At 36.5% G+C, this 72,089-nt stretch overlaps 1 long non-coding RNA gene across 1 annotated transcript; it reads right to left on the reverse strand.

The window, feature by feature from the left end:
* Window positions 1–10,977: 10,977 nt before the first annotated feature.
* LOC309664120 lies at window positions 10,978–29,849 on the reverse strand. The gene is made up of 2 exons (XR_014265632.1): window positions 28,226–29,849; window positions 10,978–27,896 (listed from the first exon to the last, which is right to left on the reverse strand). It is a non-coding gene; the product is annotated as an uncharacterized lncRNA (long non-coding RNA).
* Between the last annotated feature and the right edge of the window lie 42,240 nt (window positions 29,850–72,089).

A 72,089-nucleotide genomic window follows, 5' to 3' on the forward strand; every position in this document is an offset into this window, starting at 1 on the left:
TCATAACATCACATTTTTAAATATCACCACTCTTATCAGAAAAGTGTTAGGTACAAGTAAGCTGTCAAACTCACAGTGGCAGATACAGGTTTTCCAAAATCTGATTTTCTTTGAAAGCTCAAATTCTATCATTGGCAACAAATACTGTCAAGTGTTTACCTAGACATGATAAGCTCACTTCATTCATTTTCAAGAAAATGTCTGCCACCCACCCACATCAGAAAAATTATAGTTTGTTATTCTCTTAGGTTAAATTGTGTTCTATGAAAACAGCAACTGGTTTTTCTCACAAAGCAATCGCACAAGAGCTTTTCTTGAGACACGCATTGTGTTTCATCAAGAAAAAGTCCTGTACACACACTTCCTCTTTCAGCATACAGAATGTTAAAAAGACATGTACCTGAGGTCAAGATTTAATAAAATGTAACTTGAATTGCCACATCATGGACATTCTTCAGCAATATTGGCATTATTTTACCTTGAGTACGGGGTGGTCAAAAATGCAATGACTTATAAGTACAGTAGATGCCACTGCCTTGATTCAGGCTAAGGAGTTATTGCTTTTGCACTGTTGTACAAATATCGATGCAATGAACAAAGCCAATAACATCTTAGTGTTACCATGAAAATAATTTTGACCTCATGGATTTGTTTTGTGGCAGGATCTCCACTGTCCCACAGACCACACTTTGAGGACAACTGCCTAAGAGAATTTAAAGCTCTAAGTATATTCCATGCAGATCAGTAAATATTATGTGGCATGCATATGTGTACTGTTTGGCTGCTTTAAAAAATAAAATGCAGACACATTTGAAAGCATAACCTGATTACAAGGGAGCTATCTATATTATATTTTTAAAGTAACAAATACAAAAATTTAAAATACTGTCATGTGGTGAACGTTGACATTCATTTTAAATGTTACAAATTGTTCATCTTATTCAAAAAATCCATAACTAGAGAATCTGTCGCTTGCAACAATGCTTTCACCCTTGCTTCTCAAAATGGGTTCTGCACACCAAAAGCATTGGCATCACTTAGGTAAGAAATTAGGAGTTTCAGGCTCCTACTTCAGGACTACTGCTCAGACTATGCATTTTACCCAGGTGCCCAGGTGATTCACATGGACTTTTGAGTTGGAGAAGCCCTGTGGTAAGCTACTTTGTGACAGAGAGAAAAAAAGTTTTTTAAATGTCCTCCGATTCATTCATTCCTCCATCCATTTGCTAAACCATCTATTCTGTGACTAACTATTCTATGACCCCATTGTGCGAAGTGCACTCTGATTGACATTAAATATATCACAATGAACAAAATTTAGCCTTTGTTCTTAAGTGGAGATAACAAGAAAACAGGTATTTTCAAAAAGCATCAATAGTATAGAAGAGTTTTGTTTTTTTTTTTCCTTTTCTATATAGGAAAACAGAGAATCTCCCACAAAAACCTTTGAATCAAAAGAGACACAACTTTGTTTATTGTTCATGCTGATAATAACCCCAGCTCCATTCTTCCCAGGGTAGGCCATTTAATAAACAGGTAATGTGTCACTGGACCTAAGTGAAAGTAAAATAACAATACTCAGCTAAGTACCATCATGGAACTATATTCATAACAGGCTTCTCTCCACATAGTACTCAGAAGACTTGGGCAGTGTATTACTGGAATCACAACTCAGTTTTATAGAATTTAAGACTTAAGGCTTTTATTCGCAAGCTTTTGCAAAAATCACGATTCTTTTCTTTGTAGCTTTTGCTCAGAAATATTCTCAAGTTGTAAGCAAAAACCAGGGACCGAGGAGGAAATGACAGAGTCAGACAATAAATACTAACTACATGAACATCTCTTATTGTGACAATAGATGCCATTTGACAGAAGCAACCTATTTAATGGAGAAAACTGGCGATCTGCTATGTAGTTGCTGAGATTTCCCAGGAGCGTGATGTGACAGCACACTGAGTCACTCTTCCAAACCACAGGAAATCTGGAAAACTTGCCATTTACAACCCAAAGTACTTAACACAGAAGGCTAAATAATATCATGAACTCACAACTGCTGGGGAACTTACAAACCACCTATGTCTCAACACTGTTTCAAAGGATTTATTTTTTATATAGAATGAATTGCCTAGGTGAGCGATTAGAATTAACAATGAAAAACAACTCCCTTTCTCTCTCTCTCTCTCTCTCCCTGGCCTTTCTCTGTCTACTTTTTTTTTTTAATATTTTATATTTTTTTTAATTTTTATTTTTTTTATTTTTTAACATCTTTATTAGAGTATAATTGCTTTACAATGGTGTGTCAGTTTCTGCTTTATAACAAAGTGAATCAGTTATACATATACATATGTCCCCATATCTCTTCCCTCTTGCATCTCCCTCCCTCCCACCCTCCCTAGCCCACCCCTCTAGGTGATCACAAAGCACCGAGCTGATCTCCCTGTGCCATGCGCCTGCTTCCCACTAGCTACCTATTTTACGTTTGGTAGTGTATGTATGTCCATGCCACTCTCTCACTTTGTCCCAGCTTACCCTTCCCCCTCCCCATATCCCCAAGTCCATTCTCTAGTAGGCCTGCATCTTTATTCCTGTCTTGCCCCTAGGTTCTTCTGACCATTTTCTTTTTTTTTAGATTCCATATATATGTGTTAGCATACAGTATTTGTTTTTCTCTTTCTGACTTACTTCACTCTGTATGACAGTCTCACTTTTTGCAGATGACATGATACTATACATAGAGAATCCTAAAGATGCCACCAGGAAACTACTAGAGCTAATCAATGAATTTGGTAAAGTAGCAGGATACAAAATTAATACACAGAAATCTCTTGCATTCCTATACACTAATGATGAAAAATCTGAAACTGAAATTAAGAAAACACTCCCATTTACCACTGCAACAAAAAGAATAAAATATCTAGGAATAAACCTACCTAAGGAGACAAAAGATCTGTCTACTTTCTTATGTAAACCCAACCAAATAGCTTCTAAGTGCATGGCCCTTCCCCAAAGAAAGCAGTCAAAGGCGCTTTCTTTTACTTTCCTGGCAGGGAGTTCTCTGGTGAGACACTTACTATCTCTGGCCACCTCGGGCTGCCCCTGAGCCCAGGAAACAGCCCCACACAGGACACAGGGGAGGTCTGAGCCCTGGAGTCTTCTGACAGACATACCTTCCCATTAATTGAGTTCTATAGTGACTAAAAACAAATTGATCCAATCATACCTTATTCCAAGAAGATTCAGGTATGGAAGATAAGGAGCCCATAAAATCCAGGGTACCAATAGAAGCAGAGAGAGTAGCAGATAAAGCAAACCCAGAGAGCGAAACGGAAACAGAATTCGTAAATCTCTAGGGTAGGAAACAGGGGTCCCCTCTGCTTATCAGCTGCTCCCTAACAGAGTGGAGATTTAAAGAAAATTGAACCCCTGCTTGTCAGCTGCTACTGGGTTACTAGAGCTGCTGCTACCAATGAAATGTTTGATCTGGGAAGATGAGGAGCATGGTTCTAAGTTCAAGAGGTTTGACTCCGCGGCTGATGAAGAGTTTCCTATACTTCCTCTTCCGCGCATTTGTTAACAAACTCCTACAATCTGCATTTCTGTGCTCCTTGCATCCTAAGAGTCCCAAGCTAAAATAAAATAATCAGGAAGAGCCAATTAAGTCTGCGCTGTGCGAAACTGGAGAGAAACCACATTTCCCAAATGCAGTTGTCCCACCCCTCGCTGCTTCCCTTCATTCTGCAGTAAACACGGTAATACAAGAAGAGGAGGGGAAAGGCCTGGCAGTTATTTCCTTTGATGACAAAAGCACAATCACATGCAGGAGGGATTTTCCTTTAAGCTGAGACTGTGCATACAGAATTCTACTAGGCAACAATTTAACACAGCTCTGTCAAGCCTTTTCTGCAGGTGACCATCTGTCCTGGGCCCCGCAAACGGTAATTCCCAAATTTACTGAGCCCTTAGAGCCTCCTCGTACACTTATGGGTAAAGAGATACAGACTCCCATCTTTTAAGTTTAGATACTCAAAGAGATTTTGGTTTTCTGGGTCTGGGATGGGTCCAGGAATCTTCATTTTAATAAGCCTCTAAAAATATGATGTCATAACTGATCAAGGAGACATTGTATTAAAGCATCATACGAAGTTATGCCAGGTTCATCTTTATCAAAATAAGAAGAGAAGCTAAGGTTTGAAGTATATTGTGTGGAGAATTTGCATCCTTGAGAAGATGATTTGCAATGTATTGGCTGGTAACAGAAAAGATAGCTATAACTTTGCACTCTTCTAAATAATTTCCTGCTTTTTAACATACAGACTCAATATGCCATTAAGCAACTTGCTAGCTTGGGGCAATTCAACTATGTTTGGAAGAAACATCCTTAGCTTCACTGCACTACGTAACAAAGGTATCTGCAGGTTAGGCCAAGCTGAGCTGCCAGCAAACGTGTTACTTTCTGGTGATATATATTCTCCTCTTTTATCCAGAGGCAGTCCAGGTCTTTGAAAATATGCATAAAAATGTTAAGATCCTCTTTCTCTTAGGGAACTCTACATGTGCATGTGTAAATATATGGAGCACAAGTAATTCAGACCTAATGTTGCTTGCATGAAATGCTCTTATTTTTTGCACATTATTCCTCCTTAATGCTAATGTTAATTGAAACATTTTTCTCCTCAAATAGTTTTCCTCTTCATTTTATTAAAAAAAAAAAAGGAGACATTTTCAACTATCACAAGAAGTTTCATTTGCTAAGTTCTCCCCACACTTCTTTAACATGAGCTTTACTGTCCCTAATGTCTGAAACATAAAAAAAAATAAATAAGTTTGGTGACCATTCCACAGAAAAATCCACAAATTGACCAAGAAGCCTGAGGATGACTGCAACAACGAAATGTCCTTAAACTCTGGGGGAGAGGGATGGTAGTTAAAAATCATTTACTAACCATAACTGTTAATTGTCAAAGTTCTGGATATTAAATGAGTGGTTATTAAGTAAATTTACAAAACCTATATCAGAACTCAACCGATCTGAGTAGTACAGAATTACCGAAACGTTGGCTATTAAGTCGTTCAGGTTGTGATGCTGTACTCAGTTACTCTGAGAGTTACGACAGTGAGGAAAACGCCCTGATGGGACATCGAGAAACTCATAGGTGGAGAAGAGGGTAAGCCACCTGGAGGGTTCAGTAAGAGAAGGGCTCAGAGGTAGAAGTTCCTAGGGATTCACCTTAGTTAGGATTCTCACAAACTAAGAGACCAGTTCAGTTAACCAGAGGAGTTAACTGACCCAATGTCGGGTATCATCGCTAAGAAGGAGGAGCTTTGCTCTGGGTCACTCAGGTTAAGGGTATTTTTTTCTTTCTTTTGGTTACTGAACTAGTGAAGAAGTCATGATGCCTAGTTACAGACTGCCAGGTATGTTCCATTTCTGAGGGAATATCAAGAGTCTATGTAACGCAAGCCCAGATGTGGACCGTATGACAGAGAAGTCTCCTCCCGCATCCCTGCCTACCTAGTCATTAGGGCAAACCTACCTTCTCTGTTTCCTTTTCCTGTGAATGTGAAGGCAACAGTTTTTCTTCACATTATTTATATGTAAGATGTCATTTAGGCTATTTGGTAGGACAGGACAATACAGATAGGGCTGCCAGAAGCCGTTACTGATTTTACTTTATTACAATTGATTTAGATTATACAATGGCATTCTCTACTGGATCAATTCTAACTCACTTGTGTTACTCACCAGGGTCTATTATTATGCATCTAGATCATAACATACTTAATTCCCCTATTTCCCTTTTTCTTTTATAACTATAAAACACGCATAGATTTTGAAGGGATGAGTTACCAAGATATAGGATTCGTTTATTTTTTCCCCCCTAACCTATATCCATTTAACAACAACTTAGTGTATTACTTAGAGAAACGGTCTTAAAACAATTTCCTGGAAAAAAATCTCTACCTATTTTCCAAGATACAAGCAGCTGAAGAACACAGTTTTGGTTATGCAGTGGTGCAATACCTTTTGGCTATCTGCTCACTCATATTGGGATGCTTTACTCAATGCAGTATAATAACATAATAATAACAAAAACAATATAATAACAGGAAGGTATCAACATGCCCTGACATCAAGGATATCAACCAAGAAGAAACAGAACTATATAAAAGGAATAGTAGGAATAGTAGATGGTATGTGTCTCTGTGTGTGTGCATGTGAATTGTTCATGTGGGGGTTTTGACCCAAATGCTGCTTTCCTTTTTAGCCCTCAAGTACAGCTTCCATACAGCTTTGAAGTATAAAGGTAGTTTTTCAAAGTAACTACCAGGTTTATTTTTTAATATCAGGTTAAAGGAGAAGTAGGTCAGAGGAAAGCCAGTATACAGCACAGGACTTGTGTATTTAGTGTCTAGGGTACTATCAACAAAATGAGGTTTAATCAATCCCCCACCCCCCAAAAAATAGATGGCTTAAAATAGGGAGATTAAAAGACTGTTGTTTTTTTTTTTTCCAATGCACAGTTGTGCCACCTACATCTAAAGATGTTGAAAGAGATGAAACTGACACCCAAGAATTTTCTATCTCATGGAAGGGAGGAATGTACTCCAAAGAAACTGGGCAAAACTATAAACAAACAAAAGTACAATGAAAACTTAAAAAAATTTTTTTCAAAGAAGGGCTATAGACATCAGTATTCAGACTGGATATTGATATGTTCTGATGTCTTAAGCTAGGTCTAGTGCTTCCTTCAAGAAGTTAGAGTCTGTAGAGATGAGCTATGAATATTTATCGTTAGTTTAGTAGACATGTTATTATATGGTTGAAAAGTATTCTAATACTGTTTAGTTGATTTCTTTAACCCATAGAATTATTTCCATACATTTTAAGATGCAATTTAATAGTTTTTTTTCTTTTTCAGAGGAATATTTCAATTTCTAATAATGATGCTTCCGTATCTTTGTTCTTCCATACCACATGAAACTTACAAATTGACTTTGCGTAAGGCTTAAATTACGCTTTCTACTGTTGGAGAAACCCTCTGTGAGAGAGAAGAATAAAATGTGTCTTTAATATGTACATTAATTATAATCTCTCTATCAACTTAACTCTCCATTATTCTAGTGTATAAAAACATCCTATTGAAAGTAGGGTAACTCTATCATTAAGATTTGGTTCTAGATGATTACATGTAAAACCATAAGGCATGAAGCTTCCAGTCATTGAAGTATCTCTCTCCTTGGCTTTCTTCATTATAGAGGGTATAACTAATATTCAGTAGAGATTAAGATGACTAATTTATTTAACACTTGCAAATTAGTTTTGGAGACAGTGCAAAATAGAGTAAAACAAATGTTTAGGCTACAAAATACTTAAAGGACTTCTAGCATTTGTAGGTTCTAAAATGATTCAATATGCAGATTCATCATCACTTGCTAAATGTATGAGGAAGTATCAACAACCTATAAATTATGAATCCACGTGAAACAGAGGTTACTTTTGATTTGTTTCATAGACCAAGGGCATGTGGTTTCAATAACAGGAAACCTAATTTATGCCCCCATATTATGCACACTTCCATGTGGTTATCAGGAATGCATAAAAGCTTGAACTGCTGTAACGTTAGTACTATCTGATGCGTAAGTTACTATAATAGGTAAATTCAAGGCAGGCATTTATGAATTTCAGTTTCCCGAGAATTACCACTACCGGCAGTAAAAAGGAACTCTGGACTTCCCTTTAGTACTTTTAATTTGGATGTATATCTACTGGGAGGCAAATGTATCCAGTAATATTTTCTTACTACTCTCAAGACATCTTTTTATTACTCCTATCCCTTAGACTCTATGGGTTTTAATAACGTGAAGTGATAACAGCCACCCAGTGTAACACAATACACCTTAGTTAGGGCTGGTCCTTTTGTGGTATTTTACCAATAGTGATACCAAGTCATTTCATATCATTAGCTTTCTAAGAAAACTACTTTTTAGTTGAGAAGTAGGTCAGAGGAAAGCTAATAAAAGAGGAGGAAAAAGAAGAGATAAAAATATGAAAAGACCTGTGAATATACTAAAAACCACTGGATTGCACACTTTGAGTGGGTTAATTGTATGGTGTGTGAACTATATCTCAATAAAGCCATTAAATAAGACATAAAAGGGCTGGGAGAGTATGCAGCAGGCAGGAAGAACTTGGGGAGCCACAACAATTTAAGTAAGTGGTTACTGTGAACATCTCAGGCTCAGTTTATGTTGCTTTCAGCCAAGTTTTTAACTATCTGGATTACAATAAGTGTAATCATCTTTAAAATATTTCATATGTCACTGCTCTAATTTCTCACTTCTCTAACATTTATTTAGTGTTCTGACGTACAGTATAGAATCAAATGAGTAGATATTGTTACAAGTATATTTTCTAGAATCTGTAAGAAAAATGATAAAAATAAGAAAACCAGACAGACCTTTTCCCTCTTTTTCAATCAGAGAGCTCCTTCATTTATGATTGTGATTTTTTCCTAAATGTTTCCCATCTATTTTCAAAGATCCATGATTTTATTGATTTATCCATTATTTTTAGGTGAGTAGAAATTAAATAAAGATATATAATTCAGTAAAAAGAAAGATATGAAACTAAAACTGTGGATTAAAATTATTCTAAATGTTTTAATTTAAGGATTGAAATGTAATGCCAAAAATTTGTCATTTTAGTGTTAAGTTCTGTGTTTTCCTTTGCCCAGTATTTTCGACTTTGTTTTTGCTTTTCTGTATCAACCTTAACTGATAAATTTGTTAAATTAAACTGCAATTATTATATTTGTTTTGAGATAAACTTCAGAAATTAATCTTTATAGTTAAGATCATTGGTAATAGCAAATAGAAGTCTGAATCTGAATTAAAAGTTACTTCTTCTAATCACTAGTGACCTTAGAAACTACTAATATATCCACAGTTTAGAAAATCACTATAGAAAGTTGCACTGGTCCTGTATATTTTCCACAGTGGATTGGAGCAGAGAAGATCCTTGGGAATTCTGGAGTAACCCAGCAGAGCAATAGAAAGGACCTCAAAAGTTTTAAATAACACTTAACCTTGCTTTAGTGTGTATGATACTTTATATGCTAGATTAAATTGAAAATCCAGGCTTAAAATTCTTATTTGAATTTGTCAGCTGTTTAGGGAATGCTAAAACATTTTGTTACTTACAAAGCCTGTCCAGAGTTCAGTAAATACTTTGACATTCATGTGTCTTTTTTTCTGAAATAACTGATCTGACAGAATTTTCTTTATTAATTCCTCAAACAGGTTCAGTAGAAATCTTGGCAAATACAAAATTAGTGATAAATTATTTCATGTTTGAATGAATTAAAAGATAAAATTTGCCTCATTAGACATTGAAATACACGCCACAGAGACTGGGACATAGACCCTTTTTGTCCTATAATGACATTCAAGCCGTCTCAGGTTTTAACTCAAGATCAGGAAATTAGCCTGAATTATATAAAGGGACTATTGTGGGCACTGTCGGGTAGGGCAGGCGTTAATGGAGACGAGAGTTCTGACATGGGATTGCACTGGACGACTCCTACTATTAATCTATATCTTTACTGTACAGCTTCTTTTGCCCTGTTCCATCCTCGAGCTCTATATTAACAGAGAATTTACAGATGTAACTATCTGTTTACAAGGTGGTTTAGGGGAAGTAAGTAGACATGTTTCAGTGCACATTCATTAAGAGTCGACAAAAATGATACAGGGTGAGTATTCCGTGACATCCGAGTTAGAGTTATCTTGATACACGTAGATGGTAATTTTAAAGTAAACTTATTTACAAGAATTCTATTTTGGAAGTGGTTTACAATCTTAAACATTCCTGTAATGATTGTGCATATGATGTAAACATGGTAAAATTATTAACAACGCAGTAGGCAAAGTGTGTTTAGTCACTGACATTATTATGCCACTTTAGATATAAACAAGGTGAATAGTTGGCAGTAAATATCAGGACAAACTGCTCTAAAATACCATAAAATGTAAAAACTACCAGCTTTGCAACTTAATTCTTTTCATTATGGGAGTAAAAAACAAGTATGCAATCAAGAGCAGTTCTAAGGAAAAAAGGTAGATTTTGATCTTCTTTCTAAAGCACTAGAAGTAAATTACAGACAGATTAAAATAGATAGATAGTATTACCAACTTGGGATCAAGGGAAATGGGCTGAAAGTGACATCTGAACCTGGCTTTGCAGAATGTGTAATAATTTGACTGATGAATGATATTTCTGGTTGAGGGAACAAGACAACAGAAGCACCATTGTAGGGTATCAAAGAATATGATTAGGATCAGAAAGTAAAAATGTTTTCAAGTCTAATTTTAGCAACGGCAGACTAGGTATTTCTTATCAACCTCCTAACAATGGACAAAATTGGACAAAATTTAATTTAAAAAAATCTTATTGAACAAGGTAGTGAGGAATTGTAGGACCAATGTCCTGGAAGAAAATATAGAATAATAAAAAAGACCAAAAAAACAAACAAAAACCCAAACAGAAAACGCAGAGAGCTGTTTCCAAGAGTGGCCAAGATGCTGGGAGGCTGAATAAATTTTTTGCCAACTTTACAGAATTGGCGAGATAAAAGTTGAAGTTCATAACCTGCCAAAGACGAAAGGTCTTGGCAAACCCTGCAGGCTTCAGGTTCATAACACAAAAGACTAAACCAAAGTGTAAGTGTAAAGCTGAAATAAATCAGACCTCACATGAACTGAAGCCAGCTTTGAATTAAAGTCTTCCCTCAACAAAAGAAATATACACCCCCAAGCTTCAATCAAACATTTGCAGCAAGCATTGAAGAAAGAAATAAAACCAATCTTAACAAATTATTTTTAAAAATATAATGAAAACAACTGGAAATACTTTCCAATTAATCTTAGGAAGCAAGAATAACCTTAATACTAGTATCTAACAAGGATATTTTCTGTAAAAATAATAACTTTCTTGCATTTAAAAAATGTATTAATGAAAAAGAGTTATCACTACCATTCCACCATTACACATCATCTAAATTTTCATATTACCCTCTTCCTGTTCCAACAAGGACATTTCATTTTACTTGTTTATTTTTATTGATTTATTGCTGACTTACAATTTTATATTAGTTTCAGTGTACAGCAGAGTAATTTGATATTTTTACAGATTACACACCAAAGTTACTATAAAATATTGATTATATTCCCTGTGCTATACATTGCATCCCTATGACTTACTTATTTTAAAACTTGCAGTTTGATGAATTGGGAGATTGGGATTGACATATATACACTAATATGTATAAAATGGATAACTAATAAGAACCTGTTGTATTAAAAAATAAATAAAATTCTAAAATTCAAAAAAAAAAAAAAAAAAAAACCCTGGTAGTTTGTACCTCTTAATTCCCTTCACCTATTTCACCTTCCCCCTACCTCTCTCACCTCTGGCAACTACCAGCTTATTCTCTGTATCTGTGAGTCTGATTCTTTTTTGATACATTTGTTCATTTGTTTTGTTTTATAGATTATACATACAAGTGATATCATACAGTATTATTTGTCTTTCTCTGACTTATTTCACTAAGCACAATAACCTCCAGGTCCATCCAAGTTGTCACAAATGGCAAGATTTCGTTCTTTTTTCTGGCTGAGTAATGTTCCATTGTATTCTATATAAACCACACCTTCTTTGTCCATTCATTTGTTGATGGATACTTAGGTTGCTTCTATATCTTGGCTATTGTAAACAATGCCACTATGAACATTGGGGTGCATACATTTTTTTTGAATTACTGCTTTTGTTTTCTTTGGATAAATACCCAGAAGTGGAATTGCTGGATTATATAACAGTTTTATTTTTTTGAGGACCCTCCATACGCATTTCCATAGTGGCTGCACCAACTTACATACCCACAAACAATGTACTACTGGGGCTCCCTTTTCTCCACATCCTCCCCAACACTTGTTATTTACCGTCTTTTCGATGATAGCCATTTTGACAGGTGTGAGGTGGTATCCCATTGTGGTTTTGATTTTCATTTCTCTGATGATTAGTGATATTGAGCACATTTTCACATACCTGTGGCTCATCTGTATGTCATCCTTGGAAAAATACCTATTCAGGTCCTCTGTCCATTTTTCAACTGAATTTTTAAAAAATATTGAGTTGTATAAGTTCTTTACCTATCTTGGGTATTAACTCCTTATTGGATATATCATTTGCAAATATCTTCCCCATTCAGTAAGTTGCTTTTTTGCTTTGCTGATGGTTTTCTTTGCTGTGCAAAAGCTTTCTAGTTTGATTTGATCACACTTGTTTAATTTTGCTTTTGGTACTCTTCACTGAGGAGATATATCCATAAAAATATTGCTAAGATAGATGTCAAAGAACATACTGCCTATGTTTTCTTCTAGGAGTTTTATGATTCCCAGTACATTTATGTCTTTAATCCATCTTGAGTTTATTTTTATATATGGTTATATAAAATATTCTAACTTCATTCTTTTACACGTAGCTGTCAAGTTACATGTAAACATGTCCCAGCTCCCTTACAGAAGAGACTGTTTTTTCTCCAGTGTACATTCTTGCCTCCTTTGTCATAGATTAATTGATCATAGGTGTGTGGGTTTATATCTGGGCTTTCTATCCTGTTCCACTGATCTATATTTTGGTTTTTGTGCCAGTACTATACTGTCTTGATTACTGTAGCTTTGTAGTATAGTTTGAAGTTGGGGAGCTTGATTCCTCCAGCTCCATTTTTCATTCTCAAGATTGCTTTGGCTATTCGGGGTCTTTTGTGTTTCCACACATTAAAGTTTTTCTGTTCTAGTTCTGTGAAAAATGCCATTAGTAATTTGATAGGGATTGCATTCAATCTGTAGATTGTCTTGGGTAGTATCCTGAGCATATATACAGAGAAAACCATAATTCAAAAAGATATATTCACGCCAATGTTCACTGCAGCGCTATTTACAATAGCCAAGACATGGAAGCTACCTAAATGTCCATCGACAGATGAATGGATACAGAACATGTGGTAGATATATGCAATGAAATATTATTCAGCCACAAAAAAGAATGAAATAATGCCATTTGAGCAATATGGACAGTTGTACAGATTATCATACTAAGTGAAATAACTCAGACAAAGAAAGAGAAATATCATATGATATCACTTATATATGGAATCTAAAAAAAATGATACAAATGAACTTATATACATAACAGAAATAGACCCACAGACATAGAAAACAAAATTATGGTTACCAAAGGGAAGAGAGGGGAAAGGGATAAATTAGGAGTTTGAGATTAGCAGATACATACTACTATTATAAAACAGATAACCAACAAGGACCTACTGTATAGTACAGGGAACTATACTCAATATTTTGTAAGAACCTATATGCGAAAAGAATCTGAAAAAAATATGTACATATATGTATAACTTAATCACTTTGTTGCACACCTGAAACTAACACAACATTGTAAATCAACTATACTTCAATTTTAAAAATTAAAAAAAAAAACCTTCATTAAAATAAGTTGATGATGGTCAGCAAAGAGAAAGTATATATCCTGACATGCTTAAGAAGAATCTGTATTCAATAGATAAATTATTATTCTTATATAGCTATTATATTAATATATAAATAATATAATTTGAATTAAATATTATTAACATTGTATATTAGTATTATTGATTATTAATAATTATTAATAATATATTATATATATCTTAAAACTATAGAAGTATTTGATAAACTGTGCCTTCATGAAGCCATTTCCTTCATACTGTTCATGCTCAGGAACCCAAATCCACATGGCACTCAGCAGTGTTATATAACACTTCTCACATATCAGGCAACATTTAATGAAGTCATGCTTGATCATAGTGTTGTTTCATCTGTGACAAGGCTCCAGGAGTGAGAGTGAGACTGTTCCCCAGGACTCTTCTCTAACCATAAGATTTGGAGGAACACCAATGAAAATGAAGACAGAAATGACAGCAGAAGCTAAGATTTATTCGGCTCTTATTATTTCTCAGGTAATTTGTTAACTAAGCTATATACACGATCACTACTAATCCTTGCAAAACCCTACTTAGATTGTTGGAAGATTACTAGCCAGCTTGCCTTTGCTGCAGCATCAGAAAAAGACAGATGTTTCAGGCAGCCCATTAAATATAAGATATTAAAAGCTGGTCCAGACAATGGAGGCACCCATTCACTGTTTTCACTTTTGATAAATTCAACATCACGTACTGTAAGTGTGAATATGGAAGGTGAAATCGATCGAAAACCATTGATGCTATTCCTAGATACATATTTCATCTGTCAGCATATATATATTTTTTCCAAAAATATTCTGGAGAGATTCTAAAAAGCACAAATCTGGGTATGAGTAGATGTTTCCATTTTTAGGATCATCAATCTAAAATACGTAGTGCCACTGGCTATAGAGAGATTCTCCATAATACACAAATCATTCTCAACTGTCATACTTCCATAGGGGGAGAGGACATTTTAAATGTATATGTTTTCTAATCAGAATGTTTTTCATTTTGTAAGATGAAACCGTCTATACCATTAATCATTTAGTACTGTGTCCGCTTTTCCTTGACAGCAGCACTTCTTGGAAACATGATCTATATGGCAACACAAAAGAAATTATCAGAGAAATCACCTTATTTCTCATCATTTGGGAAGGTTTACAAAAATGCCTTTTTAAATAAATCCGTCTTATGGTTTAGGCTTTGCCAATTTCAGTGTGTTATTTCTAGTCAGTATTTTATCACTTTTCATATAGCAGAAATTGTCAGTGTGATGTTTAAATTCAGGCTTACTTATTTTTTAGCTGAAAAGTATTCATACTTAAAATTCACAAAATAGTCACTTCAATCTATGCTTAATGTGTAAAAATCTGTTGTCTATATATTCTTTTAAATAGATGATTATAAGTTAAAATTCAATGTATAATTAACAATTGAATCAAAACTAAAATATAGTGGTATTTACATATCACATAAAAACATACATTTTCTTTTATAGGGGCTCACCATTAAATTATGCATGAAAAGTTTTAATATCAATGTATCACTGTATCATAGAGGATACTTTTGATATAATTTTAATTACCCTAACATTTTATGTCTATCAACCAGCAGATACATATTTGATATATACCTAAGTAAAACAGCTTAAAAACTACTTCTGAATATGATTTATAAATTTAAGTCAAATGAGTTGACTGAGCATTTTATGGATCTTATTATAATAAACTATGCTAAAACTGAAAGATGAGTAATGCAAGATTCTGGGCTTAAATTCAAGGGGGCTTAAAATTTAGTGAAGGAATCAGAAACATGTATGCACACTGATGAAAACGTAAGCAAGATCTTTGTGATTACGTCAAAAAGAGAGAGAGAAATTCCTTTTTCTGAACCAAGAAGGCTTTGACTAAGACATAACATTTGAACTAGTGGATAGATAGGGAAAAAGAGGGAGGGTATTCCAAGTCATGAACTAAGGCATATAGACAAGGTGATTCTACATCTATTGAAAGAATATTCAATGTTCTTGAGTTTGGCTTACAGGGAAACACATGGGTCCAAAGGAGAAAATATGCATTAAAGATGATTAGAAAGATGCTAAATTTTTCCTGCATGCATCCATTAGTACTTGCCACCCCCCCTTTTATTTTTGAACAAGTAGGGGCATGACTATAACTATGTTTTTATTTTTTAATTTTTTTTTAATTGGAGTAAAATTACTTTACAATGTTGTGTCACTTTCAGCTGTACAATAAAGTGAATCAGCCATATGTATACCTATATCACCTCCCTCTTGGACCTCCCTTCCACCTCCCCCATCCCACCCATCCAGGTAATCACAGAGCACCGAGCTGAGCTTCCTGTGCTATACAGCAGGTTCCCACTAGCTATCTATTTTACACATGGTAGTGTATTTATGTCAAACCTAATCTCCCAATTCGTCCCACCCTCCCCTTCCCCCACTGTGTCCACATGTCCATTCTCTAGGTCTACATCTCTATTCCTGCCTTACAAATAGGTTCATCTGTATCATTTTTCTAGATTCCACATATATGTGTTAATATACGATATTTATTTTTCTCTTTCTGGCTTACTTCACTCTGTATGACAGACTCTAGGTCCATCCGCATCTCTACAAATGACACATTTTCATCCTTTTTATGGCTGAGTAATATTCCATTGTCTATGTTACCACATCTTCTTTATCCATTCATCTATCATTGAACATTTAGATTGTTTCCATGTCCTGGCTATTGTAAATTGTGCTACAATGAACACTGGGTGGTACATATGTCCTTTGAATTCTGGTTTTCTCAGGGTATATACCCAGTAGTGGGATTGCTGGGTCATATGGTAATACTATTTTCAGTTTCTTAAGGAGCCTCCATACTGTTTGCCATAGTGGCTCTATCAATTTACATTCCCACCAACAGTGCAAAAGGGTTCCCTTTTCTCCACACCCTATCCAGCATTTATTGTTTGTAGATTTTTTGATAATGGCCATCAACCAGTGTGAGGTGATACCTCATTGTAGTTTTTTTTTTAAATTTTATTAATAATTTATTGTCAGTAAGAAAGACTGGCTAATGGTAGTTTTCAGTAAAAACCTTTACAAGACCATTGCATCACAAATATACAGACACTATAAAAACTGTGTCATGGTGGTTTCGGTTCTAAACAGTCTGCAGAAGGTCCCCATTGCACTTTCCAATAGTGAAAAATCTTTATAATTCTAAAATACAGCAACCCATTTAAGACATGTCCATGTATGGGATCTGTCCTCAACCTATGTACAGACAGAAATGAATGACTATACTGAAATGTATTAACTGAACCGTAATGAACCTAGAGATTCTGTCAGTGATCTCCTGCATTGTTCTTTGCAGCAGTGCTTAAGCGCTTTTTTCGGTGAGCTGAAATGGGCATGGCTGCACTGAACCCCGCGCCTTGTGACCTGGTAGCCATTTCCAGTGTCCTAACCTTCTGTCTTTGGGTGAGGTTTACGTCGGCTGTGCCATTTCTGAGCACCTTTTTGTATTTACATTTGTCTGTGTTAAAATAATGAAACGAAAATCAGTCCTACTATCTTGTTAGCATGATTCATGTATTTATATAGATTTGATTATTTTAATTTTCCTTTTTTTTTGTAAATTTTATGTACAGATTTGATTTTTTCATAGTTTTAACTAGATTTTCAAGATACTTTGTGCATTTGTTGTTGACCGAATTTTGGCGGTGTTAGTGTCATTACCTAGCACCCTGATTTTTTAATATAACCAGGGTTTCACTCTGCGTCCTTTTCAACTCATTGTAGTTTTGATTTGCATTTCTCTAATAATTAGTGATGTTGAGAAGTTTTTCATGTGCCTCTTGTCCACCTACATGTCTTCTTTGGTGAAATAACTATTGAGGTCTTCCACCCATTTTTAAATTGAGTTGTTTTTTCTGATACTGAGCTCCATGAGCTGTTTGTATATTTTGCAGATTAATCCTTTGTCTGCTGCTTCATTTGCAAATATTTTCTCCCATTCTGAGGGTTGTCTTTTCATCTTGTTTATGTTTTCCTTTGCTGTGCAAAAGCTTTTAAGTTTCATTAAGTCCCATTTGTTTATTTTTGTTTTTATTTCCATTTCTCGAGGAGGTGGGTCAAAAAAGATCTTGCTGTGGTTTATGTCAAAGAGCGTTTTTCCTATGTTTTCCTCTAAGAGTTTTATAGTGTCCAGTCTTACATTTAGGTCTTTAATTCATCTGGAGTTTATTTTTGAGTATGGTGTTAGGGAGTGTTCTAATTTCATTCTTTTACATGTAGCTGTCCAGTTTTCCCAGCGCCACTTATTAAGGAGGCTGTCTTGTCTCCATTGTATGTTCTTGTCTCCTCTGTCATAAATTAAATGACCATACAGGTGTGCGTTTATCTCTGGGCTTTCTATCCTGTTCCGTTGATCTATATTTCTATTTTCATGCCAGTACCATACTGTCTTGATTACTGTAGCTTTGTAGTATAGTTTGAAGTCGGGGAGCCTGATTCCTCCAGCTCTGTTTTTCTTTCTCAAGATTGCTTTGGCTATTCATGGTCTTTTGTGTCTCCATACAAATTTTACGATTTTTTGTTCTAGTCCTGTATAAATGCCATTGGTAATTTGATAGGGATTGCATTGAATCTGTAGATTGCTTTGGGTAGCATAGTCATTTTCACAATATTGATTCTTCCAATCCAAGAACATGGTATATTTCTCCATCTGTTTATGTCATCTTTGATTTCTTTCATCAGTGTTTTATAGTTTTCTGAGTACAAGTCTTTTGCCTCCTTAGGTAGGTTTATGCCTAGGTACTTTATTCTTTTTGTTGCGATGGCAAGTGGGATTGTTTCCTTAATTTCTCTTTCTGATTTTTCATTGTAAGTGCATAGGAATGACAGAGCTTTCTGTGCATTAATTTTGTATCCTGCAACTTTACCAAATTCATTGATTAGCTCTAGTATTTTTCAGATGGCATGTTTAGGATTCTCTATGTATAGTACCATGTCATCTGCAAACAGTGACAGTTTTACTTCTGTTCCAATTTGTATTTCTTTTGTTTCTTTTTCTTCTCTGATTGCCATGGCTAGGACTTCCAAAACTATGTTGAATAACAGTGGTGAAAGTGGACATCCTTGTCTTTTTCCTGATCTTATTGGAAATGCTTTCAGTTTTTCACCATTGAGTATGATGTTTGCTGTGGGTTTGTCATATATGGGCTTCATTATGTTGAGGTAGATTCCCTCTATCCCCATTTGCTGGAGAGTTTTTATCATAAATCGCTGTTGAATTTTGTCAAAAGCTTTTTCTGCATTTACTGACATGATCATATGGTTTGTATTCCTTAATTTGCTAATATGGTGTATCACACTGATTTATTTGCATATATTGAAGAATCCTTGCATTCCTGGGATAAATCCCACTCAATCATGGTGTATGAGCCTTTTAATGTGTTGTTGGATTCTGTTTGCTAGTATTTTTGAAGATTTTTGCATCCATGTTCATCACTGATATTGCTCTGTAAGTTTCTATTTTTTGTGATATCTTTCTCTGGTTTTGGTATCAGGGTGATGGTGGCTTCGTAGAATGAATTCGGGAGTATTCCTCCCTCTGCAATTTTTTGGAACAGTTTGAGAAGTATCTGTGTTAGCTCTTCTATAAATGTTTGATAGAATTCGCCTGTGAAACCATCTGTTTCTGGACTTTTGTTTGTTGGAAGATTTTTAATTACAGTTTCAATTTCATTACTTGTGAACAGGTCTGTTTCTATTTTCTAATTCTTCCTGGTTCAGTCTTGGAAAATTGTACCTTTCCAAGAATTTATCCATTTCTTCCCGGTTGTTCATTTTATTGGCATGTAATTGTTCATAGTAGTCTCTTATAATCCTTTGTATTTCTGCAGTGTCAGTTGTGGTTTCTCCTTTTTCATTTTTAATTTTATTGATATGCATCCTCTCTCTTTTTTTCTTGATGAGTATGGCTAAAGGTTTATCAATTTTGTTTACCTTCTCAAAGAACCAACTTTTAGTTTTATTGATCTTTGCTATTGTTTTCTACATTTCTATTTCATTTACTTCTGCTCTGATCTTTATGATATCTTTCCGGCTACTGACTTTGGGTTTTCTTTGTTCTTTCTCTAGTTGCTTTAGGTATAAGGTTAGATTGTTTATTTGAGATTTTTCTTGTTTCTTGAGGTGAGATTGAATTGCTATAAACTTCCTTCTTAGAGCTGCTTTTGCTGTGTCCCATAGGTTTTGGGTCACCGTGTTTCCATTGTCATTTTTTTCTAGGTATTTTTGATTTCTTCAGTGATCTCTTGGTTATTTAGCAGTGCACTGTTTAGCCTCCATGTATTTGTGTTTTTTACAGTTTCTTCATGTAACTGATTTCCAGTCTCATAGTATTGTCGTCAGAAAAGATGCCTGCTATGATTTCAATTTTCTAAAATTTTCCAATGCTTGATTTGTGACCCAAGATGTGATCGATCCTGGAGAATGTTCCATGTGCACTTGAGAAGAAAGTGTATTCTGCCACTTTCAGGTGGAATGTCCTATAAATATCAATTAAATATATCTGGTCTATTGTGTCATTTAAAGCTTGTGTTTCCTTATTTATTTTCTGTTTGGATGATCCGTGCATTGGTGTAAGTATGGTGTTAAAATCCCCTACTATTATTGTGTTACTGTTGATTTCCCCTTTTATGAACTATTGGCCCCCCGTAAGGCAGAAGCTCTGAGGTCTATGGATGGGGGTGGTGGAACAGCCAGGGCACATGGAGGAGATGTGGGGATAGCAGAGCCCGCCACCTGCCCTACAGCTGCCTCTGAAGGCAACAGAGTGTCAGGAGCTATGATCAGGGTATCTTAACTTTAAAATAACAAAAGACCTTAAATCTTTAGCACCACCAAAGAAAAGTAGAAGGACAGGAAAAGAAAGCTATGAAGTTCTTCTGTTTGGTAGTTTATTAGATAATGCATTCAATGTAAAAGATAATTTATATTTCTGCCTTAGTTTAAGCTCCTAAGTGGGCATGGAGGTGAGGAGCCGTCAGCCCAATTTAAATGCTGTTAAATTTGGTCTGATATTGCTATTTAGATTGGTTACAGGTTTGAAGTACAATAAAAATATGCATTAATTCTCCCTTAATATTGGTGGAGTTATATTAAAATATCGCTTGGTTAAATTATATTAAACCATTATTTGTAACATTTTTTACATGTTTAATCCAGGTGTATGCTCCTGAAATTAAATGGGAACTAATTCAGCTAATTGTTAAGTCTTTATTTAAAAAAAAATGATTTTCTATATAGATAATCCAAAACTCTATTAAAGAAACACATTCTGTAGCCAAGGAATTTATATCAATAACCAAGGGAGATAGAGTCCTTAGTGTGTGCTTATTAGAACAATTAGAACAAGACTTAACCGGGACGTTATATTTCCATAGCAAATTGTTCCCTGATGCGGGCGGCTTAGGAGTGCAGTAGGGTAAAAATCCTCTTGCAGATCCAAGAAAAACTGGAATGATTAAAGCCTCATAACACTTTGCAAATTTTCTGAAAAGTTAGGGAAATGAAGCCCAAAACAGCACCCACTTCTAGACGACACATGGATCTGTAGTTGCCCAGTCCTGGCAATGTTAACATGGTAAGTAAGGGGGGTAGCGGGTTGTAAAGTGACAATTTAAACACTGGAAACTCTGCAAACCGGAAGCCAAGTCCTCACAGCACCCACTCCACATGCTCACAGATGAAAGTGGGTTAGAATGTGTATAATGTTACCTTGAAATTAGAGTATTTTACATGTGCAGAGTGCAGCCCTATCGAAACCACACAACACCTCTGTGACACAGCTAAGGATTACTGTCTCTCTGCAGAGGAAAAAGATGGTCACAGATGTTACGTGACCTGCCAGCAGCCTAAGTCCATCACGGCTGGAAGCTAGGATTGGTCCATGGAAGCCTTTGGTTCTCAGAATGTGCTCAGAATGTACTGGCAGTAGGGTCAGGAAAGCAGTTGTGCAACTCATATATCCTCCTTTTCGTGTTCACATTTAAAGGCGAGTTTTTTCAGAAGATTTCTATTAGGCAATAACACTGAGAAGTAAAGTAAGATAAGAGTCGAATACTCAAAGAAATACTTTCCCTGCAACATACAAAGTATCCCAGGCACACGGAGGGCACAGCTTGATAGTCAATGTTATACAAGAACTCCTTTCTAATTATCTAACGCTACACAACAAATCGGGCCAAAACTTACTGGCTTAAGACAATTGATGTTTACATTTGCTGTGTGCTAGCAATTCAAGACGGACTGGAGTTGAACTGTTTGGTTAGGGTCTTACATGCAGTGGCATTCATATGGTGGCTGGGGTAGGTGAGAGCTGGCAGGCATCTCTCTCCTTGTATGGTGGGTCACAGGGCCTTCTCCATGGGGGTCTTTCCACATGGACGCTGGCATGCTGGCCCCAGTGTAGTCAGAATTCTGACATGGTAGCCCACGGCTGCAAGGAAAGTGCTCCAGCAAGCAAGCAGAAGTTGCAATGCCTTTTCTAACCGACCCTCAGAGGTCATGCAGCATCATTTCAGCTGCTTTCTGTTGGGTACAAGTAGGTCAAAACCCGCTCCCCATCCCCACCTCCATTCACGTGGAGGCACACACAGGAGGGCTGAGGAGAGCAATGTCAAGGTCCTATTGTAAAAGAGTTTGCAGAACGAGAGAGATGTTGAAACCATATTTGTAAAATAAAGTCCCCTACAACATCTTACAGAAGAGCCAGAGTCTTTTGTAAATGACGACAGAAAGGACTGACGAAGAGGTTTCATGGGTACGTCACACTCACGCCCCACTGACAAGGGCAGGCATATAATTGGAGGGTCTTGCTCTTACTCTCAAGAAACTCTACAAGGATAGGAGGTATATGCAGCCATCCCAAGAAGAATGGGATATAGAATCCTTTGTGGTAGATGATGGCTCGAAGGGAACTGTAGTGGGAAGGAGGGGTCAGGAGTTGAAAGTTATAGGAAATGGCATGTTAGTTTAGGCTCGGCATTGAGGATACTTGACATTAAAAGATATGTTTAAAATTCAGACAGGAGGGAAGGAAGGACAAATCAGATGCCCCCTCCTTTACTTAAGTGGTATTTGTGGGATATTCCACTGGGTGTGAATTTCTGAGTGTAATCTGTCATACGCTAGGTTTTCCTTGGATTCTACAAATTTTCCCCTAAATGGGAAAACTCAACTAACTAGACCTCCTATTCCTAAAAATTACTAGTTATTTAGATGTTACAGATGTAGAAAACAAATGGATGGATACCAAGGGGGGAAGGGGGGGTGGTAGGAATTGGGAGATTGGGATTGACATACATACACTATTGATACTGTGTATAAAATAGACAACTAATGAGAACATACTGTATAGCACAGGGAACTCTACTCAGTGCACTATGGTGACCTAAACCAGAAGGAAATCCAAAAAAGAGTGGATAGATGTATATGTATATTTATAGCTGACTCATTCTGCTATACAGTAGAAACTAACACAACATTGTAAAGCAACTATACTCAGATAAAAATTAATTAATAAAATAAAGGTTACGCAAAATTCTTACAATAGAACCTAGCAATTAGTAAACACAAAGATAATGTTAGCTGGTATTTTCCTACCCTCATCACAATCATCCTCACTCCTTGTAAACTTCAGTTGCGATACAGGTCTTCCCATCATGGGCACCACTTGTCCTCCAAATGTCAGCACTGAGAATTGTTTGCTTTTTTTATTTTGCTCCACTATAATCTTTACAAAAATAAGGCCAATATCTGCCTCATTCTTAATTTTATTCCTAATGGATATATGGCACTTTTCAAACATCTTAGTGCAAACATGTATCTTTTTCTATTCCTCAAGGCATGAATAATTATGCTTTCAAATAAAATTAAGAATTATCGTAAATTAATGTAGTTATCCTTATTAATAAGACAAATCAGTATATATATGCAGTTTATGTACAATTTATGTGTATTATAAGTATATATATGTTTGAATTCAGCTTGTACACAAATTGCAAATTCCAACTCTGGGGAAATGATGTGTGATAAACAAGATTTATGAAGTATCTCACCTGATGTTGGCAAAATATGAATGTCCAACATTTTAGTTACCTGTGCTTTACAGATGATTTTATAAGGCTACTGAAATGGCTTAAACAACCTTTTGGTTTTTCAAGTCATAAAAACACATTCTGTTTATACAAATATAAATTATACAAATTTACAGAGATTCTGTGGGACAACAATCTTTTCAGGTCACTCCACTCATAATTACAACTAATTAAAATGTGCCAAAGAAAGGATAGAAATTTATCACTGCTCATTAAACCTGTAAAGACTGTGTTAATTGGATGTCAGGCTCAGTAACTTATGTCAATGTTTGCTGCCAGTCTAATTTTAGAGGAAAAGGACAGTGAACTGCAGAGTATTCTAGCTGGGAGTCTAAAGTTTGAAAAGATCTGCAGCTTTAGAGAGACACCACGTATGCAGCTTTTTAATGGGTATCATCATCATCAGACATTGGCCTAAACAAATGGAAAAATTAGTGTGCTGTTTGTTGACTTTTAACTGATGTATGGTTCCTGTAACCCACGGGCAGGGCAATGAACCATCATGGCTCATTTGCAAAGCTGAAGGATTTTAAGACTCTACGTATATGAAACATCTTGTCCTTCCTTAAATGAAGCAAAATATTTTTAGGGTCATGGTATTTAGAAGAGTAAGTGTTTTAACTGAAGAAAAAATGTTTTTCATGCAACACATAGGGTATATGTTGTATATAATCCAATGCCAAATTGTTTTATAAAGAGCATGCTTTGTGTGACTATGAAAGAATTACATGAGAAAAGTAGAGCACACTTGCTGGAAAACCAGGACTTGGCTACGGACAATGAGGCTAAATTAGATAATGTGCAAAGTATAAAAACGGCTCCTTTCTGTTTCCTAAAAAATGAGGTGTAAGGAGTGTTCAGAGCAAATCATGCAAGACCCCTAAAACTGTGGACATTTCAGGACTGAGACAGAAAGGGCTGTGGCTCTTTGGATTACTGATTAAGAATTACAACGTCTATGACTTCTTAGGCCCAGACACCTCACATATTTTATCATAATTCCCTGGCCTTTTCTCTCATGTCTTGTCATCTTATGTCTTAATTTTGAAACCCTTTTGCTGTTACTTCAATACAAATCTTAATGACAAGCTGTTTATATGATCATTTTATTGAATTCCTGTGTTTCAAAAGGGCCTCTGTGTACAGTGTTGCTGGCAGGAGTCAAGGGTGTCATACCACTTCCACCAATAATTAGTCCAAATTCCCTCTACAATTATTCATTATCAAGAAGACTGGATTCAGGAATTCAGGATCGTTGTACCCTTAAACTTGATACAAGTAAATACCAGACTTTCCACATTAAAGACAAGTGTAAGACCTATGTGCACAGTTTTGTACTGAAAGGTAGCAGAATATGCTCCAAAATACACTGGTTCGGCATGTTGACTATTTTGAGCTAAAGGCACTTGAAAATGGCAGATAGAAAAGGAACACTCAGATCTCCCCTTTTCTTCTGAAAACAGGAGATGAAACTCTCATGTGGAAGACGCCCTCCCTATACCAGGAGGAAACAGCCTTATCATCAGAGGCAGGGAGTCGAGTCAGAGAAAAACCTCTACAGACAGAACTTGTTAACATGATCTCATCCTACTTTGGTCTCTCTGTGCCTTTTAGTTACTCTTCCACAATCCCTGCTCTTTGTTCAACCCTGTATATAAGCACTCAGACCCATCCAGGTGTCGGGTCTTCATTTTGCTGTGTGGGCTATTCATACAGACTTTTCTCCTGCTAATCTGTTTCATGTCAGCTTGAAGACCCTGAGCCCAGCCCAAGACCCTGAGAAGGTCAAGGTAAAGTTTTGCCTCCCCTAGGGTGTCTGGCATGGAGGATGGGCTGTCATGGGCTGGGACACCCCACTCGCCCTGGAGACCGTCGCTGAGGTCTGAGACCACTGACAGAAAGCCAGCAAGAGGCAAAATTCCTACCACCTCAGCCTCTGGACATCTGTCTGCGCCGTCCGGGCCACAAAGGAAGGTAAGAAATCTCCTCCGTTCCTTTCCAAATTCAATTAGCAGGAGAAAAACATTTGTAAGACTTAGTTCTTTGGATTTAGACTGTGAATTTGCTTTTTGGGTCCCCACTGGTAATGGATCCTAAGCTTCCAGGGAAGAGTCACTATTTTTCTTTGCTCTATATCTCTTGTGCTGTTTGCCATGAGGAAGAAAAGGGGGAGGTCAGAGTGTCTCTTTTGTATCTGCTGTTTTGCAAGTGCCTTTAGCTCAAAATAGTCAATATGCCAAGTGGGCGTATTTTGGGGAGGCGTATTCTGCTACCCTTGAATACCATCCAGTCACTCTCCCACAGGCAGAGGAAGCATCACCAGGCATGAGGTCACCTGAGTACATGGGTATGAACTGACCTGCCTGTAGAACTTCACTTAACTGGGAACACAGCCTGAAGGATCTTTATCTAGCTCAGTACAGCTCTCACAGCTGGACTTCATCACCTAACTTACGTTTGGCATATTTTCTCAATTTGGATGATGTAGATTATAGCTGTAGGCATTATAATATGAAAAAAGGGCTGTCAACTACTCATCTGCTGACATTTTATCTCAATTTTTGTTCTTATCTAATTTAAAAATGCCCATATTCATTTATAAGATAATTTTAATATTTCAGTAAAATGTAAATTATTCAAGGAAAAAGATCTTCACAAGCTAGCTTATTTAGTAACTAACAAATATGTTAGTTCCATATTCTGGACATATGTTGGACAGTTAGACAAAAATATCTAAAATAAGTTTAAGATAAAGCTTTTTAAAAATCCTTTTATAATGAGATTTTATTTAGATATCTGTCATGCTTTTCTAAATGAGTACAAGATCCTTCTCACATGCAAGTATAGTTGAAGGGAGTAGTCTTTTGCTAAATTGTACAGATTTATATAATGTTTTATTCTATTTATCTTGCTTCCTAAAAACTAAACAAATAACATAAAAAAATTAAAATGCTTAACTTTCAACATGATGGCTTTAGTTCAATTTTTTCTCACATAATAATTAGCCTTTCAAAAAATGTCTCAAGGGCATATTATAATCTAAGAATCAATTAATTCTCCTCTCTTTTAAAACCTGTTATCCTTTGAAATGATATTTTCTTAAAGAAAAACAAAAGACAAAAGCGGTGTTAAATGGACACCTATGGGACTTTTTAAGGTAGTAACTTGCAGCAGCAGTAAATAACTAACCCTTTAAATTTTCCTTTACTCCAGAAACAGTCATGTGTTTAGTTTTCTGATCTGATTTTGGTTTTCAGCCCTCACCTTTTAACTAACCTTGCAGAGGTCACATTGACCTTCTGATGGCATATCCAATGGGCCCTTAAATAATCAGGACCTGTAGGTTCCTTTACCTGTCAGCATTACTTAGTGCTGGCAATACTCCTCTATAATAAGTAAAATATTCTGCCATCTTAGGTGAATAGTACCTCCTTCTCCGTGTGCTCTTTCTTGAGCATTTTCTCCCAGTGTCAACTGCAGATCTTTTATATACTCCTCCAGTTTTTAGATGCCTTAGGCCTGGGTGCAGGGCATTTCTCACTAAAGCCTCTACCTAGGTAATCTCATTACGTCCCATGGTTCTGATGTTGTACCTCCTGGTGGATTCCAAATGTAGACCTCCAGCCCAGATGAACTTGAATATCTCAAAGCAACACATTCCAAGTGAAACCCATGTTCCCACACACACTCACTGTCGCTACCTCTGTTAGTGGTACAAGTCACCCAATTGCTTGAGCCCAAAATTTCGGAGTCATCTTAGATTGTTTTCTTTCCTTCATTATCCATGTCTGAAACTTACCCCCAGATCATATACTAAATATTCTATACTTGTCTCTCCATATAGACTTCTGTCTCCATAAGCTGAAGCATCATTATTTCTCTAGATTACTATAATACCTTCCTACTTTCAGTCATTTATTCATAAAGTAAAAAAAAAAAATTAAATATAAAAACATTAGTATTCTGGAAAAGTCAAAACTATGGAGGCAGTAATAAAAACGTCAGGTGTTGCCATGGGTCACTGGGGAGGGAACAATGACTAGGCAGAGCACAGAGGAAATTTAGGGTGCTGAAACGCTTCTGTATGATACAAAAATTGTGGATATATGTCATCATACATTTGTCAAAATCCATAGAATGGGGCTTCCCTGGTGGCGCAGTGGTTGAGAGTCTGCCTGCCAATGCAGGGAACACGGGTTTGAGCCCTGGTCTGGGAAGATCCCACATGCTGCGGAGCAACTAGGCCCGTGAGCCACAATTACTGAGCCTGTGCGTCTGGAGCCTGTGCTCCGCAACAAGAGAGGCCGCGATAATGAGAGGCCCGCGCACCGCGATGAAGAGTGGCCCCTGCTTGCCGCAACTAGAGAAAGCCCTCGCACAGAAACGAAGACCCAACACAGCAATAAATAAATAAACAAACAAACAAACAAACAAACCCAAAGTTTAAAAAAAAAAAAATCCATAGAATGCACATCAACAGTGAATCCTGGTGTAAACTACGGACTTTGGGTGATGATTTATCAACGTAAGCTCGTCAGTAATAACAAGTACAGCGCTCTACTAGCGGGCGCTGATAGTTGGGGAGGCTGCATATGTGCGGGAAACTCTCTACTTTCTGCTTGATTCTCTGTTAATCCAAAATTGCTCTAAAAAATATAAAGTCTATTAAAAAATCATAAGTAAAATCCCACTAATCCCTGCCCCACCCCCACATACATTCCTATGTAAAATCGTTTAATGGTTTTTAGTTCCACTTTTTAAAATATCCGAAGCTCCTGAGAATGGCCCAGAAGACTACACGTGATCTGGCCCTTGTTAATCTCTTCAATTTCATATTACACAGTTTTCATCATTGCTCACCTGTGCACGTGTTTTTTTCTTTTTCTTTTTGGAATGCTATTTCCCGAAGAGTTTGCAAGGGGTTTGATGAGTTGTTTAAGAAAACATGTGCCCCTGCATAGCATGCATTCCTAACAAGAAATAAGGCATTTCTATCACAACAGAAAGTTCTCTCTTGCCCCTACACAGTCAGCATATTTTTATTATTTTCACCAAATGTATGTTTTTGACTGTCCTTGGCCTTCATATAAATGAAAACATAAAAGTATGCACTTGCTGGCAATGTTGTATCTGTGCGATTTTTCTCTTGTTATGCGTATCAGTAGTTTGTTCCTTTATACTGCTGAGTAATAAGAATATAGTCATTGTATGAATATACTATGTTTTGTTTATTCATTTGCCCAATGATGGGAGTATGGATTGTATCCAGTTTGGGGTTATTATACGTAAAGTTGCTATAAACTGTTTCACACAAATTTTTCGTGCACATAATTTTCCTACTTCTTGAATAAACATTTAGGAGTGACATTGCTGGGTCATTAGGTTAAAAATATATATATATATATATATATATATATATATATCCCTATAAGAAATAGCCAAAATCTTTTCCAAAGTAATTGTTTCATCCATTTATGCTCAACATTTTTCTTTCACTGTTGGTCTTTATACTATCACAAATTCTAATGGCCATATGGTAGAATCTCATTGTGATTTAAATTTGCATTTTCCCAATGACTAATGATGATGAACGCCTTTTCAAGTGCTTATAGGCCATTTGTATTTACCTTTGAAAAATGTCTATTCAGGTCTTTTGTCAATTTTATAACTTTTAAAAATTAATTAATTAATTAATTAATTTTTGGCTGTGTTTGGCCTTTGTTGCTGCGCGTGGGCTTTCTCTAGTTGCGGCGAGCAGGGGCTACTCTTTGTTGTGGTGTGCGGGCTCTAGGCGCATGGGCTTCAGTAGTTGTGGCACACGGGCTCAGTAGTTGTGGCTCACGGGCTCTAGAATGCAGGCTCAGTAGTTGTGGCGCACAGGCTTAGTTGCTCCGCGGCATGTGGGATCTTCCCAGAGCAGGGCCGGAACATGTGTCCTCTGCACTGGCAGGCAGATTCTCAACCACTGTGCCACCAGGGAAGCCCTTTATAACTTTTTAAAGTATTGAATTGTGAGTGTAGATTGAAAAAACATACTTCCCAAAGTGATTATTCCATTGTATTCTCTCATGAGAAATGATGAGAGTTCAGAGTGCTCCATATCCTGACCAACATTTTTTAAAAATCGTCATAGTTTTTGTATGTCAAATATAGGTATGGTGAATATTTTCTCCCAGTCTGTAGATTGTCTTTTTTAATGGTGTCCTCTGATAAATATGAGCTTCTAATTTGATAAAATCTAAATCACCATTTTTGTCTTTAAAGTTTCTTGCTGTCAGTAACCTGTCTGAGGTTGCAAAAATATCTACCTCTGTTTTCTTCTAGACATTTTATGTGGTAGTTTTATCATCTATGTTTAAGTCTATGATTCCTCTCAAAATAATATTTGTATGTGGAGTGAAGTGGGGTCAAGGTTCTTGGGTAAATCTATATGCATATCCATTTTATTATTAATTATGACATTAGCTATAAGTTTTCATAGGTGCCCTTGATAAAAATGAAACAGTTCTGTTGTTTGCCTAATCTGCTGAGAATTGTTTTCTAATCAGAAATGCGTATTGATTTTTTTTTCACAAATGGCTTTTCCATACTAATAGAAATGATCAATAATTTACTATGGTGGGATACCTTGATTTGTTTCTGAAACTAACTCTGTATTACTAGCACAAACTTCCAAGGTCACTCTATACATATATTTAATATGTGTATGTCTGTGTGCATCTGTGTGTACACACACACACACACACACACACACATATCCTTTTACATGTTCTTGGTTAAAATTACTAATATTTCTAATTTGTTGAATATATATGTCTATATTCATGAATATTAATGGTCTGTCTGTTTTCAGTAGTAGGGTTACATTGGACTCATAAAATAAGTTGAAAGTGTTTCTTCCTCTTCTTAAAGATTTTGTGCAATAATGGCATTATTTCTTCATTAAATGTTTGACAGAATTCATCATGAAGCCATTTGTGCCTGAAGTTGCCTTTGTAAGAAATTTTAACGTTAATTCAATTAAGTTAGACATAAATCTATCCAGATTTCCTAAATGCTTTTGTGATATTTTAAAACAGTTTTAAATTTTATGTAATTTATTTATCCACTTCATCTAAATTGTAAAGCTTATTTGTATAATGTGCATAATATTCCTTCATTGTGCTGTTACTGTCTATAGGATCTGTAGTTGTGTCTCATATATTTCCTGACATTGCTAATTTGCATCCTCACTCTTCTTTCTTCTTGATCAGACCTGTTAGAAGTTCATAATTTTTTTCCAAATAACATCTTTGCATTTATCTATAAATAGTTATATAATCGTCATTTATTTGATGAAAATATCAAATATAGAATTATAGAAAGGCAGGGTGTTTTCACCCTTTTAAAATGTTATTCTACTATCTTTCTGTGTTTATTATTTCTAAGAATGTGTCATTCATGTCTTTGCTCTCTTGTCTGTAATGTTTCATTTCTTCTGTGTTTTTCAAAGATTTACCTTTGATTTTCACCATTCTATGATGTAATACTCAAGTGTGGTTTTCTTTGTATTTACTTTTCTTGATATTTATCTTTCATAACTATATATATATGTGTGTGTGTGTGTATGTGTGTGTGTATTTGTATATTTAGGACATTTTAAGCCATTATTTCTTCAAATATTTATTTTTCTGCCCAATAGTCTCTCTCTTTTCCTTCCAGAAATTAAATTATATAGCTGTTAGGATGCTTGATACTTTCCCACAGGTCCACAAAGCTCTGTTAATTTTTTTCAGTCTGTTTTCTCTCCCATTGTTAAGGTGGATAATTTTTATTAATATTTATTTATGTTTACTGTTCTTTTCTCCTGACACCTCCAATCCCTTCTTAAGCTTACCTACATTTTTAATATTAAAATATTGTTCTGTTCAGTTTTAGAATTTGGATTTGGCTCTTTTTCAGACCTGCCATTTCTCTGCTGAGTTTTTGGTTTTTTTAATTCCCTGAAAATATTTACAAAAGCATCTTTAAAACATTTAAATGCTAATTCCAAATTCTGCACTATATTTGGGTTGGTTTATACTGATTTTCTCTTTAGTATGGGGTCCATCTTACTGTTTCTATGAACATTTAGTAATTTTATATACTGAATATTTTGGATGATACATCTTTTCAGACGTTGAGTTCTGTTATTTTCCTCTGAAATTCCGTCCCCCCTGTCGTGGGGAGCAGCATATATATATATAAAATTTTTTTTAAAGTTTTCTAGTTATTGCTTTTCACATGATCCAGAACGTTTCTTCTGCACATGTGTACTTAAGATAACAACCAAAGATTTAGGGTGGGGTATACAAGCAGATTTGGGGATTTGCCCCTTTGCAGCTCCTTCCATTTCAATATTTTCTCCCTTACTTTCCAGCCTCCAGGACACATCTAAACTCCATCATCTGACTCACTAAGCTAGTAGGATTGCCATTTAATGTTTCAGTTCCCACCACCTTGCTCTATGCAAACTGCAACATCTCAGAAGACAAGCATCATAATCATCAAGTCCACTTCCTCTCATCAAGGACCAGCTCCTTTCATTAATTTTTAGTTCTCCTTCAAAAATAAATTTTTAATATTTTTCCAGAATTTTAACTAATATCTGAGAGTCTGAAAAAAGCTGTTGTGCCATTCTACAATTACTTTTTTAAGTTTGTTATATTGATCTGTCTCATACGATAAAAATGTAACCTCCATTAGGACACAAGCTCTATTTTCCTTCTCTACATTGAACCCCCAGCACTAATCACATTGTTTGGTGATTGCTAATCACTATATGTGTATAATTCTTAGCATTATCATACTTTATCCTTTTAAAAATCTCAGGAGCTGCCTATTTTATGTATGACCATTTTAACATGATAAAAATGAAGCATGATTAATTAAATAACATCATAGATCTCAGTCCTGGTAGTAACAGATGGAGAATAATCACAGGTCCATCACTCTGTTTTTGATCACTATGATATGATGCATGACATGTGGTTTTGCTCATTGTGGAGAATATTTAATAAAGATTTTACTGATCTCAACTGCTCCTTACCATTATTTCTTAATTGGAAAACTTATTAGTAATGCAATAATAAAGAAATGAAGTAGCTTACTATATGAAATATGTTGAATAAAATTCTATGAGCCCCTGGACCAGTTTTATAAACAACTTTAGAGAAACACTTGAAATGCATCTCACCATACACTAGAAAAAAATGTAACTAATGTATTATTTATTCTTATTTTTTCCTCTCTGAATGATGCTTCACATGAGAGAACTTAAACAATGGTGAAATATTTTGTGGGTTTAAATTACATACTTAGTTCCTTGGTAAGCTGCCTGTAGAGCACAAAAACATATATTTACTTAGTCCATATTTATTATCTACTATAGCCCATTAACTGTTACTTGGTGCATGGGTCACACAAAAGTATGTGGTAAACTGAGAGAAATGAAAGACATAAACAGAACAGAATAAATGTAAGTTGATGTACTCGTAAAGAAAGAAAGAAAAAAGGAATGAAATAGATACTTCCAGACTGAGTCTTATTTTTTTGCCACATGAATCTTAGATTTTTCTGGGCAAGTGTATCAATGCTTCGGTACCTGCGTGATATGTGCGGTCTGTGTGTTAGGGGATAGTGTTTCCGTGGGGGTGGGGGGGGTGCATTTCTTTTCAAACACTAACTGTATCAGTTATCTACTGCCATCCAACAAATTACTCCAAAGCTCAGTGGCTTAAAGCCTCTTTGGTTTATTATTCCTCACAATACTATGAGCTGTGTGCCCGTTTCTTTGCTGATTTCAACTAGACTCAGTTATGTCACGTAAATTAGCTGGAGATTCAGCTAGATTGGGAGGCCAAGAAGGCATAACTTGCAAGTCTGGCTGTAGGTGTTGGCTACTGGCTGAAGTGACACAATTATTCTCCATGTAGCTTCTCATCCTCAAGAAGAGTTGACTGCTTTTTTTACATGGTTGTGTTAGGGCAGCAAACATGGTTGCTGCAAGACCCTTTGATGCTGAGACCTCGGAAGTTGTAAAATGTCACTTCTGCCACATGTAGTTAGTGAATATATGTCAGAAGGCTACCCCAGATTCAACACAGGGTGAAATTAAAGATGGAAGGAACCAAAAATAATTTATGGCTGTGCGTAATCTACCACAGTCCATCCTCCAGCCACAACTGCTTCCATTGCTGCCTGTAGAAAATATATTCACCACCCCCCAGATCCCACTTAATCTCATTTATGGCATCAAGGTCAAACTCCAGTGCCTTGTGACCTGCCTATGGTCCATATAGGGAAGAGGCCCTGGGTACAGCTACGCTGATCCAAAGAGCTGTGAACATCAAAGAAACTTCCCCCAACACATAGAGACAGAGACACAGAGCACATCTGTGAGACTGGGACAGGATGACAGCAAAATTTAGAGGATCGATTAATTAAAAATGGGAAGGAGGAGGGACTTCCCTGGTGGTCCAGTGGTAAAGAATCTGCCTTACAATGCAGGGGACACGGGTTTGATACCTGGTCAGGGAACTAAGATCCCACATTCCACAGGGCAGCTAAGCCCACGCGCCACGACTGAGCTTGCGCGCCTCAACTAGAGTCCATGTGCTGCAAACTACAGAGCCCACACGCTCTGGAGCCTGGGTGCCACAATTAGAGAAGAGAAAACCTGCACACCACAACTAGAGAGAAGCCCGGGTGCTACAAGGAAAGATCCCGCGTACCTCAACGAAGATCCCGCGTGCCGCAACTAAGACCCAACACGGCCAAAAATAAATTAAATAAATAAATAATAAATAAATCTTTTTAAAAAATGGGAAGAAGGAAAAGCTCACAGCAGTCCTTAGTCCATAATCATCCTAAAGGTCATCCAACTCCATGTGGCCAGTTCTGCTCCTCCAGGGCAGGGAATGCTTCTGGAACAGGACTCATTTCTGCCCCTGGGTAGGGCTCCCTAATCTACATTTCCCCTCAGCACTTGGCTCTGCCCTTTGAAGTCACTTTCCTTTTCAGGAAGTATAGCTGATCCAGTGTAAACAGCCAAAGTTCAGATCTGTAATGTTTTTTCATCTTGTTTTCTTCTTGTAAAAAGCTGGGAGTCCCTTTAATTTTGAGCTGTCTTTTCTTTTTTAATGTAATCTGGTGGTATTTTTATTGGCAAAACTCCCTTAAAAATGTTGCCTCTTTCCTTTGAATCTGATTGTGATCTCTCACCCCAAAACAAGATCCCTAACTTTTTTGAGACACCAAGTGAAGTTCTGGAATGTATGTGAGCCCCGGGGGGGGTCAATTTCCTAACAATTCTTTGAGCCCCCTTTTCTCTTGCTGGAAAGTATTCAGAGATACCATCTTAAATCTCCAAGATCTTAAGAAAGGGTGTTAAAGGCACATGATTGATCTAATCTTTAGCCCCAGGTCTGGTTTCACATTGTGAATATTTTCCCAATCAGAGGCTAGAGATGAGTAACATTTTTATTTTTGATCCTCGAAATCCTCTAAATTTTCCTCTAAATTTTGCTTGCAACTGAACAGATTCATGTCCTTTCCTATGTTTTAGCACATGTAGCTATAAAGTTGTAATGTGACATTTTATTATTCTGCATGAAAATCTCCTAAACCAGATCTACAAGTGAGTTAAGTGCACTTTCTATTTTTCTAGTTATTCTTGGTAAAGGTTTTGCCAATTGTTCTTCGATTACATAACGTGAGTCACCGTTGCTCCAACTTCCAAGAGCAATTACTCTTTGCTCTTCTAGGCTTTCTTTGTATGTCCTGGGTGCCGTTCTAGCTCTGCCTGTGACACTGCCTCAAAGCCAAAGATGCAGACTCAGGTTTTTGTTGTGAACATGCTATTTCTTCTATCAGTTACTTATTCCTAATCTACTCCAAAATTCACTGATTTTAAATAATGGAAATGATTTTTTCTTCAAGGTTAAAATTATTATTAATATTCGGGGTGAGCTAGCCATTTTCTGGGCTCACTTATGGAGCTACATTTGACTGGAGAATCAGCTGCACTGGATTCTCCAAGTTGACTCCAGAATCTTAGAATTTTATCCCTATTAAAAAGTCAGAAGTAAAATCACAACCATAAAATTTTATGGACAAAAGGTACCATAAATTTAAACTTCAAATAATTATCCCCAAAATGAGAAAAAAGAGGCATAGAGAGCAGATTTTACATATATTTTGTTAAATGAGATATTCATAAAAGAATAAAGTCTCTGCAGTGAGAAAACATGACTGAGGAGAAAAGATTAGCAGTGTGAAGTGTGCATTAAAAAAAGCATAATAAAATAAATTTAATAAAACTATATATAATTAAAATATTCAGAGGTAGCTTATTAATAACCTGATATGTACTAAAAATTTACCTAACAATTGAGAAGAAAGAGCCTCAGAGAATAGATGTAGAAAGGACAGTTATAACAATCACTGATATTGCAAGTCAAGTCTAATAAATTTGCCAGATTGAGGGGTTGGTAATAATGTGTGGTCCCTGAGACACATGTGATATCATTCCATTTAAATTCCACATTTGGCTTCATAGCTTTCCAGCTACAGGAAGGACTTGACTCTTGATGACATTTATACTAGTCCTTGTCGGATTAAAGACCTGATGGTTTCTTTGCCCAAAATGGTGATGCTACTTGGAGTAACATTTGCCATTTAATGCGTTTCTGCTAAGGAATTAGAGTTTATGTATTCAGCCACTAAACGGGGCATTTTAAACACATTTTCTCATTTCTGCTAATTTTTATCATATTCTGAAAAAGCAAATGGCCAAATAGAGATTCACTTGTAAATATCATACACCTCTAATGGAAGTTCTTTGCAAATATGTGCTTCTTACCATTTTCTCATCCTCCAAATCTATCAAAGAGAAAAAGAAAAGTAGCATAATGGCATTTCCTGAGTGACCATATCAGGCACTGCAAGGGGCTGGGGGTGTGAGGATGGTCATTCATTCAAAAGCAGTACATTATTTATTTCTTTTGTGTGCCTTTAAAGGAAAATTTCCAAGGGAAGAAACCTGATGCAGACTTAGAGAAAAGACAAACCAAAGGTGACGGCCTACAGGCACATACCACGGGGTCTTTCCTGTTAGCAGGTAACACCACAACTGGTTGGCAATTACAAAGGCACACCAGACTCTGATTTCTTACCCCCTAAATATATATAGTAGTTTGACTCCCATTGGCTGTGAAAACTTAGGCAGATTCTGAGCCTAAGACTTTATTTAAATCTATGCAATAGAGGTCAAGGCTATTGTAATAGGGGAGAGAGACTGAACTCAAATCCACTGAAACAAAGTAGGGAGACTTTTACTCCTTGGATTGAGCTGGTGGAAAGTACTGGTGGACACAGGGGGTCGAAGGCATTGGTCAATGTGATGAAGCCATCTGCATTTGCTAACTGGTGTTTTCTGAAATTGGGCTCCTATTTTCCACAGAGACTACAACATAGGGTCCCTGTCTTTCTTGATGATTACATTTCACAGGGGTGGATCCTGGGTTCCTAAGAAAGACTTTTTGGGTTGTAAAACGGACAAGAAGCTGGGAGAAGATTTATATCTCAAAGGGGCAGATCTAAGAGAATTTACCATTGTAAGTTTTCTAAAGTAAATGCATTAAGAAAAGAGAGGTCAAGGGCTTATAGGTGGAAAGAAACTCATTTAAACTTTAGTCAAACTGAGGGAATTGTGAAGACCATGTTTGTCAGTAAGTGTATTAGATATGTTCTTTGCATCTGCTTTTCTGCAGAAAAAAATATATTTAGTTTTTTCACCAGATGGCTGAGAATTTCAAATGATGTGCATATTTTCATCTTTAACCTAAATTCCTTTTATGAACAAAAAGTCTCCTTAGGAATGTTTTACCCATATTCCAAATTTGTGATTTCTTTCCTAGATTTTTTTAGCTAGGAAATAGCTAAGCATTTTTTGGTCAATACTATTTTATTAATTTTTTGCAGTCAAAGGCTCAGAGTCAGTTTTGGCTTCTTTTCTCACACTAACTTGAATCTCAACTTCTTTCCGTTTAATTATTTTCCAATTCCTATAACTGTAAAGATCAGAGTACCTCAAACATAAATCTTTTTCTTTACATTTTGATGCAACTACCTTAATTCAGATTCAATTTCTCCCAACAGGCTCTAGAAAACAGGTCTCCTTCATCCTTGGTCTCTCAATCTACTCTTCCAATGTTATCAATTAAACTTGCTAGAGGTCACATCTGATATTATCACTTCCTTATTCAAAGCCTTTGATGGTTCCTTTTGCCTAATGTTTGACTCATTAATGTATACCCTGTTCCTTTCCAAAAAGAAGTTTTTTTAAAAAAAAAAATTTATTTATTTATTTATTATTTATGGCTGGGTTGGGTCTTCATTTCTGTGCGAGGGCTTTCTCTAGTTGCGGCAAGCAGAGGCCACTCTTCATCGCGGTGCGCGGGCCTCTCACTATTGCGGCCTCTCTTGTTGCGGAGCACAGGCTCCGGACGCGCAGGCTCAGTAATTGTGGCTCACGGGCCCAGTTGCTCCGCGGCATGTGTGATCTTCCCAGACCAGGGCTCGAACCCGTGTCCCCTGCATTGGCAGGCAGATTCTCCACCACTGCGCCACCAGGGAAGCCCCAAAAAGAAGTTTTTTTAAAAATGTATTTTCTATTATCTTCTCCCTCCCTCCTTCCCTCCCTCCATTCCTTTCTTCCTTCCTTCCTTCTTTCCTTCCTTCCTTCCATAATTGTTCATTACTTCCTTTTCTGTCTGTCTCAAACAGTATATTCTGGGAAACAAATCAGATAAGAAAGACATGGTCTGCTCCTCTCATCTTATGATATACTAGAGAAGGCAGACAATTAAACTAGAGCTTAAAACAATCTGTGATAAGTGCTGAGATTGTGAAATCATAGATGTCAAAGTAGTATTTTGCCTAATTAAATATGGAGTTCAAGGCATACCTCCCTGAGAAACTGATTTAGAATTAGAGCTGAAGAATGATTAATGTTAGTCACATAATGAGCAAAAGGAATGAGAAAGAGGATCCTGGAGCAAAGTCTATGGATAATATGTGACAGGTCATAAGGAAAAGAGATAACAAAATGCCTTATTAATCCAGAAATAACTGTGTGACGACATTTGGCTGAGTGAGGGAATCGTAAGGGATGAGGGTTAGGCGGTATGCAGGGGCCAGATAGCAGAAGACTTATTAAGACTTATGTAGCTTTTTGGGGTTTACTTTTCAATGCAATGGGGAATAAATAAAATATGTTAAATGAACGAGTCACATGAGCACATCTGCATCTTTGACAGAGTGTCATGGAGAATGGATTTTGTAGGGATCACTCACAAGAGAGAAAATCCAGCAGGCTGTTCGTTAGGCCCCATAAAAATATGCTGGTGACCTAGATTTGGGGGGAAACCATAAATATCCAGTGAGGCAGACATATGTGAAAAATTTTTTAAAGGTAGAATGAATAGGAATTGCTTATAGTTTGGTTTCCTGGAAAGAGAGAGAGGAAAGAGTAATAGATTTGCTGTTAGAGCAGCTAGGAGTCTCTGTGGGGATCCTTTTGTATGGAAACACAAAATACCCCAAATAGCCAAACAATCTTAAGAAAGAAGAGCAAAGCTGGAGGCATCATTCCCTGATTCCAAACTATACTGCAAAGCTACAGTAACAAAAACAGTATGGTGCTGGCATAAAAGAAAACACATGGTTCAGTGGAACAGGATAGAGAGTCCAGAAATAAACCCACACACATATGGTCAATTAATCTGTAACAAAAGAGGCAAGAATATACAAAGAGGAAAGGACAGTCTCTTCAATAAATGGTGTTGGGAAAACTGAACAGCCACATACAAAAGAATGAAACTGGGCCACTATCTTATACCACACACACACAAAAAGTAACTCAAAATGGAGTAAAGACTTTAATGTAAGACCTAAAACCATAAAACCACTAGAAGATAACACAGTCAGTATGCTCCTTGATATCAGTCCTGGCCATGGTCTTTTGGATTTGACACCAAAAGCAAAGGTGACAAAAACAAAAATAAGGAGGTGGAACAACATCAAACTAAAAAAAGCTTCTGCACAGCAAAGGAAACCATCAACAGAATAAAAAGGCAACCTACTGACTGGGAGAAAATATCGTAAATCACATGCCTGATAAGAGGTTAACAGCCAAAATAGATAAAGAACTCAGACAACTTCATAGCAAAAAAAAAAAAAAAAAAAAAAAAAATCCAATTAAAAAATGGGCAGAAGATCTGAATAGATATTTTCCCAAAAAAGACATATAGATGGCCAACAGGTACATGAAAAGATGTTCAGCATCAGAGGAATGCAAATCAAAACCACAATGAGGCACCATTTTACACCTGTCAAAACGGCTACTATCAAAAAGACAAGAAATAGCAAATGCTGGTGAGAATTTATAGAAAAGGGAACCCTTGTGTGCACTGTTGGTGAGAATGAAATTGGTGCAGCCACTATGGAAAACAGTAGAGGGTCCTCAAAAATTAAAAATAGAACTATCATATTAACCAGCAATTCCACCTCTGGGTATTTATGCAAAGAAAATAAAAACACTAATTCAAAAATATATATGCATCCCCATGTTCATTGCAGTATTATTCACAATAGCCGAGATATGGAAACAACCTAAGAGTCCATCAAAGGGTGAATGGATTTAAAAAACAGCACGCGCACACACACACACACACACACACACACACACACACACAGTGTAATATTATTTATTCAGCTGTACAAAAGAAGAAAATCTTGCCATTTATGACAACATGGGTGGACTTTGAAGGCATTCTACTAAGTAAAAGAAGTTTGAGAAAAAGAAATACTATATGATCTCACTTATATGTGGAATCTTTAAAAAAACACAAAAGCACTCATAAATACAAAGAATAAATTGGTGGTTGCCAGAGGTGGAGGAGTGATGACTGGGCTATATGAATGGAGGAGATCAAAAGGTACAAACTTCCAGTTATAAAGTAAGTGAGTCCTCGGGATATATGTACAGCATGGTGACTATAGCTAATAATACGATACTGCATATTTGAAACTTACTGAGAGTAAATCTTAAAAATTCTTACCACAATAAAGAATTCTGTAACTATGAATCGTGATGAATGTTCCCTAGACTTATTGTGACGATCATTTCACAATATAGACAAATATAAAATTGTTAACTTTTATAGCTGAAACTAATAATGATGTTGGATGTCAATTATACCTCAATAAAAAATTTAAATTAAAAAATATTAGAAAATCCTATTAAGTAGCTGGGGTTATAAAAGCTGGTATCTTTTTCACATGAATAAAAATGTCTTCCCCAAATCATTAAATGGGCTTTAATTGTGGCTTTTATTCTAAGATCTTTGTGCAAAAAAGGCAACTGATTTGTTTCTAGCCAATTCAAATTAACACTTTCCTGAATTCACACTAAAGTTACATTATATGACTAAAGGAACACCAGAAAGGGATTTTCCATTATAAGGAAAAAATTGCAGACATGAGAGATGTGAGAGTTGTGTGTTTCAAAGACTATCTTCTAAAAGTGTGTCCCAGAAGACACCGAATAATGGTAAATGTGAATTTAAGTTCACACTCACGCACATAAATAATTGTGCATATTTACTGTTTATTTATAATTTTGGTTGATACCTGTTCACACTAAACTCAGTCATTCCTGAGATTTCCTCTCTCTAATGGTTGTGCAGACTGTCCTGGGATTCACCTAGCATCAAAGTGATGATTGAATCACCACTTACTTCTTCAATCAGTCAGTAAAGGTTACTGAAACAGTGTCTTCAGATGTAGGAGTTTTTCTGAAATCCCCAGTTTGTGCGCATTACAGCCCTTATTCTTTGGATTCAGCCTCTCTATGTGCTTTTCTCCCCCTGAAGTCTTGCAATCTCTAGGATTATTCCTGTATATAAGGGCTTGGGTCCCTTCAGGTAGCAGAATTCCAAGTCTTGTTCCTTATAAGTTCCCAACTTTCGCCTTCTTTAAGACAGTTTTGAAAACCACATCAACGGGCCTATGCTTTAAAAACATTCAGGAAAAGGTATGACCCATAATTTAGTAAGACGCATTGCCCAAGTTACCTAACACTGCAATTTGAGATTCTATCATAAAGTGTATGTTATTAAAGACTAATTTTTCTAAAATGAGGATTCAAATTTTTGAATGCTTTCTTTGCATTGTGTGGGTTGAAATCATAGTCTGTACTCCTTGTTTCTTTCATAGGTAAAATAATGACTTTATGAAAATGATACTCCACGAGCTGATAGCAACCCCTGGCCGAAAGCCAGCAAGAACATGGACATGTTGGTACTTTATCTGCAGGAAGTGAACTCTGCCCATAACCTTAATGAACTGGGAAGAAGACCCTGAACCTCGAGTTAGATAACAACCCTAACTGACACGTGGGTTTCAGCATGGACAGACTCTGAGCAGAGGGTCTAGTGAGCCCACGCCTGGAATCCTGGCCCATGGAAACTCTGAGATAACACATTTTTGTTGTGTTAAGACCCTAGGTCCGGGGTAATTTGTTACATAGCAACAGAAAACTAACACAGATACTAAGAAAAGGTGTTCCCAATCAAGTGATAGTGGCGAATGTCAAAGTGCAATGTACTGTGTAATTTCTTTGGAGAATCTAAATGGATTAATCAAAAAAAAATGATAGCATTATCAAATAAACGAAAATTTATCAGCACCAATTAGGCTTAACCTTGTTTAAAAACATTTTTTGCTGGAACAAATCCTGCTGACTGGCTTCCTTGTATGATGTCCAATAGTCAGCATGGTCCATTTTATCGAGAGATCACTAACGACAGTAATGAAATTGCAGCATCAGTGCCTTCTAACAGAGCATGGTTATAGCACAGGTGGGCAAGCTATCCACTCTAAATCTAATTTGTGCTCTCAATAAGAAAATGGAAGATTTTTCATTATTTTTAGCATTATTCTGAAGATTCAGGGCTCATCATGCCAAACAAATGACTAAGCAGCCTCATTTATCTTAATTAGAGCACATCTTAAGACAGTGTCTGTCAGAATAGTTCTTGAAAGACAGTTCTTAGTCTCATCATAACATCAGTCACAAGGGAAGCACCCCACAAGGGGTACCTATTTGAATATACATCTGAAAACAGTTAAAATGAATAGTCAGTTCTAAAATCTTATGTAATGAACCCTTGCTTCTTAAATAAAACATGACGGTCATTTAATTCAAATATTTGTAGCTTGGTGTCTTAGCTCATTTTTCAGAATCTACACAAGTGATTACACATGAAAATGTAAATTCACTTAATATATCTGGAAACTTTTGCATAGTTATGGGAAAAGTTTCCTACTTGTCAAACAGAAGAAACACGGTTTTGAAAAAATAGCATATAAATAATGTGTTCATGATCCTGTAAAACCCAATTTACACCTTGAGTTGTATCAGCATCATTACCCACCTCTGCTCATTCCCCAGTAACAGCAGTTAAACATCGTATACATTAACATGTAACTTTTCAGTACCCTCCCACTTGGACTTGTAACTTACTTTGAGAAATGGGATACTCATATCCCTGATGTAAGCAGAGGCTGAGAAAAGGCTTGTACCTGTGGCCTTGACCTCATATGCCTGTGCAGTGATGATGAGAAGTTCATGCTCAGACAACTCATTGGTCCCCAGAAGAGGATGAGAGACACTTGGAGCAGAGCTCAGCCTGGGTCTGTTAATCCCCATTTCACTCAGAGTCAAGACCAGTAGAGACATTCCTGCAGACTCACCCTACAGTAGCCAAGTGCCAGCCAACCTGCAGATTTGTAAGCCTGCAAATTAGTACTTACATTTGTATGTCACTGAGATGTTACTGTTGTCTATTACATAGAAATTTTATCATAATAGCTAATTTATACACTTTCCAAATTCTATTTAATATATAAATCACAAGAAAAAGAAGAAAAAATTAAGATTCATTATTGAGTCTAAGTAACTGAAAGTTTTAAGGGTTTTTTAAAGATATTAATAATAATGGTTCTAGCAGGGCTTTAGTATCAACAATCAAAACTTCGTGGGTATCTGTCTAATGTGATTCAAAATAACACAAATTCAACTGCACAAGCCTTTAAATGAATGGAAGTATAGATTGGTGGTAGTATAAATTGGTAAATTCACCTTTGAATTTACTATCTAATCATATAGTTTAGATATGACAGGTCTCACTGAAATCGTCTCTCGGTACACATCCAAAGAAACCTGTACATATCTGCAAACAAAATACAAATTAAATTATGTTCATAACACGTTAATCTTAAACAAAAATCATAAATAACCCATTGTACTTCAACAGGAGAGAACATAAGAATATTAGTCAGCAATTACAAAAATCAAACTACAGCTATGTAAAATAAAATGAGTAGAACACACAGTCATAGGGTTGAGGAAAAAAGAGACACAAAGGAATACATGCTCTATGATTCCATTCACATTAAGTTTGTTATAGGGCTAGAAATCAGGAAAACGCTTATATTTTGAACATAATGAGTAAGACAGGTCTTAAGGGCTGGATTGCTAGTAATCTGCATACCAGATAATTCCAATTATACATCATTCTAGAAAAGGCAAAACTATAGAAACAATAAAAATATCAAAGGTTGCCAAGGGTTTGGGGAAAGGGTAGTAGGGTCAAAAAGGTGAAGCACAAGGAATTTTTATTTATTTTTAATTTGTATTGGAGTATAGTTGATTTACAATGTTGTATGAGTTTCAGGTGTACAGCACACAAGGAATTTTTAGAGCAGTACAACTATTCTGCGTGATACTGTAACTGTGAATACATGACACTGTGCAGGTGTTAAAACCAATTGAACTTTATAGCACAAAGAGTAAACCTGAATAACTTAAGTTTTAAGAGTAACTTAAAAAAATCACTTGTGAGGTTGAGGTATTCCAGGAAGGAATGGAGACTATGATGAAAGAATCTAAGTATATCACAAATGTGTGATAGGTTCTCCCTGAAGGGGTGAGATGAGATGGGGGTTCTCACTGGGGGTAAATGATGGGGACCTTTGGAAATCTAGGTAACTTTGGAAATGACCCTATAACACTAAACATAAAGAATACACACATAAGCATATTTTCTAGTTGATCTAGTTGACAGAGTTGCATCCTGTGTGTATACAAAATAAGAAGTTTGGGACTGCTATGCATGCATGCTGGAACTGAAAATTTAAGGAAATGGATGTTGAAGGTGGGAACTGTTTCTTCCTATTGGAGTAGGAAGATACAGAAGAAAAGGTAGTGGTTACTCATATGATAATGGATTTAAGTTAGAGACATCAGAATGAACCAGCAGTTAGCTTCATATAGATACAGATGAATAGGTAGAGAAATAAAGAGTGATCTGGGAAAATACGGTGCCTAGACTGTGGTTTCCAACACCGTTCTCCAGTAAAATTAGCCAGGGCTCCTTGAAGAAATGTTTGATTCTAGGACTGAGCCAGGACATGTATGAGCCCAAAACATTTTGTATTTCCAGAAAGTAAGAGATTTAAAAAAAAAATAAAAAATCGATGGGGATATGTCAAAGGGACACAGGAGCTCACTGAAATGGCTGAAGCTGGAACAATGTGACCAAACAAAATTAATAAAATGGTATTGGATTATACACCAAAGTACAAAGTAAGTATCCAAGTGTCCTTACTGATGTAATGATTGAATAAATAAATGGGGGAGTAGCAACAAGTCTGTCATACAGAAGAATTCCAAATAATTGACATAGATACACTACCCTCAAAGAAGTGCTGCACATCATAACTTCTTCCCAAAAGGCCAGCATCAAAGGTGGGGAGGGGTACCTATACCGTCTAGAACCCTGGAGAACACTGCCCCAGCCAAGTGATCAAGACCTACATCAGTAGTCATGAATCATGTTGACAGTAGGTACCCTTGATATGAAATGATGGAAATGACATTTTACCTTTGTGATATTCCCGCCAAAAACGCATAGCAGTGGTCTAATTATGAGAAGAACATCAGAAACATTCCAGTAGAGGAGCATGCTACAGAATATCAGATCAGTACTCCTTAAAATCGTCAATGGTATTGAAACAAGGAAAGTCTAAGAAAGTGTCACAGCCAAGAGGAGCCTAAGGAGACCAGACAATTAAACATAATGTGGTATTCACAATGAGATACTTAATCATAAAAGGATAAACTATAGAAATGTTGACATTGCCAGATATTTCTCCAGCAAAGGTGGGTTTATTTGGAATCAGCAGAGACTTGCACTTTGGGGTCTGCAACCATGGAGAGCCACTTGCAAGTCCCCACACAGCAAGAGAAGGAGAACGCTTTTATAAGGAGGAAAAGGCCTTTGGAAGGGGCATAGTACACAAAGAGTCCATCCATGGCTTTACATGGCTGAGCCTTTCTCCTTCCTGTTGGACTCAGCTATGTCACAGGGCATGAGAGCTCCCCCTGCTGGTCTCTCGACTCTGTTTAATTGAGGTTTCTGTTTATTAATTTTTTATAGAAATATTAACAAATGTGGTACTTTAGTTAATAATAAATGTAAATATCATTAATTTCAACAAATATACAATACTAACGTAAGACGTTAACAATAGTGGAAATTGGGTGTGGAGTACATAGAAACTATATAATATCTTCTCTCTGTTTTTTGTAAATACAACACTGTTCTAAAAATAAGTTTAATTTTTAAAAAACTTCTGAAGGAAAGGATAGGAATATGGGGGTATAATTTACATTAGGAATAGTAGGATATAGGAAATACTCTTAGAAATAGTTAATTTCATGATATGTTAAGAAAAATAAGTTCATGTAAACAGAAATGTGTTCCTCAGTGTATATTATACTATATTCCCCTACATTTCAGGTTTATAATATATCAAGATAAATTATTAAGATTGAAAGTATACACCAAATACCATAGCAACACCTTAAATTTTCTTGAGCTGCCATAAATGAAGCTATAATAAATACCAAAGCACTTTGTGTCACTACACAAATTCCAGCTTATACTACCCATTCCACTCCCTAATTTTAAAATGGTTGGTACTATTAAAAATTGACATATTCAATAAAAATATTTTATCTGCTTAGTTTCAGTAAAAATTCAAAATGATCCATTGTGCTCAATGATCAGGACACATTGTTGAATAAAATTGATATAATCTCTCTTTGAAAACCTTACAGTTTCGGTTCAAACAGTGTAAATTATTATTTCAGGTTACATGTTCCAAGAGAATAAAAACAATTTTTGATATTTAAGAATTACAGGTTAACGTATTACATTACATTCTGGTAATATAACGCTAACAGCTTAAATTTCTTCTCTAAATTATATATTTCAGAGACAAAAATAAAGCATTATAGTAGAACCATGAAAATATTTCTTCGAAGAAATCAAGATTCCCTCAGCATTTGTGACTAGATTTATTTATAAAAGTTAGCTTAACCTGTCTAGCTCATTAAAATATTATTTCTTAAATGTCTTGCTAATAAACCAGTTGTTTCGTTGGTATTTCAATTATGTATTCACTCATTAACGGATATTGTTTGCCAAGGGCCTAGGGTTCAGCGCTGTTAGCAGGGGAAAGGACCTGACAACACAGGTTGTTTGGGCCCATCCTGAGGTTTCAGTGGGATACCTGTTGAGCAAGCAGGTGTCAGGGTGGTCACTTAGGACAAGGAGCCAAAATAAAAGTAACAATCAAGTCTTATCCACTTAGTGAAAGACTGGGAGCAAGAGGTAAAAAAGGTGCCAACCCCACGGACTGGCTCCAGGCGAGGGTCAGGCAGATGCTGCACAAACAGGGGGGGATATCTCACTGTTAGAGCCCAAACAAAAGGCTCCATCTCCTTACAGACCTGTGGCCCGGGAAAAGGGAGTGAGAGAAAAGCTAAGGAGGGAAATACTCGGAGTTAAAAGTGGAGAAAAATGCCTCAGTCAAAGCGTAAAATTGCTCATAAGATCTTCTTATCATCATTGTATTGTCTGTAGGATTTCAGTGATCCCTCTCTATCATTGCTGATATTGATAACTTGTTTCTTCATTTTTTTTTCTTTTTCACTAATCAGTTTGAGTTATCAACTCATCAAATTTATTGATACTTCTAAAGACCTAACTTTAAGTTTCATTGATTTTCTCTATTGCTTTTTTAAAAATTTTATTTCATTGTTTTCTGATATTTATTATTTTCTTCCTTTGGTTTGCTTTGGGTTTAATTTGATCTTCTTTTTCTATTTTCTTGAGAGAGAAGATGAAGTCTCTCGAGGTTTTTTAATTTTTTACTAATATAGGTTGTTAATGTTATAAAATACAATGTAAGCACTGTTTCAGTTGCATCCTATAAAATCCTATAAAATGTCATGTTTTCATTTTCGTGCAATGCTCATTCCTAAGATTTTTAAAAATCTTTTGAACTATTAGTCAAAATAGAAATGTTTTGATTTTCAAATATTTAAGCATTCTCTACATATCTTTGTTTTATTGAATTTTAATTTAATTACATAGGACTCAAGGGATAATGTTTATATCACAAATTTTTTAAACATATTAAGACTTACTTTATTGCCTAGATTATAGTTTTTGCTGGTAAATTTTCTTATACACTTGAAAAGGACATATATTCTGCTTTTGTTGGGGGGAGTATTATATAAATGTCCATTAGATCAAGTTTGCTAGCAGGATTATTCAATTTTCTGTATCAGGGAATGGCAAAATACAGCCTGCAGTCCAAATTCAAGCCACTGTGTGTTTTGGTAAATAAAGTTTAATAGTAACACAACTGTCTCCATTGAAATATGTATTTTTTGGTCATTTCTGTACAATAAGGGCAGAGTTGAATAGTTGCTACAGTGACCATATAGCTCATAAAACCTGAAATATTTACTAGATGGCTCTTCAATGAAAAAAAAAAAATTGCTGGCCACTATTCTCTATCCTTATTCATTTTTCCCTCTATTCATTCTATTAGTCACTGAGTGAGTTGTATTGAAATCTCTACTTGTAGATTCATTTATTTCTGCATTTTTTGTATGGGTATTTTGAAGTTCTCTTGTTATGTACATAAATGTTTCTTCTTGACAAATTGACCTGTCTTATTCTAATGCAAAGTCCCTCTTATCTCTGGTAATGCTTGCTCATAAATATATTTTGCCTGGTGTTAATACAACCTCATTATTTTTCTCTTTACTATTGCTAGCAGAGTATACACTTTGTAATCCCATCACTTTTAGCCTAATTATATCAATATATTTAAGGTGGGTTTCTTGTTCAACATATAGTTATGTTTTGAATTTATATAATTCAGCAATAGTTACCTTTTAAATGGAGTGTCTATGTCATTTATACTTAAGGTGATTATGGATCTGGTTGAGTTTACATTATCAGGTAGCCATTTGTTTTTCATTAGTCCTGCCTATTCTTTGATCTTTTTCTTCTTTTTCTACCATCTTTGGATTATCCTTTTCATAACTACAATTTATGAGTGCATTTTATCCCCTATGTTTATTAGCTATGAAGCTCTTTTGTATATTTTATAATTACACTTGACCTTTGAACAACACAGGTCTGAACTGCATGTGTGCACTTACATGTGGATTTTTTTCAATAGCAAATACTACAGTACTACACAATCTATGGTTGGTTGAATCCAAGGATGTGGAACTGAGGATTTGGAGGGCTGACTATCAGTTATACGTGGATTTTCAAAGGCACAGAGGGTCAGTTCCCCTAACCCCCACATTATTCAAGAATCAATTGTACTTTATGATTTACAGTATGTGTATGTCTAGTTTCAAATAATATTATCCCAATTCATTTGTAGTATAACATCCTTACTACAGTATAATTTAATTTCTCTCCTGGCCTTTGTGCTACTGTTGCCATATATTTTATTCCTACATATGTATTTAACACTACCATACATACTTATTTGTTTTAAAAAGTCAATCTTCTTTTTTAAAAAAATTAAAAAATTCTATTTTATATTATTTTATATTTAACCATATATATATGGCACTCTTCATTTCTTGGTGCAGTAACAGATTTCTATCTGGTATCAGTTTTCTTCTATCTGAAGAACTTCTTTTAGCATTCCTTGTAGTGTATATCTTCTAACGATGAATTATCTTAAATTTTACGTATATCAAAAGTCATTATTTTTCTTTTAAAAAGAGATATTTTTAATGGATATAAGAATGTGGGATAACAATTTTTTCTTTCAGTTCATAGATGTTGATCCACTCTTTTCTGGATTTCACTTTTATAACACTGTTATTTTCTCCCTCTGTACATAATGGGTCTTTTTGCCTCTGGCTCCTTGGGAGATTTTTATTTGTCGTAGGTTTTAGGCATTTTGATTATGATGTGCCTTATTGTAGTTTTCTTCATATTTCTTGTTGGAATTCTTTCAGCTTCTTAGATCTATGGGTTCATTGTTTCCATCACTTTTTTTAAGTTGGCCCTTATTCACTCATTTTTTCCATCCTCTTTCTTGCCTCTCCTTCTGAGACTTTGTTCATTTTTTTTCTTCTTTTTCCTTTTATGTTCTTTATCTTGGACTGTTTATATTGCTATGTCTTCGACTTCATTAATCTTTTCTTCTGCAGTGTCTACTCTATCATCTCCAGCACTGCATATTTTATTCGTGTAAGTGCTATTCAGTTATTTTGCATATCTTCTATGTTTTTAATATGCTCATGCATTCCTCTACCATCTTGAGCATATTATTTATAGTTATAACCACTTTAATATTCTTGTTTTCTGATTCTATCACCTGTGTAATTTCTGGTGCTTTACCTATAATAGGGCTTTCTCCTCATCAAAGATACTCTAGCAAATCTGCACCAAGAGTAGCCTTTAGTCTATGATTATTATAACCCAACACTGAAGCATATCTTTTTGAGTTCTCTACCTCTACCTGATGTATGACAAAGTTTTTGTGTTTTTTGTTGGTTTGTTTCCATTCTGGTGTGTGGGAAACTAGTATTCCCATTTTTGTGTGGGATTCAGAGCTTGTTCTGTTTTCTCCTTTCCAGTGGCTCTTTCCACGCTTTGGGTATTTTCCTCCCATACTTGTGATGATTACTGTTCAGTTGAAGAATAATGGAGAAATTTCTGATGTTCTCTCTCTTCACTTCTCTCCTGTTCATGCTGTTCTCTTCTTCAGTTCCCTGGCTTGTGCACTGTAGCTGCTTTGTCCACCCCAACTTCTCAACTGTCTCCTCTGAGGAGCCTTCAGGGTTCTGTTTGGGTTCATCCATTCTGTGCTGTGTCCTATAAACTCTCTCTAGGTGGTAAACTGGGACAACTGTAAGACTCGCTTCATTTACTTCTCTTAAGGAATCACCGTAGTGTGCTGTTTATTGTCCAATGTCTAAAAGCCTTTGTTTCGAATATTTTATCTTGTGCTTGAATTATGTAAAGCAGAAGGATACATCAGGACACAGTGACTCCATCACAGCTATAAGCAGAAGTCTTATCTCCCCAACCCAGTGAGTTGTTTATGCATTATTTTTATTACAGAAATTTTTCTAAAAAGACTCCAGATAGCATATTTCACTGAATCTAAGATGTCACTGTTTTTTTAATGTGATATTATTTTTTGTATCACTAAGAATAACACTTCCAATTTTATTTTCACAATCCATCGCTATACCCAGATTTCAGAAATACTAAATGTGAAAAAATGAGCACCACTGATCTAGTAAAACACTATCATATTGACAATATATGGTAAATAAACATTATAATAATGTTAAAATTTATACATGATAATTTTTAACTAGTTTCACCTTTTCTAGATTACATAAATTTGACATAAATAGGTATTTAATATCTATTTATAATTTTTCTAATAATCACATTCTTTTCCATGAGTGGAACCTGAACTTTCAAAAACTGAAAATTATTCTACATAACAAGAGCTCTGCCATTCATTGGCCTTTTAAAGGATTTAAATTTATCTTTCTGCAACAATGATAAATTGACTAAGAAGGTCTATAAACTTCTCACACAATTAGAGTCTTCAAGTGTCACTGTGGTGTTTCCCTAACTGTATTGAAAGAAAATACGAACAGGAATAGAGATTAACATGAAATATCATTTTAAAAATATTTAAAATAAATGGTCATCTCATCACGATTCTGAAACTGAATGTTCACATTACTATATTTTCATATAAGTAAGTGAAATGTAAGTGACATCATTCCAAACTTCGATGTGAATTTGAAATCTAGCAATGAGTCCACAGAAATTTTAACAGATTAACTAGGACCTGAGTTACCACTTCACGCTTCCACTAGGTCTGTTAATTCATAAAGAACAGGGAACACATTGTCCTTCTTGTGGTTTTAGCTTATGTTATGATTTTGGGACATTACAGATACTCAAATATTTAAGGAATTAACTTTTAAATGTGCTAGGGTAAAGTAAGCCTCTAATAGTTCATAGCTACAGTCAAATTCAATGTTCACTAACAAGTGGAGACAGAAGGATCCTGACTCAACTTACCTGGGATCCTAGACCTTGATAAAATGTTGACATGAACAAATAAGCCATCATTACAGAGACCATTTTTGAAATGACAAGACATTTTATATCACTTTGATGCTTCATTACTAAGTGTTCTTGTTAATGAGGCAGCTTAGAGCAGTTTTAACTATAGTTTGGAGAAAGGTCAGTCATCACTCATTTGTATGTGAAGTAAAATAAAGATTACAAAATAATTAATTTTATGGCCCATAAATATGCAATTAAAGATGTGAAGTCATCAAATTATCTGAAACTTAAAAGCCTGCCTCCCTGGTGACCATTTAAATGAGCTACATTAGTGTGTATTTCTCCTGTATGGCTGAGTGACAGTTTGGGTTTGCACTTAACGTACATTTCCAAATCTTATACAGCTTCCTGTCCTTAATGTGCACATCAAGGACTTTTTTTTTGAAGGGTGGAAACTAAATAGGTTCAGAAAGCAGATTAGCCAGTATCAGTAATGGGGACCCACAAGACAACAGTACAGAATCTATTAATTTGTATCACATGGGCCAAAGTATTTGACCAATGAAACAGGGAAAACACATATTCTTATTACTTCTGCAATTAGCTAAAATGCTTGAAAATCACTTACCTATTCATATAGCAACATTCAACAAGTATCTATTAAGAATTCAACACTATTTTGTCATTAGTTGTACAAGACGTTACCAAGTATAGTCCTTTGATTTCAGGATCAAACAGGCTATGTCTTCACTCTCATCTGTTAATAAGGGAAATCGAATTCCATCCTATTTGATATTTTAATAGGTTTCAATGATAGTGAAGATGTTATGGAGTCAAATACCAACAATAATATGTATTTGTTAAGAAAGAAATTATACCAGAAGAAAAAAATCAATGAGAACCTAGGGGCAAGACGGGAATAAAGACACAGACCTACTAGAGAATAGACTTGAGGATACGGGGAGGGGGAAGGGTAAGCTGAGACAAAGTGAGAGAGTGGCATGGACATATATACACTACCAAATGTAAAATAGCTAGCTAGTGGGAAGCAGCCACAAAGCACAGGGAGATCAGCTCGGTGCTTTGTGACCACCTAGAGGGTGGGATAGGGAGGGTGGGAGGGAGGGAGACGCAAGAGGGAAGAGATATGGGGATATATGTATATGTATAACTGATTCACTTTGTTATAAAGCAGAAACTAACACACCATTGTAAAGCAATTATACTCCAATAAAGATGTTAAAAAAAAATTAATGAGAATTCTCTAGTAAATCATCTGCAAAGTTACTGAAAAGTGATAGAATAAAATAATCTCTGCCAGAAACAGTCCTTTGAGAGTTGTGGCCATAATAATGGCCACAACGATAATGGCCAATGACCATGAATCATCTCAGAAAAGTTAAAGTGTAGCAGATTGTAATTCACTAATGGTTATTTTATCCCAGGGATCTACACATTTATTAATAGTTACTGAATTCCTAGGACAATCAGTTAATTATTGCATTATTTTTAAACTTCTTGGAAAAGGAAAAGGAGCAGTGACCTTCTGTTACTACTGAAATGCCAGTTGCTGCCTTGACCAAAGCTAACTCAGCTCTCTGCCTGTTTCTTAAAAAGCCCGAGTCTGAGCTACTACAGATTCTTCCTGGAGAAGGAATTTTTAAAACCTCTTGAAATATCTACTGAATGACTTATTTGGGGAGTTCTAAAAATAAGTAATTCCAGATGCTCTGACTTTAACAAATTAACTAACACCTTTGAACGCTGATGACACGTTGAAATGTAATAAACCAACTTGGAGGTATATTTGTCAGTAAGTGTGTTCAATTTTTTTTTAGTTCAAACTCACGGAGAGACCGTAAATACAATGAAAACCTTAAGCTGAGGCTTAATCTATTTACTCTTCACCCATTCCAAAAGGGTGACACAACCATTCCACTCAAGTCTTGCTGCTAATGTAAACAAAGTCTAGTCTCCATGCAATGGCTTCTTTAACACTCTCGATACAGTTTACTTCTTTGAATCCCAGTAACATTTCACACTTGAGCCTCTGTCTGCTTGACCTTTTTATATACTTGTTCTTACTCAGCATTATTTCTACTGCCTTTCCTTTTTACTCATTTTCTCACCCCTCTTCCTTAGTAACACCATTATTTTTTCCCCTGAGTTTTCTTCTCTCTTTCAGCTCTATAAATTTTCTTTTTGTATTGCCAACCCACCCCATGCTTTCAACTACAGGCCCATAACTCGTAAAAGTTTACTTATAACACCAGCCTCTGGCATGAATTCCAAACTCATGACTCTATTTAAATGCCTCACAAAAATTATAACTGCTCTTTATACAAGTACAACAATAATAAAAATATAAATAACATCAAATAGTAAAAAATTGTGAAGGCCTTATACCCATCACAAGCATTAACTCAACATAAATCACAGAACTAATTGTAAAACAAAAAAGTAAAAAAACACCTAGAAGATAACATAGGAGGAAATCTAAATGACCTTGGGTTTGGCTATGACATTTTAGATACAACATCAAAGCCATGATCAATGAAAGGAAGAACTGATAAGCTGGACTTGGATTTCCAGATCTGAGAAAGACATTATCAAAAGACTGAAAAGACAAGCTATGGACTGGAAGAAAGTATTTGCAAAAGATATATCTGATAAAGAACTGTATCCAAAATATACAAAGAACTCCTAAAATCCAGCAATTAGAAAAAAAAAAAAAAACCTATTTTGAAAATGGGTAGAAGTCCTGAACCAATACCTCACCAAAGAAGATATACAGATGGCAGATAAGCATATGAAAAGATGCACATCATGTCACCAAGGAAATGAAAATTAAAACAATGAGATACCACTACACACCCAATATAGAAAGGCCAAAATTTGCAGCACTGACAACACCTGGCAAGGATGGGGAGCAAAAGGAACTCTCATTTGTTGCTGGTGGGAATGCAGAATGGTACAGCACAGAGGATTTTTAGGGCAGTGAAAATACTATAATGTGTATGATACTATGATGGTGTATACATGTCATTATACATGTGTCCAAACCCACAGAATATACAATACCGAGAGTGAATCGTTAAGGCAAACTATGGATTTTGTGTGATAACAATGTTGTCACTGTAGGTTCATCAGTTGTTAACAAATGGACCACTCTTGGGGAGGCTTTGCGTGTGTGCGGGCAGGGAGTAGGTGGGAAATTTCTGCAACATCCCTTCTATTTTTATGTGAACCTAAAACTGCTCTAAAAATTAAGTCTTTTTTTTTTTTTTCAGTCAAAACCATCTCTCCGTATATTCCCTGTTTTGGCTATTTATTCAGTGAACTAAATTACCAAACTCGATACCTTGCAGTCACTCCCCCCAACTCTCAAAATAGAAAAATCACATTTTCAGACTATTTTACCTTTGATTTCTCTCTAATAACTCACTTCTAAATTCTCATTAGCACTGACTGAATTAAAGCATAAAATTAGATTACTGGAAAATGATATTCTTTTACCTTTCGATCGTAAGTGTTACTTTACTGGATCCGTTAATTACACTGACGCCAGAAACATGTTTTAAAATACAAAGTAGTTTATGCTATTCCTATGCTTAAAATTGGGTTTTATAGGCTTAAAAATAAAGATCAAATTCCTTGAAATGGAACAGAAGGTCTGTCATATTCTGGCAGGTAGCCCCCCTGCCATTCTCACCCCCTGCCGCTTCCTGGGATGCAGTATACATGCCCCCTCCCGTCATGCAGCTTCTGTCTATAATGCAGGTCTTCCTTGTTAACTTAAATCATCTATATACCTTTTAATGTATGAGTCAAACGTAGTTTTCTGCAGTCTCCCTGAAGTCTGTGAAGTTGATTGGACTGCCCCACCCTGTGTGCTCACAGAATATTATGAAATACTGTAATATACACGTCATTATATTAAGATGTATTGTTTTCATATCTGTTTGCCCTACTAAACTGTGAATTCTTTGAAGACAGGAACTATGTATTACTTGATCTTTACCCTGGTCATTGAGAAAATGAAGTGGCAGAAAAATTGTTCAAAATATCATTTGATGGCACTCACTTTCCAAACCAGACCAACTCATTCTGATGGAACCGTGTAACATGATGAGGAACCTCCAGATGGTCAAGACAAAAGGAAAAAGAAGTCGAGATAAGTGAATACAAGTTTGTGTGTACTGATGAACAATACGTATATTCTTGAGGAGATATGTTGGTCTCTTAAGTGTTTTATATTAATGAAAGATATTGACAGGTTACCAAAAACTAACAGCAATGATGTAGAGAAGACAAATGACATAGTTTGGAAAGGCAGCTGTCTGAGGAACAGTCTCAGACAGCTTAGGAAGATTAGGAAGACAGATTAGGAAGCAAACAGGCAACTTGTCTTTTCAGTTTGCAGGAGCCACACAGAAACGTGTTTAACTCAGGCCTGGGGACCATAGACAGTGATGTGTCTTAGTGACCTGAAGTATATGTTCTCTAAGATATAGTTCAGGGCTCTCACCTTTCTTACCACACCAAAAGTGGATTCCTCATCTCACCCTGTCCTGTAGCACCTGTCACAACTTTACCGTCAAGGGGTATCACTGTGCAAGGTCATTACCTGGTTACCTACCTGTATGCCTTCATATGGGAGCCACAACTTTTGGAGGGCTATCTGCTTTTTGTCTTATATCATATCATATGGCTCTCAATGGTTGTTCAATACCTGCTGAATACTGATGAATGGGGAAGGTGTGAGGCGGCATTGATAATGATTGCAACGAACTCAAGTTGCCCTCCGTAATAAACTGTGTTGCCTGAGAAATGCCTTTCAGTAATCAGCTTGATAAAGGAGAAGTAGGAAGTTAGGAAGATTAGAGGAAATTGAATCCAGATTTGGGGGGGCAGGTGGGGAGATTCTGAACAACTGATGAGTGTATGAATTGAGATACACTGAATGGACTTTTGGGTCAGGTTTACTGAAGTATAACTTAGAGCGAAATTCACTCTTTAATGCGTAGTTCCACACATACAGTCGTATGCACACAGTAGTGTAACCACCACCCTAATGAGGATATAAAACTTTCCAACACCCCCCAAATTTCTGCATGCCCTTCTGCAGACAACTCTTCCCACGTAATTGGAGGCTTTAACTGACCGACAATGACTTTTTAAAAAGACATTCTCTATAAGCTGAAAAACTCTGAAGCCCATGGTGGTAGACACAAGTTTTTCAAAAATCCTGATTTTCATTTATAACCCTGAATTTCATAATTGCACCAATTACTGCCAGTTGTTTTTTCTTGACATAATAAAGCGTCCTTCATTTATTTCTGAGAAAACGTCTGGCAAAGCAAATATAGACGACCCTCTTTGTTTGTCAGTAACTTTTTAAGGCAATAATAATGTTCCATAAAATAAGCGACTAGTTTAGCTCATAACTCAAATCGTCACAAAAACTTTCTCTTTGAGACAACCACGAAGCTGCTGTGCGTGGCAGAAGTGCTCTATGCACACTTCCATTCTTTTCACACACAATGTTAAACCAATGTGTACTCAGTGGTCAAGATTTACTAAAATGAATAACTTTTACTGCTTCACCAATGGTGGTTTCAGGTCCGCAGAGACAAGGACACCAAGATGAGACTGGACTTGCAAGAAATTAATAGGGGAAAACGGCTGTGAAAGAAAATGTGAAGTGAGTCACATGGGTCAGACCACGAGGCAGGTCTGGCCCTGAGGCACAGAGAGAGGAAGGAAGAGAAAGTTGGTGGAAACTGATGAAATGGCAGTTCTCTTCTACAGAAAGTCCGAACCACTGGCTTGGGGAGCACTAGTGAGCCCTCCAGCCACGGTTTCTTGCCAGAGGAGATCTGCTCGCCCAGGAACTTTAATGCCCCTGCTGGCTTCAACCATTGGTCATTTGGGGTCTCACAAGTCCAGAAGGAGTTCAGAGTTCAGCCTCTGGGCCCTGCAATTGGAGCACTGCGAGGCTCAGGGATACTACAATCAAGGACATTTACAAGGAAAACTGGCTCTTTTTCTTTTAATGTGAGTGTTCAGTTGTCAGGAATACAGTGTCTACCACTACAGTTCGTTTCTATCACCTTGATTGTGTCAAGGCACCACCGCTTTTGCAACATCAGTACAAGTGTCAACATACTGAAAATGGCACATAATGTCTTAATATCATGATAGAAAAGAGTTTGGCCTTGTGGACTTGCTGAAAAGTCTTGGAATCCCCCCAAGACACATTGAGAACCACTGCCCTATATCAAGTTAGGAAATACAACACTGTTTTAAACTCCACTCAACTCCTTTCTCTTTCTGAGTTGTATCCCATTTTATGGATATACCAAAGTATGTTTATGCTTTCCTGCTGAATAATACATGGGTTTTTTTTTTTTCCGGTTTGGGACAAATATTTATACTACCGCTATAAATCATTTTGTGTGAACATTAGTTTTTATTTTTCCAGAGTAAATACTTAGGAGCAGAATTGCTGGAGATCTAAGTGCATGTTCATCTTTATAAAGAATGCCCAAACTGTTCTGCATTCTGAATTACCACTAGCAGGGAGTGAAGAATATAGTGAAAGAACAGATCAGCTGGTGTCAGAGGTTGGGAAGGGGTAACCACAGAAGAGTAGCAGGTGAGAGTCTGGGGGGAAATGACTTGTTCTACATTCTGCCTGTGGTGAGAGTTACAACAAATCTATAGATGTGTTACAATTCATTGGACAATACACCAATAAGAGTTTTACTGTTTGTGTGTGTGTGTGTGTGTGTGTGTATATGTGTATATATATATATTGCAATTGAATAAAATTAAAGCAAAATAAATAAATAAATGAACAGATCTGAAAAAAAGTAAAAATCAAAACCGAATCTCTCTGTCAATAAAAAAAATGTTGTCGGCCATATCAATAAAGAAAGGATGTTGCAGCCATCAAGCCATCACATTACAGCTGCCTGGAAGGTGAGCCCTGAGGACACTCAGGATGGAGACAGAATGCCGGCCATCAAGCCGTCAGCCACTGCAGCTACTCCCCACCCACCCTGACGGTGCACCTGAGGAGACTCAGGGTGAGAGAGCACAGGACACTGGCCCCAGAGAGCCGAGGTGCACATCAAAGGAATGATTCCAGTGAGCCAGGGTACTAAACCCCTTAACTTGAGATGTCTGGTTTTCTTTAAATAACGGCAACCTTTTGACATTCCGACTACCTGGCCTTTGGTACAAAAACTCCTATAGAGCCTGGCTCCCCCCTTGCCTCCTGGGGGCAGCCCCTCAGAGCTGTCTGAGATGTTGTGTCCCGGGCCAAAGTCCTCAGTTTCATCCATCAGATAAAACATAATTCTCAACTTTTAGGCTGTGCTTTTTTGTTTTTCAGTCGACATCTCTTTGACAACTTTTAGTATATTAACAATGTCACTGCATGGCGCAGGGGCCTTCCAAAAATAGAAATATAATTAATTTTATGACTGTACAGTATCTGTTGTGGATGCGCGTGTTTCAGAGTACTGCCTACATAAGAATATGAAGGCAATCAATGAAAATGTCACACTCCTCGCACAGGCGTCTTTGAACTTAAGCACAAACAGCTGGAAACAGGCACAATGCCATCTCAACAGATGGGCTTGAGTCTCCACCAGGCAGTTAGATACGTGTACATGTATATCAAACAGACAAGCATCCTGCTCTTGAAATCAGAATCTATGTCACTTTAAACTTGTCCACATATTTTCAGTGCATGGGTTGCTGATGCAGTTATGAAAAATAAAGAAAATAATATTGTGGAGCCAAACTAATGGCTAGCATCTCTGGCAAAAAATGACAATCTTTCCTTTTTCTGCTCTCTTGAGTTTATCTGCTGCATCAACACTTTCTGTTTTAAAACAGTCTACAGCAAATCTGCATCATATTTTGTGACTTATAAGTATCTTTATCAATATGTTCTTAATAGAGTTTTCTGGGAATAAAAAAAAAACTATAATTCTGTGATAAAATGCACTATACTACAAAAAGCTGTACGAATCACAGTACTAAAATTAATTCATGTAATACTACAAGTATAAAGAGAAAAACATGTTATATAATAAAAAGAAATACATGAAACAGGAGCAGTAGAATGGGTTCGCTTCTAGTAAATGATGTCTTTACTGACTGTATAAAGCTTTCCCAATAGTTCTCATTTATGCCTAATAACAACTATGACAAGAAGCAGGGAAGGTGTTATTTTCCCAATTCCGGAAGGTTATGTGGTAGATGGGAAATGCCCCTGCACCCAACAAAGAGGCCCAAGTCCTGATTCTTAGAACTTGTGACTGTTTGCAAAGCAAAAGGGACTTTCACAGCTGTGATTAAGTGATGGATACTGGTTGAGCCCAATATAATCCCAATGTCCTTAAGAGAGGGGGCGGGAAGGTCAGAGCCATAGAAGGAGATGTCATGATGGGAACAGAGGCTGGAGCGACACAGAGAAGGGATACAAGCTGGGGACACAGGCAGCTCTGGAAGCTGAGAAAGGCAAGGAAATGGATTCACCCCCAAACTGCCAGAAGGAATGCAATCTGCTTGACACCTTGATTTTAGGACTTCTGGCCTCCTGAACCACAAAATAATAAAAGTCACTATGTTTGTGATAATCTGGTAGAGAGGCAATAGAAAGCTAATACAAATGAGAAACCTCACATTCAGACATTATAAATAATTTTACTCCAAATTTCAAAGCCCAAAATTATTAAGCCTGCATCTAACCCTGGATACTTGATGTTTTTAGGGGCTGTAAAAAATTAACGAACAGAAACCTCAACTAACTAGAGTCAGGAGATCAGAGGGGCAGCTTTCACACCCTGTGACACAGTGGAGTCCAATAGGAAGAAGAAAGACTCCTTTCCCATCAAGGAGTCAGCCATGAAAAGCCACAGACTATGTTTACTGTTGCCCTTCCAAGTCTCTTTTCCTCTCTATAAAAGTTCTCCTTCCCTTGCTGTGTGGGGGACTTACATACACGCAGCTCACCATGGCTGCATACCACTAATTGCAATTCTCTGCTGAAACCCATCTTTGCTGAAGAAATATCTGGGCATCTATTTGTTTCAGGTCAACAGAGTAAGCCCATCATCCACAAAGACCTCTTATAACACAACCTAATGTGAAGAAAGCCTCATGCAATATAAACAGACCTATAGTAAAATCTTGAGTTAGGCGAAGTCAAAATCACATAAATTAGAGGCAGTAAAATTAAATGAAAAGGGGCCCTCCTGATTCAACCAGGATATGGTTATTGACATGGACAGTGACAGAGTTAGAGGCACAGAAGAGAGTTTAAGAAAACTGAGTCAAAATGATCATCAATGAGGTAAAGCTAAAGTAAATACGATGCTTTGTATTTTTTTTTTTTTTTTAATGTGATGGTCAGTGAGGTGAGGTCATAAGAGGAGACAGAGGAAAGGCTCGGGAAATCAAAGTTTATTACACTCAGGGGTCTAGACACAGGATGCAAGTCACACCACATAGGAAGCACCAGTTTGTGATCAGAAGGCAGAAGACAGGAGTTCAGGGCAAGCACTAGACCAGAGCCTTTACTGGGATTTCCACGTGGGAGGCAAGGCAGGGCAGTTTAAAGAGTTTAGGATTGGTACTCTGGAAAATTTTGCAAAGAATGTGACCAACAAGGGGTTAATTTCCAAAATACACAAAGAGCTCATACAGCTCAATATCAAAAAAAAAAAAAAAAACCCAAACAACCCAATCAAAAACAGGCAGAAGGTCTAAATAGACATTTCTGCAAAGAAGACATACAGATGGCCAACAGGCACATGAAAAGTTGCTGAACATCACTAATTACTATAGAAATGTAAATCAAAACCACAAATGAGGTATCACCTCACAGTGGTCAGAATGGCCACCATCAAAAACTCTACAAACAGTAAATACTGGAGAGGGTGTGGAGAAAAGGGAACCCTCTTGCACTGTTGGTGGGAATGTAAACTGTACAGCCACTATGGAGAACAGTATGGAGGTTCCTTAAAAAACTGAAAATAGAACTACCATATGAGCCAGCAATCCCACTCCTGGGCATATATCTGGACAAAACTCTTAATTCGAAAAGAGCCATGCACCCCAATGTTCACTGCAGCACTATTTACAACAGCCAAGACATGGAAGCAACCCAAGTACCCATCAACAGACGACTGGCTCAGGAAGATTACCATTAACAATCACCTTTATATTATAACAGATAGTTGAGAACTGGGAATTGATTGACAAATCACAACTCACATTCCATCCAGAACAAATGCTGGAGGGGTTGCCTGTGAGGGCGACTGGCCTTCAAGTTCACAGTCAGTCTCTTGCTCTCATTGTCTCTGCATATAGAATTGAATTAAGTTAGACTGCCTGTATCCTTGAAGGGACTCCTCTCCACGGACAACTGGAGCTGAGTTTATCAGTTCACGTTTATTTTGTTCACATCTAAATGCAGGCCTGTGTCTTTCCAGGCTGTGTGGAATGAAGAGCATCTCAATCAGTGCCTTAGGGCTCTCATCAGAACTGAAACACGGATATAATGGCTTCTGTGCACACATCTAAAAATGTCACCTTTGCTCATAATCACTTCACTAGAAGGTTAGAAGATGACATCCTGGTACAAACTACATCTCCTTTCATGAGCCATATTTTAATTATCTAATTTCTTATGTTTGGCATAAATATTGGAGTTCCAGATTTTTTAAAGTGGGAGGCTGACATGAGAATCCTTTGAGCTCATTCAGTGTTGACCAATCTAATCTCACATTCATTACACGTACCCAGTTATACACAATGATGAAGGTCTTTTTCCTGTTTCACTGTCCCCCATCTGCACACCAGGACCCTCCAGGCTCAACGTTCCTGCCAAAGGATCAATTTAAATGGTAAGGGGATTTCTTACGCTCTTCTGCATAAAACCTTTAAATGTTTACCTAAGGTGTCCAAACTGTGCACCTCAGCCCTCTAAGTCTTATAAAATCTACCCGCTTCCCTCCTCCACTTCATATACTATATACTTGCACTGTCTATATCGTGGACATTAGCCTTTGTTGTTAAAACTAGCTGACTTTCCCCCTGCTTCTGCTTGGTGAATGCCTGTCCATCCTTCAAACTTCAGCTCAAGATTCTTTAACCATTTTTGTTATGAATGCTGAGATCAGTCTTAGAGCTTCTTGCTTTGTGCCATCAGCGTAGTTTGTACCAATTATACCAATAACCACCTATTATACCAAGAATCGGCAATAACTGTCTTTATTTATGTATCTTTCTCTATGAGATTTTGAGTTTTTTAAGATCAGGGACAAGTTCTTGATTAAATTTCCGACTCCTCTGTCTGGTCAGCATGAGGATTCACTGTCACATAATAGGTAGGCAAGGATATTTCTTTGAGGGATTAATTAATTAATTGGGGGATTTTCCCCTAAACTAAATAAACCCAATCTTACTTGACACTCAGAAAAGTTCTATCAACTATAAATTGGTCAAAGTTGCTCAGCCTGTTAATTAATTAATAAAACTATTTCAAAGTTCAGATGCTCAGTCTAATTTCAGTATTACCCTACATCCTTTCCAGGGTGCATGTATTTTGCAAGCAAACCACCTTGCTCATTAACTCATTTGTTTTTTTCTGGAAGAAACTGGTTTGTTTGCCCAGCAACATCTATTCTCACTTTGGTTGAAATCGGCAAAACTGCCACAGGGAAGAATTCACATTTTCCAACAATTTCTGGAAAGTGCACCAGTACCAAATGTCATCAGACTTGAGTTATACAGTACTGGGAATTAGTCTGAAAGGCTCATGTACATGCGTGCAAAGTTTAATGTCAATCTTCGTGGCGTAACAAGTACGGCAATCGAGCGTCTCACGCAGGAGACTGGCCCTCTGGTCACTGACTACTGCACTTGGTTCAATTAGCCAAATACTTCTGGACACTTTCAGTGGTGATAAAGTTGAGTAAGATTCTGTGGGGCTCAAACAGAGGTGGAAGATACAGTCTACTCAGAAAATCTTTCTGTCTAGATGAGGGGGCAAAAAATCAACACATAAAAAGTACTGAGTAATAACAAGGCAGAAGGGTAGTTCTATAGCATGGCTAGGGAAAATATGCTTGTCAGTTCAAAGGTACATATCATGAATAGTAAAATCCTAAATTGAGTAACACATGTTTAAGGAGAGATGGATTTTGCAAATTGCTGGCTGAGTGGCTCAGACAGGAAGAGCAGAGGATCTGGGCACATGTGGGGTCCCAGGAGTTGGGATGATGGGGGAGGATTTAGCTCAGAGAAAGGATGGTTGTCATATGAAGAAGCTGAGATGAGGGATGGGAAAGGGTGATGACACAAAGCAAGGGACAGAGCTGAATTCAGCAGGAGGGAGAAGACAACAGGAAGTCAGAAGGAGAGGAGGGCCAAACTGTCTTGTTCCGTTAACATCACCAGGTGGCAGGTTAGTCAGGAGATGTCCCTGTGGCACCATTTCTGCAGGTGTGGGAGAGGGAGGAACAGATCACCAGCAGACAGACAGCCAAGGTGATGAATTGTGCTCCTAGAATTCTGGCTTGGTTACTTCCCTCTATCTGACACCTGATCTTTCTGTCCCCGTTTTTTAAAGCTGGAGAATGACAATAATACTTGCCAGAAGTCACTATGTTCCAGGGACTCACAGGAGAAAAAAATGAAAGAATACGGGTACAAGTCCCCAGCACAGGTCCTGACACATTAGCTTCCTTTCCTCCATGCAAGGAAAACAAACATAGACAGCCAAAAAGGGAAGGCCACCACTGACTGACTATTTCTACAAGAGCAGAAATACATTTCCTAATTTCTTTCATGAGCATGGAAGACCAAAGTATCTGTCCAAAAAGGACAGTGTGAAAATATTTAAGGACCCATATGTAAAAGAAAGGCTTCAGTTCACACTCAAATTAATCCAAAATATTATACAAATTTCTTGCCTAGAGCAGGTATTTCAATCTCTTAAATGCACTGACACTTACCAAAAAGGAGGCACTCATAGAAAATTTCCGTTTTTGTAGTTTTGAAAGGATATCAAATGTATGTAATCAGTCACAAGTGTCTTTCCCAGAAAGAACTATTTTCCAGCAAAAATCTGACTTACACACATCAGGGAGAGCACCTCATGGTAAGAGCCCTCCTTCCCTGTAATTGGGGCACTACACAGGAAAACCAGCAGCTGATTTACTTTGGCAGCAGCATGACAACAGGTTACCACTCCATATTCTCTGGACAAAAGAAAGAAGGATGAAGCACAGCTGTTCATAAAGGCAGCCCAAAGGGAGACTGAATAGGCTGAAGCTACAGCCCGACAATGCCCAATTCGGCAAACACCTGTGAAACTGTGTTAAGCACAAGGGTTAGCAGGAACTCACAAAAAAGCAAAAGAAACTCACAGAAAACATCTTTGGGAGGTTTTGACTTAAAAGGCTGCATGACAGCTCAATATCAAAAAAACAAACAACCCAATCCAAAAATGGGCAGAAGACCTAAATAAACATTTCTCCAAAGAAGATATACAGATTACCAACAAACACATGAAAGAATGCTCAACATCACTAATCATTAGAGAAATGCAAATCAAAATTACAATGAAGTATCACCTCACACTGGTCAGAATGGCCATCATCAAAAAATCTAGAAACAATAGATGCTGGAGAGGGTGTGGAGAAAAGGGAACCCTCTTGCACTGTTGGTGGGAAAGTAAATTGAAACAGCCACTATGGAGAACAGTATGGAGGTTCCTTAAAAAACTAAAAATAGAACTACCATACGACCCAGCAATCCCACTACTGGGCATACACCCTGAGAAAACCATAATTCAAAAAGAGTCATGTACCACAATGTTCATTGCAGCACTATTTACAATAGCCAGGACATGGAAGCAACCTAAGTGTCCATCGACAGATGAATGGATAAAGAAGATGTGGCACATATATACAATGGAATATTACTCAGCCATAAAAAGAAATGAAATTGAGTTATTTGTAGTGAAGTGGATAAACCTAGAGTCTGTCATACAGAGTGAAGAAAGTCAGAAAGAGAAAAACAAATAAATGCCGTATGCTAATGCATATATATGGAATCTAAAAGAAAATTGGTTCTGATGAACCTAGGGACAGGACAGGAATAAAGACGCAGACATAGAGAGTGGACTTGAGGACATGGGGAGGGGGAAGGGGAAGCTGGAACGAAGTGAGAGAGTAGCATGGACATATATACACTACCAAATGTAAAACAGATAGCTAGTGGGAAGAAGCCGCATAGCAAAGGGAGATCAGCTCGGTGCTTTGTGACCACCTAGAGGGGTGGGATAGGGAGGGTGGGAGGGAGACACGAGAGGGAGGGTATATAGGGATATATGTGTAGGTATAACTGATTCACTTCGTTAGTATGCAGCAACTAACACACCATGGTAAAGCAATTATACTCCAATAAAGATGTTAAATAAATAAATAAATAAATAAAGGACTGCATGAGAAAGGTTTTAGGTGGCTTAGAACTTGCTTCTCCTTTAGGAACACATTTGGTTTGCTTTTACAAAGGAACCACAGGGCATGAGTTTTGTAAAGCTCCCTAATACACTGGCACAGTGAAACTTTACGTCAGGCTATGCAAATACGCGCTATATACACACATACATACACACACACACACACACAAACATATATAAAGTTTAATACCACCAAGAATTGCTTTTTAAGTATTTTTATAGTATTACATAGTCATGAGATCATGTCAGATTTACCAATGATCACAAATGATCTGCATCTTAATTTCTAGCACTGGTTGATGGGTACCAACTGCCTGGAGTACTGTGCTCAAGACACTGAACCTACATCAAGTTCAGTGAGACAGGTGTGATTAACTATGCTTGTGCAGAGAACAGGTGAGAGTGGCTGCACACATAGTATACATTCAGCGGTTCTCAATTTAACTACAATTTATGAAAATCACCCCACTCCAAGAAGAATAAAAAAACAGGTAGATTTCATTTATTTACTAAAATTTTGATGCATCCTGTGCTGTAAATGATCCCAAGAATAACCAAGCAGCATGTGCAACATCTTATTTTAGAACAAAACAATCACAAAAATAAAATAACTCATCCAAAAACATATTCTGTCTCAGGAGTCTCACTACACTTGTTTATGACTGTGTGTTAGAACTTACCATACCGGATCTTCTTCTCACAGGAGACTGTGAGTTCTTTGAGGCTAGGATGACATCATACTCACTTTATACCTAAGCTATCATACTGTCTATAACACAATCGGTCCTCATTTAAACTTTACTGAAGGAACCATCAAAGGAAGGAAGGATGGAAAATTCAGTGGACAATAGAATAAGAGGTGTTAGAGACTGGAAGAAATGTTGAGGCTTCTTTCTGGGATTTTGAAACTGGAGTCAAAATCCAGTTAACTGAAGCGTATTTAAGATAGGTGAAGAGACAACTAAAGTATAGTGTCTCTTCTGTTTGCGTGTCTGTTTTGCTGCTACACTTGATCTTTTAGAAAGCACGATCCATCACCTTCCCCTTTAATTACAACTAGTTTATTCCAATCTAAGTTTGAAATTAGTATAGGTCTTGGAAGAACAATTAAAGTCCAAAGTCTTACTATGATAGACCCATTATACGACCTTTGCTATGACTTACGTTAAAATACTGCAGCATAAACTGTGTCATATATATTTGCACATGTTCGGTTTAATCTAGGACCTCGGAATGGTTAGTTGCATGTGAGGGAACAGAATCAGGAATCAGTGCTGCTGAGAGTGGCATCTGTGCTCCTATCAGGAATCAGTGCAATCAGAGGCAGTAATCTGTCATTTCCACTTTGACAACAACACTAATATTGAAGTTTTTTCATTAGCTGAAAGGATGTTAGAAATAATTTTTAATGGTAAAGTGAATGTTCAAGATTTTAACTGGCAGGATATAATCATAGAGGTATCTCAAGTTGTGTGCAAAAAAGATCCAGCATCTGGACTAACCAGTGCCCCCAGAGCACTGCGCTGTCAGGGGTCCTGTTGGCCCCGCATCCCTCCTTTTCACAAAGCATTGGCCACTTCACTCAGTCACAAGGCCGACTGGTCCTTTTCTCTACATCCATTCATTGACCTCTAAGCCAAACCTGATGCAAAGTGCTAATTACAGTGTCTTCATTAATAAACGTAAATTCCCAGAGGTATAGAATAGGTATATGGTAATTTCCTTGATTCCTAAAAACGTTTGTATGTTTGGAGAAACTTGACCTTAGACTTACTTTCATTATGGCATTCCACCTGATATGGATTAGTTGGCCCCCCAAAACATCTATCCATTATCAGCTAACAATATTCACCAAAGGCACGTGATACTTTCTGAACCACTGAATTGTCCTGGGTCAGTTTGCAACAATAACGGGCTCATTGTCAACACACTATAATTACTGTATTTCTCTTGTCCAATAGCCTAAACACCCTTTTGGGGGCAGGATTTGTACCTTATTCAGATCCTAATATATAATAGTTTTCTAATAAAGAATTTTAGAATCAACAAATGATTAAGCATCCTGAATCACTCAGAAAGGAGCATAAATATTCACGTAAAAGTCAACCCGCTTGGTAAGCAGACTGTGACATTCCTAACAGAACATAAAACAACATTTACATTGGGATATTGACAACACCATATAAACAATGATTCTCCAACCGTCACACCATGGCTGTAGAACAAATAACAACCCCTGCTTTTGACTTACTGACACATTTTTTTACCACTGACATCTCAACCCGACTTCTTTCCTTTCACCTCCTGAACAACTATTATGATATAGCCAATCATGAAATGTCCTGGCTACTTGACAGCCCCCAATCCAGAGCTGGTTCTTACTTTCCTCCGCCTTCCTTAGAATCACAAGTCCAAATTCTATTAAAAGCTTCTTTCCACTCTTGTTACTAAAACATTTCTAAGTTCCCCTCTGGAATGTATTTTCTCTCATTTCAGGAATTCAAATAAACATAATTTATTTGAATATGGCTAGGTCTTCAGTGGCCTTTGGCTGGTGGGCTTAGAAAAATAGTTAACTAAATAAAAGAATAAAGGGTTCAAATCTCTTTGAATTTGTAAATTACACACAGCATATAAAACTATACTGAATATTAAGTTATTCTTGCTATAGTTATTGTTTTTAACATCCAACTTTTATCGGATTATTTTAATGTTTTCTTAGTTCACAACCTTTAGATTCCTTTACATCTTGTGACTTTTTGGCCTTAATCATCCATTGTTTGGCTGTATTATCATCACTAAGCCCCACTGTGATAATTATGTACTTCATAATGGTCTTTAACAGTTTATGCAATATATTTATCTCCTTTACTATATGATAAGCAAATTAAATGGAGGTTAACAGAGAAGAACACTGACCTTCCTTCTCATCTTGGAAATCAGCATTATAAAGGGGGAGGATACAGTTATCTATGAGTCATCTCTAATTAGAAAGAGCAGGCTAGTGAGGGAATTCTATGAGAATTAGCCCAGGCCCACAGCATAGAAAATTGTAACTTCAAAGCTTTGCTAATGTTTGTGATTTGTTCACATCTGTTGTATCCTAATCAGGAGTATATACTCCAGGGTTGGTCACTTGGCATGTAAAAGACCCTAAAAAGAGAAATTGACAGTAATGCAATAATAGTAGGAGACTTCAATACCCCACATCGAATAATGGAGAAAACACCCATAAAATCAATACGGAAACAGCTGATTTAAACAGCACTATTGACCAAACAGACCTAATAGACATGTACAGAACTCTCCACCAACAGCAGAAAAACACGTTTCTCAAGTGCACTCAGAACAAGCTCCAGGACAGATCACATGTTAAGTCACAAAACAAGTTTTAATAAATTTAGGAAGATCAACATCATTCTAAGTATCTTTTCTGGCCACAGTGGAATGAAACTAGAAACAACTAACAGTAAGAAAACCAGAAAATTCTAAAATACATGGAAACTTAACAACATGTCCGTGAACAACCATTAAGTCAACGAGGAAATCAAAACAGAATTTTAAATATATCTTGAGATAAAAATAAAAGCAGAAAATACCAAAATTTATGGAATGCAGCCAAAGCATTACTAACGCAAAAGTTCACAGTGATAAACATTTTCATTTCATAATACATACAGTTGTCAAATCATTATGTTGTACACCTAATACAATGTTATATGTTGATTATATCTCAATTAAAAAAAAGAAAGACCTCAAATAAACAACCTAATTTTTAACCTCAAGGAAATAGAAAAGGAAAACAAAGTTAGCAGAAAGAAGAAAATAATAAAAATTAGAGCAGAAAAAAAGGAAAACAGAAAAACAAAAATCAACAAAACAAAGAGTTGTTTTTTTCAAAAAGATAAAATTGACAAAGAGCTAGATTAACTTGGAAAACAAAGACTGAAATAAATAAAATAAAAAATGAAAGAGAACACATTGTAATGAATGCCTCAGAAATAAAAAGGATGAAAAGAGATTATTATGCTCAATTATACACCAAAAAATTAAACAAACTAGAAAAAGTGGATAATTTCCTAGACATACAGCCTACTAAAACTGAATTAAGAAAGAAAAATAATGAACAGACCAATAACAAATAAGGAAACTGAATCAGTAATCAAAAACATCCCAACAAAGGGACACCCAGGACAAGATGGCTTCACTGGTGAATTCTACTTAACATTCAAAGAAATATTAATACTAATCCTTCTTAAAATCTTCAAAAATATGGAACAGGGAATACTGCGAAACTCATTTTATGAGGTCAGCATCACCCAGATACCAAAGCCAGGTAAACACACCACAAGAAACACAAATAAACAAAACAAAACAAAAACTACAGGCCAATAAACTTGATTAACTTCAATGAAAAGAATTATCAATAAAATACTAGCAAAACCAAATTCAATAGCACATCAAAAGGAATATACACAATGACTAAATGGGCTGTATCCCCAAAATGCAAGGAAGATTTAAATCAGTCACTGTGATACACCACTTTAACAGAATGTAAGATAAAATCAACATGATCATCTCAACAGACGCAGAAAAAAAATTTAACAGAATTCAACATCCGTTCATGATAAAAGCTCTCAACAAATCAGTTATAGAATGAAATTGCCTCAACACAATAAAGGCTGTATGTAAAAAGCCCACAGCAAACATCATAATCAACCAGGAGAAACAAAAAGCTTTTTCTCCACAATCTGGTACAAGGCAAGGATGCCCACTCTTGCTATTTCTATTCAAAACAACACTGGAAGTCCTAGCCAGAGCAATTAGATAAGAAAAATAAATAAAATCCATCCAAAGAGAAAAGTAAGTAACAGTACCTCTGCTTGCAGACGACATCATCATATATGCAGAAAAACCTAAAGACAAAAATAAAAATAAAAAAAACTGTTAGAACTCATTAAAAAATTCAGTAAATTTATAATACACAAAGTCAACAAACAAAAAGCAGTAGCTTTTCTATAAACAAACAATAAACTATCCAATAAGGAAATTAAGAATACAATCTGACTGACAACAGCAACAAAAATAATACTTAAAAAAAAAAACTTAGCCAAAGAGATAAAAGACTTGTACACTAAATATGACAAAACATTGAGGAAGGAAGTTAAAGAAGACAAATAAATAGAAAGACATTCCCTGTGCATGGATTAG

This window comes from Balaenoptera physalus (genome assembly GCF_965194825.1).
Source record: "Balaenoptera physalus genome assembly, chromosome: 7".
In the NCBI taxonomy this organism is placed as follows: domain Eukaryota; kingdom Metazoa; phylum Chordata; class Mammalia; order Artiodactyla; family Balaenopteridae; genus Balaenoptera; species Balaenoptera physalus.